This window comes from Heterocephalus glaber, unplaced genomic scaffold (assembly GCF_053883595.1).
Source record: "Heterocephalus glaber isolate CG9 unplaced genomic scaffold, H.glaber_assembly_v1.0 deba00001509, whole genome shotgun sequence".
Taxonomy (NCBI): Eukaryota; Metazoa; Chordata; class Mammalia; order Rodentia; family Bathyergidae; genus Heterocephalus; species Heterocephalus glaber.
In genome coordinates this window covers 28982162-29054250 of record NW_028258325.1, presented here as the reverse complement: position 1 = coordinate 29054250, position 72089 = coordinate 28982162, and the positions used below count along the sequence as shown (strand labels likewise).

Here is a 72089-nt window from a genome sequence, read left to right as displayed (position 1 = left end):
TATTTTGTAGACTGCTCGTCAACTGAAATTGGTTTAAAGTTGTTCTCATAATTAGACTGAGGCAGTAAGTTTTGGGAAGAAGTACCACAAAGACAAACTCCTTTTGTCATCACTTCATATCAAGAATACATACTGTTTAGCTGAGGATGTAACTCACTGCTAGAGTGCTTCCCTAGCATGGGTGAGGGCCTAGGTTTAATCCCCAGTACTGAAAACAGCAACAAAATCATACTAGCAACACAACTAATCACTGTTGATATTAAACTTGATCACCTGACTCAAGGTAGTATTTGGCAGATTTATCACTAGAAAGTTACATTTTCTCCTCCCTTCACAATAGTACTTGGAAAAAAAGTTCCTTTGCATAGCTCACATTTCAGAAGTGGAGAGTTAATACTTTCCATCCTTGACAGAGGAGTATCCATATATAAGTTATTTGTAATTCTTCTCTATGAGATATTTGTAACTTCACCCTTTCAGTTATTTATACATACATTTATTCTAATCAGTGTGACTATTTAGATGTTTACACTTCAGTCTTGACCTGCTAAATGAACTTTCAATAAGTTCCTTTCGATTTTGACAAATGCCTAGTGTACATTCGTCATTACATTGTCCTGTGGAGTAGTTCTGCTGCCCTCCCCCTTCCCTTGTGCTTCATCTATCCGAGCTCCTCAACCCTTTCTGCTTGAGCTTCTGTTAACCCTGACCAGTTTATTGTCTCTATAGATTGTCTCTTCCTCATTATCATAAAATTGGAACCATACACTTTGTGGCTTTTCTAGTCTAGTTTCTTTCACAAGGCACTATGTACGTGTGATTTATTTGTCTTGCCATGGCTTGATAGCTTTTTTGCTTTTTCTTTTTGTCACAGTATAATATTGCATTGCAACTACAGATTTAATTATTCACTTAAAAATCTTACTGAAGAACATTTTAGTTGTATCCAAGTTTTGGAATTATAATTAAACCATTATAAACATTTGTATTTAGGTTTTGTGTGGACATAAGTTTTCAAGACAGTTGAGTAAATGCCATGTTGTATGATTTCTGGATTGTGTGGTGAAAATATGTGTAGCTTTGTAAGAAACTGCCAAGCTGTCTTCTAATGTGCTTTTTACCTTTTTGCATTACCATTAGCAATAAATCAGAATTCTCTTTGCTTTGTACTTTTGCCAGCAGTTACCATGGTTAGTTTTAGTGATTTGAGCCATTCTAACAGTTGTGAAGTGATACTAGAATCTTGTTTTAATTTGTATTTCCCAATAAATCATATTGAACATTTTTCATATGCTTATTGTCCGTACACCTTCTCTGGTAGCTTATTGTCCAGATCTTTGGATTATTTTAAGTTTCATTAGTTTTCTTATTTTTGTTTTTATGAAGTATTTTTCTTTCCAGATATTTTGGACACAAGTCCTTTACAGATATGCAATCTTACAATATCTTTTTTGCAGTATGTAGTTTGTCACTTCATTCTTAATAGTGTTTTCTGAATAGCAGATGTTGTTAATGATAATAAAATGAAGTGTATCAAGTTTTACCTTCCCAGATCAGTTGTCTTATTTTACAACTTATCCTTATGTAAAGATTATTCATGTTGTATATCATCAGGGCATCCAAATTTAAACAATCATGAGATGATGTCACTGCACACTGATTAGAATGGCCAAGGTCCAGAACACTGACAACAGCGAATGCCAGAAATGATATGGAACAACTTTCATTCTTTCTGGTGAAAATGCAAAATGGCATTGGACAGTTAGAAGATAGTTTGACAGTTGGAAAATAGTTTGACAGTTCTTTTTAATAAAGCTAAATATACTTTTTACTTTATGATGTAGATGTTGTACTCCTATAAGAAGGGCTCTTTTGAAATTGGGGGAATTCCAGGAGGATTTCTTCTTCCTACCTTCTTGCAAGTAACCATCTCATTCTGGGAACAGAAACTGTCCTCCACTGAGCCCAGGCCCCAGCAGGACCTGGGGAGAACCACAGGGAAACAGACTGCAGCCTGATGGGAATCACTATGCATATGCATATCATGCCTCTTGGCTCCCTGTTTCTGTTGTTCTCCTATACAATCCTAAAGCTGTTGTCAGAAGAGGGAAGACAGTTTCCTACCCCAGCTGGGTTCCCAATATTGCCAAACCAAAACTAAACTCCTTTTCGAACTCACCATAATTTCTTTCTTTGTTAATTGGACTCTAGAGGCAGTGGGTGGCTGCACCAGTAGCCTTAGAATCAAGGCTCTGGCCTAGGATTCCAGTATCAGCCCTTACTATTTAAACAAAGGAGCTGAAAACTTATGTTGGCCCAAAATTTGCACAGAGACATTTATAACAGATTTATAATAACTTATGACAATTGTCAAAACTTGGGAGCAACAGGGATGCCCTTTAGAAAATGACTAGATAAACTGTGATACATTAAAATAATGGAATATTATTTAGCACCACAAAGAAATAAGCTATTAAACCTAGAAAGGACCCAGGAGAAACTCTAATATATATATATATATATATATATATATATATATATATATATATAAATAAATAAGTGAAGTAAGCCAACATGAAAAGGTCATATACTCAGTCCCTTGGAGCTTATGATTACATGGTGGTTATCACTCTGCCTTGAGAAAAGCCTGCATTTTTGGTAATTTCATATGCTGGAAAATGTAAAAGTATTAAAACAGTAAAAAGATCAGTAGTTGTTAGGAGTCTGGGGGCTGGCGAAGAGGCATGAATAAGTGAAGCAAAAAAGATTATTAGATCAGTGAAACTGTTCTGTGTGATACTGTGTGTACATGCCATTATATACTCATCTGAACCCATAGAAGGCACAAAATCAAGATCAAAACCCTATGTAAACTATGGACTTTGTGTGATAATGGTGTGTCAGTGTTGATTTCTCAGATGTAGCAAATGTATTACTCCAGTAGGGGTTGTTGATAATGAATTATTGCTTTAATATCTTTATTATATAGAAAGAATTGTTCAAATTATACACTTCTCATTAAGTGACTTTGATAGTTTTTCTCTTTTAAAAAATTGGACCATTCCATAAAAGATACCAATATATGGGCATTTTCTTTTATTATTCTGTTATGATCAGTGAGATATATAATTCATCTTTCATATTAATAATTTTAGTAAGTCTTGTTAATAAATAATTTCATGCATCTTTGAAAAACGTTATTTTGATTTCATTGATTTTTCCCTATTGCTTTGTGCTTCTATTTTTTTGATTTATGTATTACTTTTTATTATTTTTTTTACTTTAGTATTCAATTGCTCTTCTTTCACCAGCTTTTTAAACATACAAGCTTAGATTAGAGATGTAGATCTATTTCCTTCTAAACCATATTGTCCCTGAATTCTGTAAACTTTAATAAGTTCTACCTTCAATTTTATTTAGTTTAAATTAGTTTCTAATTGCTTTTGATACTTCTTTGATTTGTGTTCTTTGGTGTGCATTGGGAGATTTTCTAGCTATCTTTCTCTTACTGATTTCAGTTGTTGTCTGACAATATAGTTTCTCTGATTTTATTCTCTTAAGAATGCACAGTTGTGTTTTGTGGGTCAGGTGTGAAGGTTCCATGTGACTATGAGAAGAATGTGTACAATTTGTTTCACTTAAAAGTATGGTCTCAAGGTACATCTATTTACCTACAAATGTCTCAAGTTTATTCTTCTTTATGGCTGAATAGTACTCCATTATATAAAAAAACTGCACCTTTTATTATCTATTCTTTGGTTGATGGTCATTTGGGTTGTTTCAAAGATTTAGCTATTATAAACTGTGTTGCTATAAACATGGGTCAAATGCTAATCCTAGTTTTTTTAGGAATCTCCACAGTGATTTCCCCAGGGTCTGTACCAGTCTACACTCCCACCAACAGTGGAAAAGAGTTACTTATTCCCCATAGCCCTACTAGCATTTGTTTAGGGTTGATTTCTTGATAATAGCCTTTCTGGAGTGAGATGGAATCTCAGCTTTGTTTTAGTTTGCAGCTCTTGAGTGACCAGTGATGTTGAATATCTTTTCACATATATATTTGCTGTTTGTACTTCTTCATACTGAAAGTGTAAATAAGGAACAAAATCTATAATAGATGTTATGAAATAGAAAGAAATTGTTCAAAATAATGCCTTATCAGATACTTTGTTAATAATTAAAATGTTTTATGCAAAAATGAGTGTAGTTTTCTTAAGAAATGAGTTGAGAGAAAGATCAGCAATGGAAAATATATTCTTTTAAGATCATGATACAGTGTGTTTACCATTGTTACTCTCAATGATTTTGATTATAAAATTTTATTTTTTCATAGAAGTGTTTATTACATTAAAATAAAAATTAAAGCAAATGACAGATGTAAAAAAAGAATGTGTATTATTGTTAATGCAGTGTTCTACCAATGTCAGTTTGATCAAGTGGCTTCAGATCACAAGGTCAACTCTGTCTTCACTCATTGTGCATGTTTGATTTACAACAACTGCAAGGGGGATTTTGAAATGTGTACTTCTAATAATCAATACTTATTTCTCTTTGCATTTCTATCACCTTTTACCTCATTGGTTTTGATGCTGTTGTTTTGCATAGGACCTTCATCATTATGTAATATTCCTCTTTCTCTTTGAAAAGTTTCTTGCTTATGAATTCTTTTTCTGATATTAATATAACACTAATTTTCTTTATTTAATGGCTTGTCTGTCTCCATTTTACATCTGAGTCTTTATACTTAATATGGATTTAGCATGGAGAAGATACATTTGGCCCTTGATTTTTTTTAAGTCCATCAGGTTATACCTGTCATTAATTTGATGTACTTAGACCATTCTCATTTAAGATGACTACACTTTTATTTGGCTTAACATCTACCATATTTGTAATTATCTATTACCAATTATAATTTCTCATTATTTCTCCCCCCTCCTATGTTTTGCTGTTGAAGCTTGGAAAACAATACAACATGTGGCCCTTTGACATGCTGAGCGTTTTGAACAAAAGGCAACTAGAAGGCTTAGAAGCTGCCTTAGCATCAAAGCCCCCCTAATGTTCCCTTACCGTCCCCTCCTAGTGTAAAGAAGGTTCTTTCTGAATTCCCTCATCTGACTGCAGAGACTTCTTCCAAAAGAAATGCAATCATGTTAAATTCCTTCTCTAGGAATCTCATCAAATAATCAGGAAGTATTAACCTCTAAAGAGAAGTGATTAAAGCTTGTAACCATGCCCAGACAGAATTTTTATTTATTCTTCAGAAGATGGCTGAGAGAAATTACCTGTGAAACTTCATCTGCATGATAAGACACTCTTTGTTTGTAATGAAATTCTGTGCCTCATATTCCCTTAACTTGTGGCCATCCCTTCCATAACTGAGAAGAACTTTGTTGCACACCACTGTCTGCTTTTGAAGCTCATTCATTTACTCTAAAAATTGTTTATGAGCCCTCAGAATTGCCTACATTCCCCATTCCCCTTGCTTTCACCCTTATAAAATAGCTTAGATAAGTTTTTGAATCTCATTGAGTTATTGCGTGATTATTCTCCTTTGATGTACCGCTACATGTTAAAAATGTGTATTTTGTTTCTTTTCCTTATCTGTTGTATGATAATTTAATAGAAATTTCAGAAGGCATAAAGTAATTTCCCCTGTATTTTTACTGACATCTCTGATTTTTAATACATTTTAAACTACTATTTAAGTTCTATTTTAGCACTCTATACTTGAATACAAGCTGGGATTGTTTTCATAGAGCTTGCTGAACACATTCGCAGCTGTTTGAGTCCACCTTGAAGCGACATTATATCACTTCATATATATTGCATTATAGCAGTCTTCTGAAGCTTTCCCCTCCCACATGACATTGCTGGAGTTCTTTTCAATCATTTTTTAATCAAATCATTGTTTTTAAAATTAGCTTTTAGATTAGGTAAAAACAAGAAAAATAGTATTTATCACCTATTCCTTGCTGGTGCTCTTTCTATGTGTTCTTTAAGCTTTTAACTCTGCTTCGGTGAATATTACTGATTTTGAAAATTGCTTAGCCTCTTATTACCTCAAATATTCCTCTTTTCTTCTGTTTTCATCTCAATTTCTTCTCTTAGTAGAGTTACAAGTATACATTTTGAAATTGCCCTAAAGTCTTGGATGGTCTTTGTTTTTTGGGGGTGGGGTGGGGATTTCTTCTTTTTTTAAACTTTTTTTTTTCTCATAATGTCTGTTAGTAGGCAGTTTCTATTGACATTGCTTCAGGGTTATTGCTTTTCCCTTTATCTGTGTTGAGTAGCCTGAGACCATAAAGGTATTTGTAATTTTTTTCTGTTGTTTTAAATTTTGTCCACCATTCCAACAGAGAAACTGCAAACATTATAAAGACTTTGTTTGGAGTCTTAGGATTTCAAATGAGTAGACACAGATTTAGATAACTCTGTAGGAGTACTTGTGAGGAAGGGAGGAAAAGTAAAGATTTATATGGGGCCACTGAATGCTGAGAAGGCATAGGAGCTACTGACAGAAGATAAAAAGCATAGAAAGATGTTGTACATACATCGCTATTTCTTCCTCACCTCTCAGCATCTCAGTCCTGTTACTGATTTTATGCATTTCTCTTATACTCTTCACTTTAGTTTTAATATATTAAATGTTTAACAATTTCTTCAATATATTAAATATCATTCAGCAAATGAAAGCCAGAAAGAAATGGGTTCCTGAAAACAACCTAAATTTCCTCCAGGCTGTATGTTGAAATTGGACAGATGTGATATCAGTAGTTTTGTGTGCCTCTATGGCTATAATACTGAAAGTATATGTATATAGGAGGAGAAGCAATGAATATGGGAAGAATATTAAAAATACTTATATTTAACAGTAGTGACTTTTTTTTGCTAGTTTTCCCATTATGTTACCCTGTTTAATCTAGATTTAAAAAGTGGACAGGGGACTATGATAGGTTTCCCTTATTGTAACAAAATACTTGATATAAACAACTTAGGAGGAAAGTTTTATTTTGGCTCCTGGTTTCTGAGGTTTGAGCCCATGGTTGGCTAAGTTGTTTTTGTATCTGTGTCAGCATCATTGCAGAACTGCATAGTGGAGGAAAGTGTTCAATCAAGGTGTTGAGGGAGAGAGAGAGAGAGAGAGGGAGAGAGAGAGAGAGAGAGAGGGAGAATATGAATCTCCCTCTTGGGTCTCAAAATTTCCATCTCATCCCAATAGTGCTACAGGATGGGAATCAAGTCTTTATTTATTTATTTTGGTACTTGGAATCGAACTTGGGACCTTGCACTTGAGAAGCAGGTGGCAGAACCACTGAGCTAAATCCCCGGTCCCTCAAGTTTTGAACACATGGCCTTTGGGGAACATTCAAGATCCAAACTATAGCAGGGAATTCCCAGAATCTTTTATTTTTGTATTTCCATATACACAGACCCTCTAATGAGTGCAGCCCTACTATATGCTAAAAATCTAAAGTTCAACTGAGTTTGATACAAAGGTTTAAATGCTTAAACTTAAAATTTATCCACCTACCATCTCCTGTATGGAATTCTAAACTGAAATCGCTAGGATTGTTTTAAACAGGAAATAAATTCTTAAAGCTTTACCGCATGATATTTTAAATAGCCACAGATATTTAAAACACGCTACTTCAAGAATTTAGTAGACAATCCAAAGGAAATAAAAAAATTTGTAATTTAAGAAGCTTATAAATACTTAATTTATGGAACATAGAGAAATAAGCCACAAAATTTGGGTAAAAGGGCCATCAAAAATCACAAATTGCAGCACAATGGGAAGAAACTGCTGATGCTGAGACTGAACTCTGGCTTTCTGCTTCCAGAAGCAATTCTCTTTTCACAATAACTGTTTCAGATAACTCCCATGACAATTGTACCAGACGTATGTGTATTGTAAGGTTTGGAAAGAGCATATTTGTATGTATGTATGTGTGCAAACACACAATTCAATAGTAAATGTGTGTTTAGCCATGACAACATGCTCAGGGTATTTCTAGTGCATTGCGTGTATTTAATCATTGTATTTTTAATACAATTTCAGCAATATTATTACTATTCTCATTGTAGTTTTAGAATGGACACTGAAATAAGAAACTTGCTCAGGTTACATAGCAATAAATAATTCAGTTCTACTTAAATTCAGGACTTAGAGCCAGTCAGTCTGGCTCCAGGGTCCATGATCTTAAATTTCTATGTTGCTCATCATTCTGTATACATTGTATTATTTTATTAATATCCATGTGACTAAGAGCACAAAAAAAATCATATTTTGTTTGTTTTCTACTCATCACATATTTTCATTGTTAAATAGTGATTTTAAGATAGAATGACAGGGTTTTGCTTCCTTTCAAAAACATTTTTCTATATTGTGTTTCGCTTCCAATTTCTTAACGTTGCAAAATAGTAATATCAAACTAGGAATCAATATAATACTAAAATTAATAGTGTAGGAGATAAAATAATATGGTGTATTATTAGAATGCAAAATGAATATTACATATTTTTATTATCCAATAAGGGAAAATAGATGAGGATTAAATGGATTTGCTTTTACAACAGGGTGATTTAATTTGAGCAGAACATTCTCAGGGCTTCTTCCTCCTATTCAACCTCTAGGTGTCTTCCAGTAGTTTCTGCTAATTCATCATTCAAATTGCAATCAAAAAGCTGACTCTAAGCTAGTCAACAATTTTTCACAATGGATATAACATGAGAAGAAACCATATTTCTTAACTCCAGGATGTCAGGGTGTCTTCTGGGATAAATGGTACTTTGAATATGTTCACTCTTAACTTACCCTTTCAGAACACAGATCAGCTTCGTTATCAGTTATATTGATGGGTTGTCCTCAGATAGTAGAAGACTGCGGATGCAGGGATGATTGAAATCCGTGGGCAGAAGAGACAACTGCCATCCCTGGAGGTGTTAGAAGTCTGTAGTGTTTGGGAGGTCTGGTGCTGCCATTTATATTTCTCTTCCCTGGAACTCTTCCTTCATAACAGATTTTGAACTAAAAATAAAGAAAATTTCCTATACTCTGTTAGAAGTTTAATTTTTCAAAGAAATCTTGCCACCTCCTTTGGGAAAATTCTAATGAATTTTACACACTCTCCTTCTTTTATTATATCTACCAATCTGGCCACATTTTTACATTTAAAATAAGAATGTTAAGGTCAACATTGCCTTTTACTTTCACAGCTATCTTCTTGTTTTTTTTCTAACAATTTTAGAAACTTTGGATTCTTGAAGACAGTTCTCATTAGCTTTACACTAAGATTACTTTCATGATTTCTATTTGACATCTAGTAAACACTTGTATGCATAATCATTTAACATATTCTGTATGTGTGTATCTATGTGAAGCACAAGCACTTGAGCTGTTCTGTATGTAACTAATATAAGCGAATGAGCTTCAAATAGGAAACAGATGTATTTTACCACAGATGAGATTTTTTTGATGTCTGCATTTATTCATTGGAAGTACATATCAAAATGTCTGCAAAATGTTTTAAAGTGTGTTTTATTTTTGGTCTCTTGCATAACTTATACTGAAGAAGTTTTTCTAGAGAGTAGAATTGTAAAAGCTTTTTTATATGTAAGGTAGACCTACATTACAACTGTACCCAAGAATCTATCTGGTTGTGTGAGAAAATAATTAAATTTGACAATATCTATATTCTTTGAAATTTATTAGAATATGTGAATGACATAATGTTAACAATTCAAATCCATTATTTTAGGCACTTGTAATCATTCTACAGTTGAAATTTAGTACTAATAAACAGGATAATTAGATTAAATAATACGGTAAAAAATATGCTTTGCTTTGGCTTTTAAAGAGATAAATTCTGGATTAATTTGGGAATTTTGAACATTAATAGTAATTTTTTTAAATGCTAGCATAATATTTTTGGAAATAAGAGTATGAACTCTCCATAGCACTTTCTGAAGGGATTATATTTGGGCTTTGGACATATTTCTTGAGTAAAATATGTTTAGAGGCATATGATTACATTGCCATCAAGAGGAAATTATAAATCACAGACTCAGGTAGGAAAGGATCCTGGAAGTTGCCCAATCAATCTTCACTATGTTAGAAATCAGCTTTTTTATATGGCTGATGACCTGGTAGTCAACCACTTGTTTTTTGGACAAATTAAGGAGAGTGGTTCCAATTGTTTTTGAGCTCTCTATAATTCCATGAGATGAAAATTCTACTCCTGTAGTATGTTCTTCCTTTGAACTTAAACATAATAATTCTCATCTATTTGAAATAAACTGTCCACATGATTTTTTTCTTTTCTACCTTGAACTTAGCTGTTAATTTGATTGAAGAATATCCAAAAATACTGTTAGTCTTCATTCTTTGGAGTCCCGATGATTTCTTAACTTGTTTCCCCTCTTCTGCATCTCCTCTCTTTCTTCAATTACTACATTGTTATTCCTTTTACTACATGCTGTTCCATGAACTCCCTCCCTCTTTCCATCCCTTCCTCCCTTCCTTCTTTCCCTCCTTCTTCTTATTTTTATCCTTTTCTCTTTTGTTTTTAACTGCAGTCAGTTAGAATTGGATTTCATTGTTTGGAATCAGTGAACTCCATGGTAGAAGAGGTATTGTTATCATCATCAGCTTGTGTGGCTTGATACTTACACACCTTTTACATTAAACTCTTTAATGTATTGGCTTTATGCTTTAAAAATACTGGTTTGAGTTTCTTTCCATTGTAAATCTAGAGAAAGGGCATGCTTCTCCAAATGCTTTCAGTTCCTCATGGTATAGCACTGTTACTGTTGGGAGCAAGCATACCACCACTGATAAGAGCGCAGTTATGGTCTGTTTAGAAAGAGGCACAAGAAAGTTGGTATAAGTTTAAAATTCAATAGGTAGAGAAGCATATTTAATTTGATTCCCATTTTGGTTGAGATACATGATTTAACTGTTATTAAAAAGTGATATGTTGGACTTTAGTAGTTAAAACACAGTCCTGTTTTCATTTGTGTTTCTAACTAGAAAGAAGATCACTACTTAAGGTATCATCTCAAAAATCATTAAGAAATTAATTCTGGCTGTGTGCTTGGCAGCTAACTTAGATGAAGTACTTATTTTTTATTGCCAAATCAACTCAACTTCAGAAATACCCCATGCTGGCTTACACCTGAGGAAAGATGATCTTATTCCTATATATGAACAATTTTAATACGGTAACCTTTTCAGTATCCACTAAGTCATACGAGAAATAGTTAAGTCTGCCTGGCAGGCACATTCAACCTTGCAAGCCTCGCTGAGCTCAGCAGGGCACTGATGGAAGGATTCAAAGCCAGATGTGGAAAAACAGCACAAGAATGAAGATTTACTTAGAAACGACATGTTCATGGACATTTAGGCACTGCTAAGAATGGACAAGTCTTTTATCAGTTTTGCTTTTTTATTTTCCAAAGAAAAGACAACTGAGGCACCTGTCTGTCAGGGAGTATTTTATGCATCTGGAAGCAGCTGTAAACAGATTTGTCATGGTGGCTCTGGTTTTGTTTCTTTTTCCTTAATAAGTTCAGTGACTCTTACTTTAGGGGAGTGAGACTAATTGACAGTGCAAACAGTTACCATAGACTCTACTTGCTCACTTTAAAGTGGGATACAGATTTTATAGCAAACATATATTTACTAGGGTCATTCATAGATCTTTCATTTGCTCAGGAGCCAAATCACTTGCAATTCATTTTATGTTTTTGTTAAATGCTTTCAACAGGCCTAAGAAAGGGGAGTCAAATAAATTCTTTAAAGTTATATAATATCTGTTTATTTTTAGTAATACACATTATAATATGAACAAAGAGAGAATAACAAAAATGTGGCAAAATGTTAACGAATGTATCTGTGCAACAGTTACATAGATACTTATGTCATACCTAGATTTTTATTGTAACTGTTCTGAAAATTTAAAATTATTTAAAAGTTAAAAATAATCTTTCAGTTGGATGCCTAAAGCATGACAAAAAAGTGACATGACATCTGTTAAATCATGTTTAATTCAAGAGTTTTATAACAATTTAACTATTTTTTAATAAAACATTTTAATTATTAAAGTATGTCATACTCCATATAATTTTGAACAATTTCTTCTTATTTTACAGTATCTATTATTCTTTTTGGTCTTTATTTATACTTTCAGTTTCTCACACCAGAGACACAATGTAATATTTACACTGTGTGTTTGATTTATTTCACTTAAGAATATGTTCTCAAGGTGCGTTCATTTACCTAGAAATACCTGGTTTATCCTTCTTTATGGCTGAATAGTACTCCATCATATAAAGAAATGTACATCTTTTTTTAATCCATTCATCAATTGATGGGCATTTGGATTGTTTCCAAGATTTAGCTATTGCAAACTGTGCTGTTATAAACATGAGTGCACATATGTTGCTGTGGTATGATCCTTTTAATTCTTTTGGAAAGATACCAGAAAAGGAAGAGCTGGGTCAAATGGGACTTCTAATCTTAGTTTTTTGAGGAATCTCCACACTGATTTCCCCAGTGGTTGCACTGGTCTACATTCCCACCAACACTGGAGAAGAGTTCCTTTCTTCCCACAACCCCGCCAACATTTGTTATAGGTTAATTTCTTGACAGCAGCCATTCTTTCTGGAGTGAGATGGAATCTCAGTGATATTTCAATTTGCTGCTCTCAAAAGACCAGTGATGTTGAACATTTTTTCATGTATATATTTGCTGTTTCTACTTCTTCATCTGAGAAGTGTGTATTCATCTCAGATGCCTATTTTTGGATTAGGTCTTTAAATTTGGGTGGCTTATATTTTCAATTCTTTATATGTTCTAGATTAGTCCTTTGTCTAAGGAACCACTGGAAAAATTATTTTCCATTCTGTGGGTTGTCTTTTCATTCTGTTGGTGATTTCTTTTGCTGTGCAAAATTTTTTAGTAAGATGAGGTCCCAGTTGTTGATTCTTTGAGGTATTTCCCATGCAGTCTGAGTTTTGTTCATAAAGTCTTTGCCTACTTCTATGTCCTCAAGAGTTTTACCTATTCTCTCTTCTAGCACACTAAATCTGTGTTTCTGTTTTAATATTTAGATCTGTGATCCATTTTGATTTTAGTTTAGTGCACGGTGAGAGACAAGGGTCTAGTTTTAGACTTTGGCATGTAGAAAGTCAGATTTTCCAGCACCATTTATTAAAGAGGCTATCCTTCCAGTGAAAATATTTAGCCCATTTGTCAAAGATAAGGTGGCTGAGTGTGTTTGGAGTTCTTTCTGGATCTTCTCATCTATTTCACTGATCTTCAGGACTGTTTTTTTGCCAGTACCATGTTTGTTTGTTTGTTTTTTAAATTGCAGAAGCTCTGTAGTATAATTTGAAGCCAGAGATTGTAATGCCTCTTGCCTTTCCTTTGTTACCCAGAATTGTTTTCGTTATTCTAAATCTCTTCTGATTTCAAATGAAATTTAGGAATGATTTTTCTAGTTCTGTGAGGTATGCTAATGGTATATTGATTGGGATTGCATTAAATCTGCATAACAATTTGGGAGTACAGCCATTTTCACTATGTTGGTTCTTCCTACCCATCGGTTAGGGATTTCTTTCAATTTTCTCATATCCTCTTTGTCTCCTTTTTTTAGAGTACTGTAATTTTTAATGTAAAGACCTTTTACTTCCTTTTTAAGATTGATTCCTAAGTATTTCACTTTCTTTGATGCTATTGTGAAAGGTATTGTTTCACTAATTTCTCTCTCAGTGAGTTTTTTGTTTGCATACAGGAATGCTACTGATTTTTGAGTGTTCTCTTTGTATCAAGCTATGCTACTGAATTTGGTTATTAAATCTAGAAGATTTTTGGTGGAATTTTTGGGATTTTCTATGTAAAGTATCATGTCATTCACAAATAATGATAATTTAACTTCTTCCTTTCCTATCTTTATTCCTTTTATTTCTTTCTTTTGTCTAATTGCTTTGGTTAATGTTTCCAGAACTATATTGAATAGGAGTGGTGATAGTGGACACCCTGATTTTAGAGGGAAATCTTTCAGTTTTTGAATAACAATTTTTTATAAAACATTTTTTTTTTTTGATGCTGGGAATCAAACCCAGGCTTTGCAAGCACTTTACCATTGAGCCACATCCCAGGAGGAAAAAAAAAAAAGAATATATATGCAGTATGATTGAAAAATATGGTGAATGTTTAATTTTTTTAAATGATGACAGTAAAAGACACATTGCCATTAATCTCCCCAAAATACTCCCTCTCACTTCAGACCCACTTCTCTATACTCTCTCTCCCTCCTTTCTCTGTGTGTGTGTCTCTCTCTACTAACCGTAATTACTTCCTAAATGCTCCCACCTCTAAATGCCATAGTTGTGTTACAAATCAACCCTTTTAAAACCTCACAATTGAGATTGAACCCCCGTACTTAGTTTGAAGAAAACAAGCAATATTCAAACCTAAATGTAACATGTAGCTTTGGACTCCATTCTTTTGTCATAAAAAATATTACTGGGACAAACTCAGAAGACTCATACTCTAAAGGACCAATATTAATCATTTAGAACTAGGTAATTGAATAGTCATTACATGAGAAAATATCATGGTTCCTAGGAAACAAATGCTAAATTATTAATGGACGAGGGACCATGATACATGCAAACTTTGCTCACATACCAGGTATTTTGAAATACGTGGAGAATGTTAAATTCAAAAAGTTCATTACAGTAAAAGACACATTGCCATTAATTACCCTCAAAATACTCCCTCTCAATTCAGATGTACTATTCCCATCGTCCTTGCCACTTTCTGAAGCAGTTCTGGAAGTTCTCTTTCCTGAATGACTTTATTTGAACTGTCATAGCTATCTCAATGTCCTGAATTGATTAAAAATGTTCTCCTTGCATGGTTATTTTGACTTTGGGGAAAAGCCAGAAATTGCACTGTACCAGATCTGAATGAAGTGCGTGAGGACACACCATCATGTTCTCAGAAGCCTGCTTTTCAATTGATAGCACTCAGCAGCAACATTCGCTGTACTTTTGATCATACTTTATAAAGACATGAAAGAATACTGCTTCAAAAAGTGGCAAGAATGATGGGATGAGTGCACTTGATGAGCAGTGATCTACTGAAAAGAAAGATGTGGATATAGTTTTTATGTATTACCTGCACTGTGTTTGACAAGACACTGGTTATTTCTGACTTATCCTTTTTTCCAAGTCCCTGGCATCTGAAAGTAAACAGAAGAAGAAAAGATTTGACCTAAAATTTCCAACTACAATTCAACACTAATTCTAGCTCAGATTTGACTTAAAACTCTAACCAGAGTTCAGTACTAATTCAAGCTCTGTCACTAGCTCTAGTTTAAACTCTTAAGTAGAATTCACTCAATCTAACTTACATTTCTTCTTATTTTTGGTTCTCTCAATTTTGTGTTTAAAATATTGCATATGAATCGATAATTTGTGGTTTTTCTTTATTCATAAACTATTTAGCCTACAAGTTTTTTTATTTTGTCGTTTTTCCCCTAAATTTCATCAACAACTCTTTGCCTCCTTTGCTAGATTTTACCATTTCTAGAACCAAGTGAAACTGTACTTTTTCTGCCATGCATGGAAAATAACATTCATTAATTCTTTAATGAGATTATAACTGAGACTATGTTTTCTGAAAACTTACTGTTTATAATCTATAATTTAGGGTAAATAGTTCTATAGTGTGCCAGTTCTTTATATTATCTTCATAAGTCTATAGGTGAAGATATAATGCAGTTAGATAAATAAATGAAATCAGATATATTCACCAATCCTTACAATACATACAAAAGGGCAAACAACTTTTTGAATATTTTAACCTCTGTTGAGTTGTGATGCATATTACAAATATTGGTGATATGAAAACAACTCATTTCTGTAGTTCAATGTGCTTAAAATAAATTGGACTAAAATAACAATAATTAAACATATATAAATAGTTGTGTGACGCTATTTCTACACTCTAAGGTTGTCAAGTCATATCGGGATGGAGAGTCACACTTTATCATTGCTCTAACATTTAGCCTCTTCAATCTCACACTACCTCAGAGGTGTTTTAGAGTAAGAAACCAAAACAGAATAATAAAAAATGTAAAAGACTTTATCAGAAATGGAAGAGAGTAACTCAAAACCTATTTCTGAAGATACTTGGCAACATGTATCATAGTAATTTATTACTAAACTGTATTAGTCTATTTTCAGTGGCTATAAGAAAACTTCCAAGGCAGTCTATGTATAAAAGTCTATTTAGTTCATGGTTCTGGAGATTTAAGGGCAGAACACCAGCCTCAAATTGGCTCTGGTAAAGACCTCATGGTAGAAGGCAGGAATGCAAGAGGCAGAGGTCACACTGCTCAACAAGACAGCAGAGAGGTTGGGGTCTCATATTCTCTTCCAGGGGCACACCTCCAAGTCCTAAGGACCTCCTTCTGTGGTCCACCTCCTTAAAGGTTCTGTCACCTCTCATGTTGCCACACCTGGAGACCAAGCTTTCAACGCATGGAACTTTAAGGGTAAAACCACATTCAAACTGTAGCATGAACCAAATGTTACAATGCAGATTTTAGGGTGGGAAGATTCAGGTGGATGTGGATAATAGTAAATCTGTGCCCACATTATGATCTCTTGTGTAATGCCAGAACTTGGGAATTAGCATACATTTTTCTAAGACACAGTGAGAAAGTCTCATCACAGTTACTCTTGCTTTCAGTGTCTTCAACATTTCATGTCCACCATGTGAGTGGTGGACAGAAGTAGAGAGCAGTATCACCATTGCTGGCAGCACATTTTGCTGTGATGATCAGGAATTAGACTAGCATAAGAAAATTGGAATTCTTACTTTGTTGGTAACTTACTACTCAGATGGCCATAAGCATTTAAGAACAACAAAAAACTTCCCCAGAGTTTCCTCATATATAAAATAAAGAAGTTGGGCCAGGAACACAAGTTCTGTTATATTATGATTTAAGAAATCACTTTGCAAAAGTAATGATGCTTGTCCTCTTTTTCAGATTCTCTTTGTTGAGAAGCTGATTACAGTGGAGGCAAAGTGCAGAAGTAATTTTCCTAATGTAGAATTATCATTTGGGTCACCTGATTCCTTCAATTCTACTATTTTGTCAGAAATTCTACCATACACATCCCCTAGGGTATAAAATTGCAAATGTGGCAAACTACAAACTGAAAATGGAGCAATTACTCCTAAAAGACATTTTCTGTTTAATCCTACCATTCTCAGGCAATTTTCTTCTTTCTATCTATTATATTCTGCCAGGCTAGTATATTTTAAAATGTTCACTTTCTGAGAATAATAGGTAATATTTATATCAGTGCTGAGCACTTTCCTGCCATCTCACGGAGGTCATTAGCTATATCAAGTAAGGGGTGACAATGACAAGACTTATTGTCTTAGTGCCAAAGGCTTATTTTGGTTCTTTATGAAGCCACATTTTTCATGTTGGACTGTCAAATGGTAAAAAAAAAATCGTATACATAGCGTGGCCTCACTTTATCTTCTGCAGTTTGTTCTACTCAGGTGAGACCAGTGCCCTGGTGGAGAGGACACGGAAGACCTATAAAGAGCGAAGGTGGAAACAGTCTCAAGGAAGAAGTCTGGGCCACTAAGCCAGAACCATTAACATTAGAATTTCACTCTCTGTTTCTATTTCTTAGTATTGCTTTCCATGCTTATTACAGTTTCTCTATCTTCTTTTTTGGTTTATTTCCCTAAAATTAACAAAAGCAGCTTGGAATATAGATTTATTCATCAAAATAATAAATAATCCCAATGCTTAAATAATCCACATGTTTTGAATACTATTATATTATTTTTCTAGGGTAGCTGTAATAAAACATCACAAGCAAAGTGGTTTCAACATCAGGACTTTATTTTTTCATACAGTAGGGAGATGTAAGTCCAAGATCAAGGTGCTGGGAGGATATTGCTCTTAATATGTAGCTTCTGTGGTTTGTGGGGAAGCCTCAGCCTTTCTTAGCTTTGGCTGCATCACTCCCATCTCTGCTTTCATCTTCTTGTGGATTCTTCCATTTCTGCCTCTCTATGTCCAAATTTCCTCTCCTTATAAGGATATCTATGATATTCAATTATATGCATCTATGCCAGTATGACCCTGTTCGATTTAATTAACTATATGTGCCATGGTCCTATTTTTTAAATGAGGGCACATTCTGAAGTTTAGGAGTTCAACCTATTACTTTGGGAGAGACAATACTACTTAACAATTCTGTACTAGAAAATGATGAAAGTGGCTACCTGCTTTGTTATGGCTTGTGTCTAATATGAAGTCACACTTCATATTTTTTATCATGCTGGTCACACTTCCTGTGAGTTTTCCTACTTTGTGCTTTAGTTATTATCAATCTTGAATGACTAATACATGTGCTAGTACAAAATATCCCTTGAGATTAAATTGAAGCCGTTAATATTATTGAAATATGTTTCTTATTTCCTCTTTCTCCCTCTGTTTCAAAGATTCTGTTTTGTCTAAATTTCATCCATTCTTTGCCTCCCAGTCATCAGTCTCATTTGTAATCTGGTCAATAAAGTTTGTATTTTGCCAGAACTAGCATCTGTGTACTTGAAGTTTGTGAAATTTCTTAAAAGCATACAAGTGTTTCCCATTTTATAATTTCTATTTCCCTAAAAATTTATAAATCAAGACTAAATCCTCCTCATGTGAATAATTCCATGGCCACATTGATCATAGTAAGTATACTACTTTATTTTAAAGTATTTCAAGCCTGTTATGGATTTTTTTAACCTTGTGATTTAGATCAGGAATTCTTGTAGACTATTTGCTCTTAATAGATTCTTTTTGTCAATCGTCCATTTGGTGTGAAATAGCATAGAAATAATTGCAGCCCTTATCTGATTCTGAAGACCAGTCTTTTATATTACATCTGAATTTTAAATCAATGTACTATTGATGCTTTGTGATGTAATGGTTTCTAGAGATCCTAAACTGGAAAGTTAAAGGCAAAATACATTGATGATGACAATGTACCGAAGTCACTCTTTATTTATTAAGGCGGTCAAAGCAATACAAAGACAATCCAGTTTCTTTAAAAATCTTGATATAATGGCCACTAGTATGTTTTCTAATTATATAATTCTAAATAGTCAACATAATGTGGAAGATACTTTTGAATAAAATGAGGTGCTCTGTTTTCTCTTCCCCTTTAGGTACTGGGGACTGAACTCAGGGAAATCTACCACTGAGCTACCTCCTCATCCCTTTTATATTTTTTATTTTTGAGACAGAATCTTTCTTAATTCCCTAGGCAGAACTCTAACTTACTATCCTGCTGCCTCAGCCTCCCTTAGTACTGGGGTTACAGGCCTGTACCACCACACCCAGCTGAAGCTGTACTTTTCAATCTTTCAAATGACTGTGCCACCTTCTCATAGTCAAGTGGTGATTTCAAGTAAATTTATCTTGTCAGCAGACCCAATTTGCTATGAATACCTTAGAATTAGATACAGGACACTGGTGCATGCTTAGCCTGTCAGGTAACTCTTGAGACTAACACAAGCTAGTACTCTCATTTCTGCAGTACCTTTTACCCAGGAAACCTAGAAATGATAAGGAATTCAATGATGATAATAAAAAAGTGAGTGTTCCTCTGAATGTTTTTTCAGAAAGGAAATGAGAAATTCATTGATTGTCTCTCATTTTTGATATTTATTGTACATTTTACTTACATGCTATTTAGTGAGAATCTTCTGTGTTTAAAAGATAGATCCTATAACTCCTCATTAATACTTCAGGATGTGACAGATGTTTGATATTTATTAGTTCAGTGTATTTCAGAATCCCGGTTAAATATAAAAGTTGTATATTTCACAAATGGGACTCTAGAATGGCAAAGAATAGGGTGAGAACATATCATACCTAATAAAGACAACATCTTTTTGATATATGCTACCTCACTTAATTTCCCCAAGACACAGCAAGGTAGGTATTATTACATCTTTTTAGAAATGAATGACTTGCATTCTGAGGATGTGCTGTGGGAGAATCATTTCCAAAGCTAGCATATCTGATTGGAAAATTTCTGTTCTGATTAAAGACATAAAGATTCAAAAAACCAGGCAAAAGGCAGGCAAGATATCAGAAGTGAAGAACATGCTTCGCCTGTATTCCCAGTACCCAGACCACTGGGCTTCTCATTAACTCATTAGTTTTCATAGCAACCTATCCCTTAACTTCTCATTTCTGTAGACTTTTTTCTAATAGAACTTTGCTCTTTATACTTTTACTATGGATCAATTTGGTCATTATTCCAGTGATGCCAAGATTCTAGTATCTCCAAGAATTGTTTAAAATTATAACCTCAAGCAAACTTTACTTTCCCCTATCCCCCCACATACTCATACAAAGAAAGGAAAAGAAAGAAAAAAATGAAAAGGAAAAAGGAAAAAATTAAGTCAGTCAAATATACTTTAGGAACCAGGAAGATTTCAGTCCAAATGCTAAACCTAAAAGATAAATTTCGGAGTCTGATCATAGCATTCAATCTCTCTGAGCATTAGTTTCTTTATGTATAAGTTCAGCAATCATTTTCAAAAATTGGAGTGAGAATAGTAACTGTCTTGTATGCAAAGAGCACTTGGCAGTATGGTAGGTGTTTTCCTCTGGACTGTGGTCTGGGGTGCCGCTGTCCACGGTACTAAACAAGCACAGGAGGCCTTGCTGCGCAACTGTTCCTTAGACAGACACACTCTCCTTTTCCCTGTGTCCATTTGTTCTTGGGGTATATATGTGAACATCACAAAAACCTTTATTTTCAGTTCTGCTGACAAAATGCCACCTGATTGCAAATGCCACGTAGAGTGCAATTGTGTCAACCTTTACCCTTCCATGCCATCAGAACATGGTAGTTAGTACAGGTCAATTGCTTTTAGAGTGAATGAAAGAATGCTTTCAATTACTTCCCCATGGAACTTCTCAATGCCTGAAACTCAGAACATGCTTCCTTCCCTAATAATAACTAACATTTCCTGCATACTCCCCGATCCATTTGTTCTTCACCACGGTCATATCAGACAAGTGCTATCATCATTCCCTTTTCACAAATAAAGAAGTTAAGGGTGTTATGTAACTTGCCTTTTATCACATAGCTAAGACTTGTTCAAGCTTAGTTTTTATCCTAAGCAGCCTAGCTTTAGATACTGAGTTTTTAATTACTAAAATTCACTACATCATTTCTGGAAAGAAATTGTCTTCAGTGAGATCCTGTGAAAATGATTAGTTATATCACAGAGAGGTATATAATCACACTAGGACTCAGTACAATTATATTCCCATTACTTTATCTGGAGCTCACAATACAGAACAGAAGTAAGATAACAGGACAAGGGAGAAGCAGCTTGTAATGTAATGTGCTTTCCTATTAAAAGGGGAACTAAATTTTAACATAATCTATTACTTTATCCAGGTCTAAGCTGAAGTAAATTAGACTGATTGGAAATAATCACCATAATGGCAGCTCATCCTTTAGGGTTTCCAGTGAAATAAACTGATTATACCTCATCTAATTAACTAATAAAATAAATTTTAAATAGACAGTTATTTAAATGTTGAAAGGACATATGGGAAGAAACATTAGGCAGAAACTGGAAGAGAGAATGCAACTCACCAAGAAGCAATCAGAGAGAGTGATTTTCTATTGTGCCATTTAGATATTCTAATAGTTAAAGTTAATGAAAAAGCTTCTTTTTAGAGTAAATAAAAATGTTTTGAAAAGTAGCTCTTAATTCCAGCAGTAATTCTTTGCAGCATTTTGGGTGATTATCAAGCACTGTCCTTCCTTCCTTGATTTCTTATAACTATTCACTTGGATATGCAAGTTCCCCATTGAAAAGAGGAAGATACTAAAATTCAGTAAAGTAAACCAATGTGCTTAGTGAAATCCATATAGTTACCCATGGGATTAGAACTTTAATGTATGAGCTAAGCCTTAAAAATCTAGCAATATTTAGGCTTATCAAAATAAACACTACTTTATATAATTTTACCTTATAAATATTATTCAAATTCATGATCTTAATAACCAAATTATACTGCTTCATGCAAAGGGAATAAAAGTGGGGTTTCATAATCACCATAAAGGGTCCCACTTTTATTTCAGTGTCTCTGATTTTTAATTTTTTTCTCTTCTTTCACCAAAATGATATACAAACAAGATTATGGAAACTACTGGAAAATATGTTGGTTTTTCTATTCCCATTGTCTCTGTCATGATTTTCCATGATGTTATTTACTAAAGTGTATTTCCTATACTCAAATAGCTCAATTTATGCTGCAATTCTTTCTGTCTGTAATAGCTGCTGAAAGTTATTTTCCTACATTCCTACATTTGACCTTACCCAGAAGTCCAAGAAGCAACTTTCCTACATTTCTACCCTCCAAATGAAATAGTTTAATTTGTATAACTTTGAAAAGTAAAAAATACCCTGAGTATCTGTTTGAGATGTAGAATCATAGTAAATTACATAGGTATAATATCTTGTTAGTCACAGGAATATCAAGATCTTAAAAATTACTTTATGATTTTTACTTTAAATTATGCTCTTATGAGTTGTTTCTTCCCTCACAAAATTTCTGAGAGGCTTTATGCTTCTTAAATTTAACTTCACAACCAATCTCTCTTAAAGTTAATCTATTTTAAAAATTGTTCCTGTTGTACACTGTACACAATTTATTTGTAAGAGTAAACTTACTAGAAGGTACATAAAATTAATTATTTAAAACAAATTGATCAAAGTAGGTTTTCAAGCAGCTCAGTTTTGCTGACAAAAACAAATAAAAGTGAATAAAGCTGTATAAAATGTAATTTTTTTTCCTTTGGATAAATAATGATTCCACTAGGTGGCAATGTTGATTCATTTACACATGTAGTTTCGACAAATTTTTATCTTGAGAGAAGTAGAGTCCATGAGTTTTTTCTTTCTTTTTTAATCTAATGAAAATTCCTGCATAGGAAAGAGCTGATTTGAGCAATTCTAAACTTGAAAAATGGGTGCTTCTTGCCATTAGAAACCTTATAAATAAGCCTGCACCAAATAGGTTAGTTCTTTTGGCATACAAACAAGAAGGTTGATGACATATATAACTTCCATCTGGATTCAATAGGTTTAGAAGCAAGCTGTTTTTATGTCATCTATCTGTCACTGTTGGGAGAAGAAAAAAGAGATTGTTTTAAATAGGGCTTATGTCATTGAAATACCTTTTCTCCCTATTATCTTCTTTCTTTGCTAATCTGAGATTCTGACATCCCCAATGAATCTACATTTATAAAAGCATTAAGGTCTCTGGTGAGAGACAGTATACCACGAGTCCTGAGTGTCCCTGCACTTATTGCTGGGTATTCCAAAAATGCAGGGCTTTGACCACCTGGGCCACCTCACAGAGTTGTGTTTGCAGCCAGCAACCTTGAGGAATGAGGTAATGTCGCCCGCTAGAAAAGAGTAGATGTTCTTTCAAATACTGTGAAAGTGGTGATTCCGCAAAGCTGGGTGTCTGTTCCCTCAACCTCATTAATGCAAGTGTCTGTCCTTGACATTGTCCTTGCTTTTTGTCCAAACAAATATGAAGATCTGGATACTTTTTGCCATGAGTACTAAAGCTATTAGTCTCTGAACAAGGAATTTCATTTATTTTCTTTCCAGTGTCCATGAAATAGTAAATCTCAAACTTTACAGAGATGCCGATAATACGCCTTTTGTTGTCCATTCTCTTTATTTAAGAATAAATTTTCTTTAAGAATAGACCAAAGCAGTCATCTATTTGAGTTGAGTTTTCTAATGTGATACAGAAAGAGATTCTGGAGGTTCTCTTAGTAGAGCATCTCTCAAGTTTAACCATTACAATGACAGGGCACTTACTAAAATTAAGTAGACTATCACAATTTAGAATAATAGCTTTCCCTAAGAAATATTCTTCATGGTGAGCCCAATTCTATTACTGCATGCCTTTCTTCCAGGAGAACTAGGTCAGCCTTCCAAAGCTACCTGGACGTACTTCAGTCTTCTCTCTTTTTCAGGCAAAATGGTCTCTTTTTTATCAGTGTTTTTTTCTGTCTTGGGTCTGATCTTTTTCCTATTGTGATTTTTCTCTATTTACAGGTGCTGTGAACATATTTTCATGATTGTACATGTGACTCAATTAAGAAATACGTAGGAGATTATAAAACACATGTCTGTGCTTTTGTGTCTTTGGGGCGTTTCCAGAGATGAAAGACATATAGGTCAGCAAGCTGAGGGAGACAGATCCACCCTGATTGTGTGTGGGCCCATCCAATAGGCTTGCAGTCCTGATGGAATGAAAGGGGAAGGTGGAAGAAGTTGGCCTGGGTTTGAAAAACTCCATCCTGCTTCAGTGAGAGCATTTTTTGCTACGACCATTGCCTGTGGATATCAGACGTTGGTTTCTTCAGCCTTCCAGTGCAGATTAATACCAGTGACTCTCCAGGAAACTTCCAAGTTTGAGGCTTTGAGACTGGTGCTACATCCTTGAATCCTCTTGCTCTTTCGCTTCAAGCTCCTTGGACTGAACAGCTATTACATCTTCTTGGGCTTTGGTACACAGACAGCTATTGTGGACTGTCTCACCGCTGAACCTATAAGTCTAACACACACACACACACACACACACACATTTGGATTTCTTTCTATAGTGAACTCTAACCAATACATGTGGCAATGTGTTAATTATTATTTAAAATACGGGCCTCAAATATGGCAGAAATACACTGTAATTTAGAAGTCATTAGATTTTTCTTCACACCAACCGCCTCTTTACATCCCTTTCCTCATGACTAAATTAGCGAAGTCATTGGTATGTTCTACCTCATCATTGGGTCTAAGTACAATGTCTAGGACTTGAGTGTTCTCGTAAATATTACTTAAACTAATTGAATAAATAGCATGCAGAGATAAGGCTATTATCACTACTGCAGTTCTGGATATTATACGTACAGAAAATATGATGTTTGTATTTTATGAACTTTCATTACTCTTTCCAGTTACATCATGGAGTTGAGCAAGGAAATAAAACACTAATACTTAGATAAGTGACACAAGACAGGTAGGTTATCATTCACTCTGATCCAATCTCCTCATTTGTAAAATGGAGAATAACGAACAATTCACTCATAGAAATTTTGTGAAGTTTGTACGAACTAACAGAAACATGTAAAATTTATACTCCTGTGGATGACATATACTAGGTACTATTTTGGCTATATGGTTACAAGCTGCCATATGTTATGGTTTGGGCCTAGATGTCCCTTCAAAGCCTCAGTGGTCATAGGTGGATTTTTCAGAGGTGGCTGAATCTAGAGTGTGTGAGGCTGAGGTTAAGGGCCTGTGGTTACCAAACCAGTACCCTGACTGGTTTGACTCTGCCCTAATCCCAGTAGTCTGGATAATATAAAAGGGACAGAAAGACACAGTTGAGGTTCCCTTGTTGCTTTTGCTGCCATGTAGGCACCTTGAATTGTTCCTGGCCACACTCCTCTGCCATGTGCCACTCTGCCTTGGAGCCAGCTGATTATGATTATGGGCCTTTACAAATTGTGTGCTAAATGAACCCTTTCTCCTTGAACTTTGAGTGTTAACTTTGAGTCTCAGCGATGAAAGTAAAGAAACTAACACACTATGGGAGCAAATGTTATCTAATATGCATTTAATCATAGCAAAAGCAATGTAAAGAAACCATGTTTCCCTCACATGGAAAAACAAAGTTGGAGAAGGATTCAGAGAGCAGCTGCCATTTGGGGAGATGATAGTGTAGAGGAGAGGTCAAAAAATTCCATGCTAAAAGGCTTGAAGTAACACAAGTCTAGAGTTAGGCAGAAAATATTTTCTTTCTATTACTACTATTAATTACCATAATATACAATAGATATACTGTCAAAATAGGGTATAAAAGTGCACAGAATTATTATTATTATTTTTTTGGTACCAGGGATCGAACTCAGGAACTTGCGCTTGCAAGGCAGGCACTGGAACCACTGAGCTAAATCCTCGGCCCCCAACACAGAATTTTTAAAAGGTGGTAAAAATATGACCACTTACAAAACAATCATTTATACTTCCAAGTCATTACATAGTATGTTGCAGTTCATAGAACAGACTTGTATACGTCATGTCAAAAATACTAATCAGTACTGTTCTGTATGGTAAGCACTACTCCTTTTCTCCTTTATGAGAAATAACAAATTTCAATGTAATAGCTAGAGAACCAATAATATTCCTATTAGCTAGATAGATAGACAGATAAATAGTGTAGCAAAAACCAATCTCCATTATGATATAATAAAATCACTAGATAACATAGAGTATACTAGACTTTGGGACATTGAAGACCTGAAATGTTTGATGGAAAAATCTAGGAACACTTTAATAAACATGGAAATAATTTTAACTCCTGAATGGGAAGAACAGAAGTAACTACTGTACTGGAAATGATCTTTTTTTTCTAAGAAAATTTATAGATTTAATGCAATGTCAATGAAAACATGAATAATACCTTTATTTCTATGTTTTAGTTCTATGCTATTTAAATATGGTAAATTTGTTTTTGAATAGGTTAGTCAAAAGATGTATATAAAGAATGTGGTAATATGCTTAACACTGCACTAGTAGTTTTGAAGAAGGCAGGGCTTTTGTTCTTAGGGAACTTATTTTTAACATTGGAAGACAAGATAAATCAACTTAAATTGGATAATATCAATATTAATAAATGCTATGAAGAAGATAAAAGTCTAATGCAAAAGAGACTAATGAGAAAAAAATGCATTATCTTAGGTGATTGATGAACAACATTCTTAGGAAGTTATTTTTGTGTTGAGGCCTGAATAATCAAAAGGAGTAAGAAATACAGATATTAGAAGGAGTGTTTCAAGAAAGAGGCACAGAAAACAGCAATGCTAAAGAATAGAAAAAAGTTGGATTGTGGAAGGAAAACATAAATTTCTCATATAGATTAAGTGATTATAAGTAAGGATAGGTAAGAAGAAGATAAAATAAAGAATATAACCAAACCTTTAAGAATTTACACACCAAGTCAAGACTTTTTTTTAAAGATAAAGAAGTTTTAAAAATTAAGTGTAATACGATTTCCATCAATCTGACTTCTGAGTGAAAGATGTAATTTGTAGCGGTAGTGGTGATTATAAGGGCTATTAGAGCAGTTATGGGTGTATTACAGTAACAGAAGAAATGAGAAGGTGATTAGGGTGATACTATGGAGGAGGAGCTGACAGATCTTATACATGGGAGCGTGATTATCTAGAGGAGAATTTGTGTGCTTCATTTAGAGGGGAAAGTATAGAGTTTTTGCCATGTTACATTGAAGTGCTCAGTACATAGCCAGACAGAAATGGCATATGGAGCTGGGTATATAAGTTTAGAACTCCAAGGTAGCATCTGGACCAGAGACATGAATTTCAGATTCTTCAGGGTAATGATGGCATTGGAAATAACTTACTCAAAGATGAGCTTACTCAAGGAAAGAATGCACATGAAAAGAAAAGAAAAAAAATGCAGAATCAAGTTTTAGAGCCCTTGGTATACTAATTATTCCAGTGTAAGAATGAGTAAAGGAGGCTAAAAAGATAGAAGCTATAAGGCAAGGGGCAGCCAACATGTTTGAGGTATTCACAAACCCAGCTGAATGCTCAATCTGGTTAAATTGGTGCTCAGAGTTGATATACAATGAGAACAAGAACAGATCATAGACTCGAGTACATATTAAGACCAGGGTTACTCATGGCTGAAAGTCTTAACTTTGAATGAAGTGTGGTAACAAGTACATTAAGTTCCACAATAAGCAATTGTTTTGGATCTCAACTTCAGTATTAACTCCCAAGTACTTTGTAATCATCATTTCCATTAAAGCTTTGCCATTATTTATTTTCAGAGGAACAAGATTTTAATCATTCCTCATCATTAATTTGTTTGGATTTAAAATGTGTTGTATTTGGTCATAAAGAATAAATAACCCAAGTATATTTTCAATTTAAATTAAAGCATATCTTTGCCAAACTATTTGTGCTTTACTATATTTTATGTAGAAGTTTTTCTTTCTTGATCACTTTTTTCTCTTTTTCTTTTGGTTAATATATTATTTTTGGTAATATATTTTTTGTTTGAATATTTCCTTCTAGTTTCCACTTTCTGAAAGCAATGAGAAAATCAAATGAACACACACACATGTTTTGATCAAAGTGAAAATATTTTTAACTGTAACTGGAAGTTAATGAATGGAAATGACAGTTCTGAAAGACAAGTTTCATATAGGTAGGTACTTTAGAGAAAAATTCACTTTCCTTTTTATTCACTGACTAGACACACAATATCATTCTCTAGTGCAATGACCCTTCTTAAGTTACTTAATATTGTTGATACAATGTGGAATCTCCAAGAAAATAAAACTCTAAAAATATATGTGAATTTAGAAGCTAATGAGTAATATTGGATATTTTCTGATGAAGATTCACACATCTGACAGTTTGAGTTTTTATGCTGCTCCGGGGCTTTTGAAATTCTCTTCAACAAAGACCTCTTCTTTCTGGCTTCTCACTTATTTTTTCTACTGACTTTCCATGGATTTTAAAAATAATATATCCTTTTTTAGTTATATTCCTTTCTTCTTTCCTGTAAAAATCAGCAAGATCACACTTCTCCCACCCATGTGCTTTTCATCTTAATTCTCCACTAAATTTTTGGCAGTGTCAGGATAGAAAAGTGTCATGCTCTAGCAATGAACCACAGGGGAGTGATTTGTGAATTTTTCTAAGTCTCTAGTCTCGGGCTCCTTGCCTATAAAATAGAAATAACCACAACACCTCCTCATCCTTCCTCAAGATTTGAGTGAGAATCAAATAATATCACACATGTTATAGTGCTTCATACCTGAGAGAATAGTATGAATGTTAAATATACACCACATCCATAACATCCTAGCTTTGTGTAAAAAAGGATTGAAATAACTTCAAATTACATGATATCACACTTACTTCCGTTATTTGTTTCATGTAGTCAGAATATAGTTGAGTGAAAAAACAAGTGAATGTCACATTAAAGGCCCTTAATTCTTCAGGTTGGTGGTATAAAATGTTAATTTGAATGATAAATTTCTGAAGTCTTAATTAAAAGGAGGTTCTGGGGTCCAGTCTGTCAATATTTTTGTCCAGTAATTTTTGTCCAGTAATGTTTACATGGTTTTACTTTCTCGTTTTCTTCCCTCTTCTTTAATGTATGTGTGCCACTTCTTCTTACATGTGTGCCAGTTATGCCATCTAGGGAATATCTTAATCCAGTATTATCTCATCTTAATTTAACTAATCTGCAAAATCCTACTTCACAGAATGATTACATTTTGAGGTTCAAAGTAGGTATATGTATGGATGGGGCACTATTCATCTCAGCGTCGCTAAGCGGCACAGTATCATTGTGACAACTGAATCATCAAACTATTATTGCTTACTAATTATAATTAGTCAATGAATTAATCATTGATTAAATTGATAATGGGATTGATAATTAATCTGAAACATTATGACAATACTTGGAAATATCTACTTAATATCTGGTAGTAGTAGATTCTTAGTAAATAATAATTTTTCTCCTTTCCTGACAAGTATGCCTTAAACATAGAGTTTCAAATACAAGAATGCAGACTATGGACAACTGTTTAAGATTTTTCATGGGAGCTTTTGCAAAACGTAGACTTAGGAGTGGGGTAATAGTTCAGTAGTAGAGCATTTACCTAGCATGCACTAGGTTCTGTATATAATCACCTACACCACCACTAGATAAATGAGGATAATAAAGGAAAAGAAAAATACAGAGGGCCAGGGATTTAGCTCAGTGGTGCCTCCGCCTGCCTTCCAAGCACAAGGTCCTGAGTTCAATCCCCAGTACCAAAAAAAAAAGAAAAGAAAAAAGAAAAAGAAAAATACAGAGTCTAAGCTTCTCCCTATGGCTTAATGTTATTTAATAAATGTAGGATGAGGACTAAAAAATCGTGTTTAAAAAACAAGTTTCTGGATATTCTATTGTGCATCCAGGCTCAAGAACAAATTTCTTTGACTAAGATCTTACTGCTTCATTTGTAAAGCTGTAACTCAAGGATATCTCATTTTCATAAAATTCACAGAAAATGCAAAAAAATATTGCCCTCTGTATAACCCACAATTATTTTCCTAGTGATGGCGACAAAATTCAACCAAAATTTCAAAACTATGCAAACATCTCACACAGCTGTATTAGGAGTAAAAATTTAACTTTCTGATTCCTGTTTCAAATAGAGAGGAAACCTTTTCTTTTCTTGGTTATGGCTTTATATGGAAAGAAATATGAGTCAAGACAAATTGTTAATTTGGGCCAAATACCATGGATTGCAAATTGTTTTTTCTTCCACATATTCAGACCATTCTTCAGTTTAGCTAATGAAGCCTCAGATTCATTTCTTCCACATTCCTCCTGATGAATTCATTTTTGCTAACATTGAATTTCTTCTCAGTCTGAATAGATTACAGTTTGGCTACCCCTGGAAGCTCTCCATTAGCTTTTTGAATTTCATGAATACTCTTTCTTACTGAGTACTACTGAGCAAAACAATTCCCCTGCAGCCCAGTGAGCCCATAGACATCAGAAGTCTTTAGCAATATAGGTGGTAGAAATCATAGTGACTGTGAAATTACTGAGAATACAATTCATTTTCCTGATTATAGCACTCATCTACTCCTGGGGTACCCTGTTCTATTATCATCAATGGTTGTCACTTTTCATTTAAAAGAAATGTAAATGGCTATGCCAGAAGAAAAAAGTTAGTCTCATATATTTCATATTTGTTACTGAAAATTTAAGAATATTCAGCTTGAATTTTCATCACCTTTGTGTATTAGTTTTGGCAACTGAGTCTGATGCAGTAGCACACAATGTAGATATCTGCTCTTTCAGCAGGACAATGAGGATTTCATGTAAGACTTTAGTTTCTTTGTGCTTAACTCAAGAAGATAAGATAACTTTCCCTGAGTTGCCAGGGGCAACTTGATTACACATGAAATTAGGAGCTACTCCGAGAAAATAATGTCTAGACACATTCTTATATTTCATTTCAGGGAAATATTCACCTAATATCTGTTATCTCTGGCTGTCAAAACACTGCTGATGAATACAGGCTGTCCCTAGAATCCCATATCTGAGTCCTATAAAGAAGTGAGCATGATAGAAGCAATAATATTTCCACACAGCAGGAAAATTTATTTCAGCACTGGATTGTCAAATGGCACTAATACATTTGACTTGTTCTATATTTTTTAAAAAATATTTGAAATTGTTGTTGACATATGTTTAGGTAATGTCTCCCTTATTTCTTTAGAAATGCCACTTGGTGGGAGATTTGTCTTTTCTGCTTCCCCCTGATTTTTGTTACACATTCCAGCTCCTCAAGTTCTAGCTGAGACCTAAAAGAAGAACTGGTAATTTATATCATTCATTTATTCTCTATATTTAGCTTTTGTTCTGATAAGAATATCAATATTGGTGTGCTTAGGTGTGACTATGGCATCCACTATAAAAATATCAGAGAAATAAAATGTCAGAAGTGGAGACTGGTGAACCTCCCAGGCTAACTGTTTTTGTAAAAGTCTATCTTGGCAATCACAGTGTCTCAGCTTTTGTCATGAAGGTCAAGAGTCTCTTATACTCAGAGTGAATTAGAAACTAGCTATGATTCATTAAAACAAAACTCATGAAAGACTGGTAGATAAGCCACACAAGGATGGAGTCACTTTTTCATGACACATACCTGGGAAGAAGAGGATAGTATTAAAACAGCCCCTCAGGGCAAGATCCAAATTCACCTATTGAAAGTCTGTATACAAAATAAAGTTATACTCCAGAAGATGGTGGATAAATGTCAATCACAGCAAGAGAGAAGCTCAGAGGTACACTGTGCATCTGGTTCTACATGACATGTTCCTGCTGACTCTGCAAGCATTATAAGGAGGACACCTTTGCCCTGAGCACGGCTGAGATCACACTGACAATTGTCCTTCTTTGGTTCCTCTCAGAAATTTTTTTTGCTTTGGATTTCAGATAGACCATCCTTCTAATTTAATTACCTTGGTATTACAACATATCAGAGTTTAACTTTGTCATCATTAGATGCATATATGCCTTGACTAGATCTCTACATATGATTTTTGGGTATTGGGTATTGGGTATTTGAAACACTGGTTTTTTTAAGATAGTATTTGCAGACAGGGGATGTCCTATATTAGATCCTTACTGTGGACAGACTTTCAGAGATTGAGTTTATTTCCCAGATGACAGTGACACTTAACTGTGGCTCCCTTTGTATCTATTCAATCATATGTGCCTGCCACACACAGTGTTTCCTTTCTCTAAGTAATGAAAGTTTATAATTATCTTTACACTAAATCTCACGAGGCCATACCTTTTCACTTCTCACAGTGTCCAACCTAGAAGGGTTCAGAATGCCAGTAAGGTATCTATCAACGGTTTCTTCTAACCTCAACAGAAATATGACGTGATTGATGGGACAGTTGTGGTATATGGTATCTTCTTTATCAGTGTCTCAGACAAAGGGAAATGATACAGAGCTATAGAGAAATTTTGAAAATTATACGTTTATACAATTAATAACAAATAATATTCATAAAAGTTCCTTGATACAAAATAGATGATTGTTTGGATGATGAGGAACCTCAAGGAAAGAGGAAAATATTTGGGAAAATTGTCATGAGAAACATTACAGGAGGGAAGTTTCTGTGGTTTGAACATGGCTGGTCCCTTCTGAAACTCAGATGGGAGATTAACCTTTGAGGGACGTATTGACAGGGTAGAAACTTAATCAACCAGGACATTTAGAGGTGAAACCTCCAGAGATAATTGGATAAAGTTATCAGGATGGGAGCCCAATGGGGGCTTTTATGAAGAGAGAGAGAGATCAGAAGGCACATACAGATATGCTCTTTGTCTCTTACCCTGTGACACACTGTGACACCGAAGGAGTCTGCCAAACAAGAAAGCCATCTGCAGGTGCAGCCTCCCAGCTTTGGATCTAAACTATGAGCCAAAAAAGAACTCTTCTCTTTATAACTTGTCCAGTATGTGGTATTATGTTATCAGCAACAGAAAATGAACCAAGCAAGAATGTAAGGAATTCTACTTGCATTAAATCCAGATCCTTATAGGAGACCACTTGAAGGGTTTCTCAGTGGATCAGGACAACTGACCAAGGGAGAGAAGTACTGTTCCTAGGGATGCTATTTTTTTTTTTTTGGTTTATATAATTGTTTCATCTTAAATTGCAGGCTCGCCTTTTCATGCCTCTCAGCAAAACCTAGAGATCCTGGCCCTTCCAAACAGATTTAACTAAATATCACTTGATAATATGAAGAAATTAAATAGTGCAGCCACTATCAGTCTAAACAAGTATATTTGCAAGAGAGAGATTTGCCCTCCTTAGATGTATTGGTGCCTCTTTTTACACATGAAGCTCTAAGAAAAGTCTTTCTTCTAGTCACTGCTATTTTTAAACTTATGCATACCTGAACACCCTCTCTGAGTGTAGAAAGGGAGCCAAACCTCTCAATTGTTTCCCAAAGCTTCTTCTCCCCCTTTAAATTTCCAGTAAAAAATTCCAATAAAAAACACCTCTTCAAGTGACTGCCAATTGGAATAAACTCACCTTTCATGGCAATCTTTACAGATACATATCTACATAGATAATACTATTTAGACTATGCATCTATAGCCCACAGATTAATGTCACAGTTTGATATTCATGTGAAAAAAATTCCATCTAATTTTTTCTTAATAGGGTGTCATTAAGGAAGTATGTGAACTTTAATACTTTAGAATACAAAACTTGTCAAACTTACTTTTTAAGAATAAACAAACATGATTTGTTAGCTAAAATATAACTAAATCATTCAAAATTCCAAACTGAACTACTAAAAAACAAGCAAAATACAGAGGAAAAAAAAGGAAAAGGAAAGCTGAAAACCATAAATGGAGGCATAAACTGAAGTGTGGATGTCCTGTGTGTTTGGGGAGGTTGGCCGCAGGGATCTTGGGTTTGGGTGTCCAGTGGGGACAGCAAACGGAGCTCTAAGGTTGGAGATGATTTGGAAATACACTCTACTGATTTTGTCTGTTCTTCTCTTCTCCAGTATTATTCTTGTTAAATACCATTCAACACATTTAAAGTATGTATTGACAAACATAGATATTTGGCAGAATAAAAGAAATAAAAACCAGGAAAGAAAGCAGGAATAAATGCAGTTTTGCATATACACATATACAAAAAAAAGTTTTCAAAGTACTTTTGAGCTCTTACTAGTAAGCTATCCTTTCTGTTAGCTGTGAACTTAATCTTAGCTTTTATATAAGATCCCTAAATGATCATTTAGCTTTTCAATCTAAAAAATTATATTTGAAGATCATGGTTTATAACTTATTCTCTCTCTCTCTCTCTCTCTCTCTCTCTATATATATATATATATTTAATTGCCTCAGACATTTCAAAATATGAAACAACTTTTATAAGAAATCACTTAGGGCTCAAATTCTAGCTCAGAAAATATTTTAAAAATGAATGAAAGAAATAGTAAATCACTTTTGGTCATTCCAATAAAACATTCAGAATTAAAAACAAGAAATAAAAAGACTGAAAATCACTCAATATTTCTGGGTTGAATTCTGATTTTCTATCTGACCTTGCAAAGGGTTCCTCCATCTTTCCACTCTGCTCTTCAAGTGGATCTTTTTGTTTTGCTTTAGAATTGTTTCAAGAAGGAGATTTCTCATGTACTGCATCAAATAGTTTTTGGAATAAAGCAGACTATGAATTATTAAATAAATGACATCTAATGCTGATGGTGTAGAATAAATAGTTTTATGGATCTAAGAATAAAAAATATTTTTGTTCTGTATCTAATCCCTGAAATGAAATTTTCTCTTCTGGAGTTCTATTCCTTGCCTGACCCTATGAAACCCGAGGAGATTTCATCCCAGTGAAAAGTTTATGATTATCTGCTCAGAATAAGGCTGGATCAGAGTGAGTATGTGAGAAACACCGTGACAAAATATTAACAAATCTTTTCTATTTTTGTCTCTCCTTTATGGGCCCAGTTAAAATCTTGATTGAATTGTACTGAAACCATTGTTTCTACTTCTGGTAACTGAACGTTTTAGGCTATATCAATAGGTGCTGAGAATTAGATGGGCTTTTCTTCTCACTCTGGGAACCGTAGACATGCTGACACTTTTCACAATTAAAAAAATGTAAACACAATGACTGCATTGCTCATGATTTTATTTAACAGTTAACACTATAGGAATAAGCAGCATAAAATAGTAAATTACCCAGTAATTACCTCATTCATTTTAGAAAGTATGCTAGCCATGTATTTGTACTTTTTGTCTTCTGTTTTTTCTTTCTTTTTGCTGGGGATCAAACCTAGGGTCTTGCACACTCTGCCACTGACTCACACTCTCAGGCCCATGTAGTTTTCTTTATGAGAAAATGAAAAAAAGGAAACAAAGTCTTTGTAAATAGGGAGGGATGGAGGGGTTGAAGGGAGGGCAGGGGAAGGGGGAAAAGAATAAGAACCAAGAGAGATGATGTAAAGGTGCATATCTCCAATGATGAATGTCATTATATTGTACACCTAAAATGTACCAATAAAAGGATATACAAAAAAAAGAATAGATTGCATGTATTTATACCTGCAACTATATTTATATCTACATATATCTAAATCTTTTATTTTACTGTCTGAGATTCTAGTTGTATTAGAGTATCTGACTTTGTCCCCATAAATTAGAAAACATATTTAAAAAGACTGCTCATTCATTTTAACCACACCTTGCAGGATATGAACTTCTAGGATTTTAAGTAGATATTTCTTTCTTCATTTCTCTTTTTTCTGAGACACATCTTCAAGACTTTATGCTGATTATGATGGGAATTTCCAGCTTTATTCTCTGACTACTTTACAATGACCAGAAATCTCAGTAATTTTGGGCATCCTTGGCCTTTTCATTTTCAGAGTGGAGATGCTGAGTTTCTTTCAGATTTTTAGTTATTGCTTTTTTGTTATTATGACACATTGAAATATTTTTTCTGATGAATGTTATAGAAATTCATATTTTTACACAGAATTTGAAGGTGAAAAACCTTCTGTATTTTGTGACAGTTGTCCCTTGGGATCTTGCATACCTTCTCTTTTCTTCTGGGGGTTAGACTTCTCCAAAACATTTCATTTCAGTCATGTTGGCTGTTATATTGCAGATTGTTCCTAGGACTTTGAGCAAGGTTCAAAAAAGATACCCCATTCTTCTATTAGTCATCTCTTAATAGATATTTTTCTTCATGAAAATCATGAATTGTTTTTCTTTTGGTGAAATTCACATGCAATTTTAAACGAAGTTGTATTTGCCGCTTGCACTCGTATAACAGAGTACCTCAACTGGGTAGTTTACAGTGGACATAAATTTATTGGCTCATAGTTCTGGATGCTAAGGAGTTCAAGATCAAGGGGCTGGAGGATTTTGGGGTCTGGTGAAGACCCAGCCAATGCTCCCAGCATCTGCCATGAATTCTGTAGTCTGCAGAGGGGAGGAGTAATGTTCCTCACCTGGAAGAGGGCACAAGAGCCTAGAGAAAGCCCACTCTCAAAGTTCTTTTACCATGGACCTTTCATGGTGTCATCACCCCTTTTTTGTAAATTAAAAATTAATTGGTACATTAAAACAGAAAATATTATATATTAATCAGATTTCATGTAATGTTACAGTGCACATATATATTGATTAATGTTTAAATCATAAGCATACATCATTTCTTGATGGAGAAATCATTCCAAATCTTTTCTTGTACATCTTTAAATGTACAGTACCTCATTGTTATCTATAGTCAACTCCCCTATTCTTCAAAAACACACCAGAACTTCTAGCTGATATCTGTTACTTAGTATCCAGATCAGCCTCTTCCCATTTCTCCCTTGCCCAGTTTCCTCTGACAATCACCATTCTATGCTCAACTTCTATGTGATCAACTTTTTTATATTCCACATATGAACGGGATCTTGCGGTGCTCATCTTTCTGTGCCTGGATTATTTCACTTAACCAAATGCTCATGTGTTCCATCTATGCTGCCACAAATGACAGGATTCCATTCTTATGGCTGACTAGTATTCCTGATCACCTCTTAGAGGCTCTAATTGACAATTAAATTTGAACAAAAATTTTGGATGGGATAAACATTTAAACTGTAGCAATAGGGAACACAGTACTGCTATTCAGACTGAATTCCTGGAAAAATATTTTGGTCAATGTAAAGTAAAATTTATTCATTTTCATTGTATTATTTAAGTATAATCTGCTCACTTCATTTTCAGGTTTAGTGCTATGAGGCATCCTCTAAATTGTAATGTTGACTTTTAAAATCGGTGGATCAATAACTACCCCAAATTTCTTCTACTGAAGAAATCATTTATAAAAATCTTATTTTAAATATTATAAATCTACATACATAGTCATCACCCACCTGTAATTATTAACATTTTGGCAGGCTTATTTCATTGACCACACGCCTCTTACTTTCTTAAGCTAAGGTATTTTAAGGAAATCCAACATTATCATGTCATTTCTAGAAGTTTTTTAGTATGAATTTAACTGTTGACAATCTTTTTAAAAATAGTATATTGCATCGTTACCCAAACAAAATTAGAAGTAATTCTTCAAATCTATTAATAATCATCTACATTTATATTGACCTAGTTGCTTCAATGCTGTTCTATTAGAGGAAATTTACTGAAATCAGGACTCAAATGTGGTCTACACATTGCTTTCCTTGTTGCTTTTTTGTAGCATTGATTTGTTGGAAACACCAGGTCATTTATCCTTGTAGCATATCTTAAATTTGTCTTATTGCCTTCCAGTGATGTAATTTATCTTATTTCATTATCACTCACAAAGCCTGCATAATAGTAGTTAGATGTGGAGGTTTAATTAGATTTAACTTCAGTTTAGGAGGCAGCAAGGATGTTTCACATAAGATCATATTAGTAATTACATGATAACGATGTTTTTCTCACAGTTAGCAATGCTTCAGCTGACTAGTGGGTCAGACAATGCCAAATGATTTCTCTTTCATCAAATTCCTTCTAAAAATTTCATTCAGTGATTTTAGTGGACCATAATCATCAAGCTCCGTTATTTCATTAGGTAGTACAAGATGATAATTTTATAATTCTATCAGGCCTTGTGCATTTATTAGCTGGAATGGTCCTTTAAGGAACAATTTTCGCACATCAACTATTTTCTTATCTTGAAATAGAGCCTGTTCAGTAAAGGCAGTATAAATGATTGATTTATTCTTTTCATTGTTAAAGTTTCAAAATAACGAGTTCATACGTTAGGAACTTTCAGTAGAGACACATATGTTTATGTGGGGGGGCATTTTGAATTCATGGACTTCATATATTTGATTTGATTCAATTTCTTGAATTCAGTATTATTTTATTGTGTCTTATAAGGCAGATCTGTTAGGAATGAATTTCCTCAATTTTTGGGGGTCTCTAAACAATCTTTATCTTTTTTTTCACCTTTAAATATAATTTTACAGCAGTTAGAATTTTAGGTGACAGTGTTTCTGTGATTATGTGTATGTTTCCTTTAGCACTTTAAATATTTCACTCCACTTTCTTCTTGGTTGCATAATTTTCTGTATAGACAAGATATTCTACTGCCATCCCATACAGCTTCTTTCAAGATTTGTCTTTGTCTTTTTGCAAATAGAATATCTATCAAGTATAATTTTTTGTTGTTTTCCTGCTTGATATTCTCTGAGTTTCTCAGATCTTTAATCTTGTGTCGTCTTGTGTCTAATCTTGTGACCTCTGTAGCCGACCTGCTGGCCTCCTTCAATGACCAGAGCACCTTGGACTACCTGGTGGTGTACCTGTGGCTCTTCCTCTCAGGCTACTTGCAGCTTGAGAGCAAGTTCTTAGAGCACCTGGCCATTGTGGATTAAAACTTCTGAATGGTCAGCCATGTTAAACTCTCTTCCTTTATGTTGCTGGTTTTGGGTCTTTTCTATCAGGAAGGGCTGAGTGCTACAGAAAACTGGAACCAGAGAAATGGGGTTGTTTCTGTGATTATCCCTGAGCAAGTGATTCAGAATCCTCTGGAACTGGTTTGTGGGAAGAATTTGGTAAGATCTAGAGATGCAGGTTAGAGAAGCCCTAGCATACTTTGAGCAAAACCCAATGGATGAATCTGGTCAGAGTTTAGAAGACCAGAATGCTGATAGGAATGCAGATGGGAAAGGCCAAGTTTATGAGGTTTAAGATGGGGGTCTTCACTGGTAATTGGATGAGAGGCCATGACTGTTTAATTTGGCAAAGAACTTGTCTACATTTTCCACATGTCCTGAGATTTTTCAGAAAGCTGAATTTAAGGGCCATGGACTGACTGATTTGGTAGCAGAAATTTCAATCACTGCAGTATTCAGGCTATGGTGTGTATATTGCTGGTTGTTTTTAGCCAGCTTTGTATTAAGAACTATGAGCAAAAAGGAAGAGTAGAAAGATTTAGAAAACTTTCATTCTAGCCTGAAAGGAACCATGTGTAAAATTGGGACCAAAAAGAGAGTAGTACCATTAGAAAGAAACTGAGTACTTTTTTAGCCCAAGAACAAAGATGCCTTGAGGGCATCACAGAAATTGGCAAGACCCCACAAATTTCAGGTTGAAGGACACAAAGTATCTCCGGGGCCACTACTCAAGAAGGGCCACCTAGGGAATTGGTTTGCTGGGATTTATTCCACCATGCTCAGTTAAGCAGGCACTCAGAGACCACTGCAGCCATGGTCCAAAAGGTTCTGGTTACAGTTTAAGATGAAGGCAGACACTGGCATCATTTATTTGATGTTGGTTGTTCAGGTATACAGAATACAAGAGTTGTAGGTTATAGAGGTTTCCATCTAGATACTAAAGGAAGTTCCTAGAAGCCAAGCAATCTGCCTTTGAGAAGTGGGTGCATAACATACTGTGTTAATGAAGCCAGAAATGCATTGGAGACTACAGGAAATGGAATGTAGAATGTCTGCTAGGAAAGTCACAAGCAGAGAGTGGAGCCAGTACAGCAGAGAAGCCAGATGGGCTGGATGCCAGGCAGGAAGCTACCACTTAATGTTGGCACTGGTGGGTTTGGGTCCTATGTTGGTTTCATTCTTTTCTATTGTTCTAGTCTTCTCTTTCGGAATGGGAATGTTTATCCTGCACCATTGTATATTGCGGGTGTGTAACCAGCTTTTTAAATTTTACAGAGATTCACAGCTGAGAGTTTGTTTGAATCTCAGAGGAGACTTTTGAACATTTGAGCACTGCTAGAACTGTTGAGACTTTGAGGAAGGTATTGTTGCTTTTTGGTTGTATCAGTATAGTTGTGTAATGTTAGGATTATTACCTTGCGTGTATTTGGAGAGTTAAGTATAGTTTAAAGAGATGTGTTTGGATGTCAGATTGGCAAGAGGTGAAATATAAGAGTTAAATTGGATTATCAACTTGATTGGCTTGTCATCTACCTAGGGAATTAGTAGAACAGACCCCTGGGTGTGTCTGGGTGGATCACAGAAGTGGGATGTCGGGTTCTGTGTCTGGTCCTCTCTGGCACTTATTTGGTTCTGGGCCACCATATGTGTGCATCTCTATTTCACCAGGTCCTTCCACTTGTTTTTCCCCTGGAACAGGCCAACCATGGACTAAAATTTCTTAAACCATAAATGAAATTAAATCTCCCCTCTTTATGTTGTGGTTATTGGGTATTTTCCCTCTCAGCAGTGGAAAAGCTGACTAATACATATACATACCAGAACAAGGAGGGGGACTTTCTCTGGTCTTTACCTGAAAAGCCTAATAGCATTCTTGAAGGTAATGTCTATGAAAGTATGGAGACCTCCTAATTCTATGGCCCCAGGAACTTATAATCTTGCCAATAGTCCTCAGTTTTTAGCAATTTGTCAAAATTATCACTTCAGTCTTCCTAGCAGTTCATTGTTCTAGAGACTTTGAACAGTAAAAAGCTCTTGGCTGTGATTATCTGCATCTACGTCCTGATAGATTTCAAGTGGCAATTTCGCTCTTCAATCTCACTTCTTTGATAGGTACAAGAAAAATCATTAATTTCAGAGTTTTTTTTCAATCTTTTTTTTTTGTAAAAATAAGAGTGGTAACTTCTAAGTGCCTTAGATATCTGAACTAAAACCATAAGACACATTCAGTGTTGTTGTTAAATCTTCAAACTGTTCCATTCTAAGGTTATGGTAGACATTGCAAATTGGATAATATACCATTTAGGTATGATCCCATTCATATTTTGTTAGATTCCTTTCTTTCTGCCCTAAAATATTCTAGGATCATTTTGTACATTTTTTGTCAAACCTGGCATGAACTTTATGTTCATGAAGCCCTGAAAGGAATAATTAGAAAATAAAATAAAAATGAGCAATTAAAATATTCTTTTGATAATTCTCATTTTATTTGAAGTTATCATATGCCAAACCACATACATTGATTATGACAAAACTTAGCTAATATTTATTTAATAATTCAGTAGTATTTATTTATTACATACATCATGCCAGCACTATTCTAGGTGGCTAGAGATATATTAGTGAATGAAAGAAAATATTTTACACTTGTAAGGCTTGTCTTTATAGAAAGAACAGAGGCCGGGAATTTAGCTCAGTGGTTCTGGCACCTGCCTTGCAAGTGCAAGGTCCTGAGTTTGATCCCTGGTACCAAAAACAAAACAAAACAAAAGAAAGAACAGAAAAAACCCCACAATAAACACTAATTAATAAGAATTATGGAAGAAAAATATAGAGGGATCTGGAAAATATGCATATTCACAGTGAGTTACAATTTAAAAAGACTGCTCAGAATAAGTGGTATTGAATATCAGATGAGTCAGACTTAAAATAGCTGAAGGTTTTATCCACGCTGATATCTGGGAGATAGTGTTGCAGGTGCATTGCACTGTCACAAATCCAACGGGCTACAGTTTGTCCAGCTAAACAATAATGATGACATCTCTCCACCCTTGAATTCGGATATCAGGGAAGCACCATACTGGAGATACTCTGCAATTTCTAGGAGATGTGGGAACCACTTTGTATATAGCAAAGAATTTTTACTATATAGAATGTGATATTCTCTGTTAAAACAGAAAGAAATCCTAATCTAAGAAGGAAAACAATTCTAACATATGAGTAATATCCCTAGATTTTAAGCATATTTAAGAAAAGTTCCCAAGTAATTTTTATTGGATTGTGATTACAATGAATAACAAAGGATAAGACAATATAAAAGAATTTCATGAATCAAAAAAAAAATTTCTAAACTGGAAAAAACAAGACAAAATCATCAAGAATGCATCATAGTAAACATTTTAAATATATTTTTCACTTGAACATTTTAACATATCTTTTGAAGTTGCATATGTTAATTTATAATGTTTGAAATCAGAGTTTTAATGAGTCAAATCACAATCTTTCATACACGGAAGTCAGAGGACTTTAATATACATTATTAATTAGCCACAAATTCTGTTTTAGGTAAGCGAGAGCTTATTATCCAAACAAGAATCAGAGAGGTTAAAAGGCTGATTCTAAATTACAATAGAGTTAAAATTAGAAACTATATCCTACTTGTCCTGATCATCCTGATGTAAAATGAGCCTTCGACTAAAAGTAAGCCTGAATTACTGGCTGTTTCTAAACTAATGACTTTGGTTTGGAAATTTATGGGTTAATGATGAAAAGAGATGAAAGATTGATTGAAAAGCTGAAAAAAGATAACATAATGTAATATATTGTTCCTATTAAGTTATTACATTAATTATTACATTAAGTGCTCTTCTTATTGTTTTCTTAAAAGAAAAAAGCAACAAAGCTGCATTTTTCGGCTGGGTCTCCCGACGGGAAGGTGAATGCTTCCTGCACGTGTTGGTGTTTCACCTCTTGTCAGCCTGTAGAGTTTGGACCTCGTGCTGGAGATAATTCAGGAATGCATAGAGGATCGAATTCCCGAGTTGGAACAGCTGGAGGGCATTGGACTGTTCAGTCACGCGGAGATTAAGGCTATCATTAAGAAGGCTTCTGATCTAGAATACAAAATACAGCGAAGAGCACTTTTCAAGAAGACTTTATCAGTTATGTTCAATATGAAATTAATCTTTTGGAGCTGATCCAGAGAAGAAGACGCATTAAATATTCATTTAAGAGGGATGAGATTGAGCGTTCTATTTTACAGCGAGTACAAGGTGTCTTCCGACGTGCTTCAGCAAAGTGGAAAGATGATGTTCAGCTTTGGCTATCTTATGTAGTTTTTTGTAAGAAATGGGCTACCAAAGCTCAATTTAGCAAAGTATTCTCAGCCATGTTGGCCATTCATTCGAACAAGCCAGCTTTGTGGATTATGGTGGCCAAATGGGAAGTGGAAGATCGCTTGTCTTCAGAAAGTGCAAGGCAGTTATTTCTTCGGGCTCTTCGCTTTCACCCAGAGTGCTCAAGACTCTATCAAGAATACTTTAGGATGGAGCTGATGCATGCTGAGAAACTCAGGAAAGAAAAGCAAGAATTTGAAAAAGCTGACATGGACATGGGGGATTTTGATTATCCTGAAGAAATCCTTAAGGGCCAGTTGGCACGGATCATCTACAAAAATTCTATAAGCAAGATTAAAGGTGCAGAATTTCATGTGTCACTACTTTCAGTTGCACAGCTTTTTGACTTTGCCAAAGATCTACAAAAAGAAATTTATGATGACCTTCAGGCTCTGCACACAGATGACCCTCTCACTTGGGATTATGTGGCATGTCGAGAATTAGAGGTTGAGTCCCAACCAGAGGCACAGCCACCATCAAATCAAGCCAAAACAGTGGAGGTGTGCCGAAGGGAGGAGCGGAGCTGTGCTGTGTATAAAGAGGCAGTGAGGACTCTCTCTACAGAGGCCATGTGGAAGTGTTACGTCAGCTTTTGCTTGGAACGATTTTCTAAGAAGACGAGTAGTGAGTTCCTCAGAAGAAAGAGGCTAGAAAGAACCATGATTACATTCAGGAAGGCAAATGAACTCAGACTTCTCTCGGAATTCCACTATAAGCAATGGATCGAGTTGTTGCTGCAACATGACTTCTTTACAGAAGCTCTGGATGTGGCAGAAACTGGGACTGAATTGTTCAAAGACTCTGTAACGATATGGCAGAAAAAGCTGCAGGGGCTGATGAAGTCAAAGAGCCCAGATATAGACAAGCATTTTGAAAGAGGCTTTGTGCACCTGAAGTCCCAGGTTTGTCTGCCCTTGTGGATTTCTTGGGCAGAATGGAGCGAAGGTGCTGAAAGCCAAGAAGACACAGAAGCTATCTTTAGGAAAGCTATTTTAGCTGTCACGGGTGCCAGCTCAGTAACTCTGAAAGATAAATACCTTGACCGGGCTTATCGAAGTGGTGGCTACAAAAAGGCCAGAGCTGTGTTTAAGAGTTTACAGGAAATCCGTCCATTTTCAGATGAGTTTTTCAGGAAAATGATCCAGTTTGAAAAAAAGCAAGAATCCTGTAAGATGGCTAATTTAAGAGAATATTATGAGAGGGCTTTGAGAGAGTTTGGATCTGTAGATTCTGATCTCTGGATGGATTACATCAAAGAAGAGTTGAACCACCTCCTTGGTAGACCTGAGAACTGTGGACAGATCTACTGGTGAGCCATGAAAATGTTGCAGGGGAAGTCAGCAGAGTTGTTTGTAGCTAAACATGCTATGCATCAGGCTGGCCATTAGTGAAGAGACAAATAGAACCAACTTTGTGAAATTGTACTGCAAGTCCTCTGGGCAGACTGTATTATGAATCAGTGTATAAATTGTTCAGTTGGCAAAAAAAAAAAAAGCTGCATTTTTCTAAAGATTGTGATTTCTTTCTGATGAGATACTAAGAGATACTACAAAAAAAATCCTCACTAAGTGACAGTTAAATATATCTGCAAATTTTTTTGAGATTTTTTTTTTTTCCTGTTGAGGGTTTGGAATCTATGTCCTCTTCTTTTGAGTTTGCATGGACTCCATGAGTGTTTGACCATAAGAATATAGTGTACTTAATGCTCAGTTATTTATTTGGTCCAGTTCTTAAGAAAGTGAAAGCTATCCTGTATATTGTCCAGCACCCTGTTGGAAAAACCATGTGCAGAGGCCTTGAATAACATGAAAAGAAATAGAGGACCTCAAGGGGGTCCCAGCTTTTTAGCCCTCTTATCGCTATTGTACTCTTCAGACCAACCTAGGCAACCAGTGCCTCTAGTGGCTGCCAGCTGAAACAAGAATCACTCCACTGAACCCCATCCAATTCCTGATTTACCAATCAGTAAGATGCAATAAAATTGGTGTTATTTTAGTCACAACATTCTGGAATGGGTTGTTTTGCACAAATAGCTAAGTGGAACATCATCTTCCCTTGTCTGTATCTCTTTTTGATTTATAGGTCTTACTTAGATATTTTTAAATAAGGTGCTCATGAAATTTAAAAAGGGAGAATATTTTTTTCCCTAAGAGATGAGCCTAACATCCCTAAGTATCCTTAATACCTCAGTGGACTCTTTTTTCTCTTCACTTAGTCATGGACTCAGCTTTAAATCTTAGTTCGATAAACTGAGTTCCTCAGCCCTTTACCAGCATATGTATCCAGGACCTCCCTTTGTTTTTTTGCAGCCTGTTCTCAAAGTAAAAGACATATAATCAAAACTTTCACACCTCAATTTTATTGTTTATCTCTGAAGTTTCCTTTTACTGTCAAATTATGCCTGTAAATCCCCCCTACAGATGATCAGAACAAGAAGAGACCGTTGTGATATGTGCTGATGCTTACTGTTCCTAATTTTACTGTGCTAATCATTCTTCACTACTAGCTGTAAAAAACACCTGTCCAATCAGTGCAAACTCCTGTTTTCCTTAAGAAAGTGAACTCTTCATCAAAAGCATTGTCACCAAAAGGCCACTTTTTTTTTTAGTACCATGGATCAAACTCTGGTCCTTGTGCTTGTGCAGCAGGCGGCAAAACCACTGAGCTAAATCCCCAGCCAAACGGCCACTTTTGAAATGTCTGGAGGAAGAGAAGCAACTGAAGCTCTAGCTCAAGGGCTATAAATTGTCTTCTTTATGTGTATAAATTCCTGTACATATTCCAGTGGCCATATGCTGTGCTTTTTGGGGGTAGGAATTCTGACACTGGGCTGAGAAGGAATGAGTTCTGTGGTCAATGATTGATATCATCCATGGGAAAAAAGAATTTGCTATTGATGATAGAACCTTATACTATGGGTAAGAGAAACTACAAGGGCTATTGAGATATATAATTAAGATATATAATGAGATATATATAAAGAACAGCATGACTTAGACTTGCATGGACCAGAAGTCTAGTACTGTAGTGCCTGTGGTCATGAGCAAGACCATAGGTGTCTTATAATCAGTAAGAGGTATAATTCTGGCCCTGTATTTTGTTGAGGGATGTTTCTTCCCTGCAGCTTTCCTTGTAGTAGTCCTTAGTAGGGTGTTTAGATTTCCTATAATAGGAATAATTTTGAGTTTGTTTTTAACAGTACACTATTAATATTTCATATCCATTTCACCATAGTTCTGTGATCAGGCTGGATAAGACCTGATATTCTTTTCTGTCAAAAAGAAAATAAACACAGAGAACTTAAGTTTCTTATTTAATATGATATATCATGGGAAGAACAAAGATTTCTTGATATAGTATTATTGTGCATTTTTCCACACAATGGAACCCTCAATTCTGATAATTCATTTAGGCATTCAAAATATTGTATTACTTGATGCTTTGCTCTAAAATATTTATTATGTCTTCATAGTGAAATAGAAAACTTAAAATGAAATGCTCATTAAAATTTTTTAGTATGTTTGATGTGACAAGTTAAGGAGTGGAGAAACTTTAAAAGGATAAAATCAGTTAGGTCTTCAAAGATTTCGACAAAAATTGCTATAAGCAACTAAAAATGCAAAACAGAAAGTATAATGTCTAAAAAATGTAGGAATATACATAGGAAACTTGACTTCTCTTCCACAGGATCAGTAGTTGAAAAACATTCCCTGAAAAATTAATGTTACAACTGTCAGGATGAAATACAATTCACCTTTATCAAGAAAATCTAAATGTCAGCTTCCAAATGACATAAGTTTAAAGATAAAAGTAGATACTTCCCCCAGAAATAATATCCCAAAGGCAAAGTTTCGTATTGGAATTATAAGTAATTCCCCCACCCCTCGCCTCTTTTCTGGTATCTCTTTAAGATTCATGGTTCTCTATAGCAAAGCCTTGAGAAACTGTAGACCTCAGCAAATGAAGAATAAAGAAATAATGCTGATTATCCTCAAGACTAAGAATTCAGTACTGGTATTTCTCTTTATGTTTTATCTCTTGCTTCCTCTCTGCGGCCTCTTCTAAGTCTTCTTTATGTTTTTCAGTTCTTACCTTGTGCTGTCCATTCCTCTCTCTCTGGGTTCAGGACCTTACTTCTGAGTTCAAATGTAGAGATGAGTGCAGTCCTCATTTATTGTCACATTGCTGAGGTAGGAACAATGTGATGGCTTGGCACAAGTTCCATCTCTTCTTGATAACTCTACAACATATTTTGCCAACTTGATTGAGAAGCTGTGGTTCGCTAGAAGAAACCACATGCCAACAACTTTTTTATGAAAACAGTTCAGGCTGGGCTTGAACTCACTATGTAGCCCAGGCTGGGCTGGAACTCCAGTGATTCTCCTGCTTCCATTCACTGAGTGCTGGGATTACAGGCGTGTGCCATCATGCCTGGCAAGCCAACAACTTTGCATATTGTGCTCTATGTGTTCACATAAGTCTCACTTACTAGCTTTTCCACCTGCTCCTCCCTTCCAGTTCCTTTCACAGGTTCAAATGTATTCTGTGCCTAGATTCTTCTTTTTTTGTGCTTTGTGTAATTCCTTAAGAATCAAGCATGCAGTCCTATTTATGATGCAATGACAAACATTAAGAGCTGTTAATTGATCTTGCTTTATATACAGTAGACTCATAAACTTCACAGTGAAAAACTGTCTCATTGGTCATTGAGTAGATTTACTTTGTGTCACAATTTAACAATAAAATATTAATGTCTATAATTAGAATAAGGTAAATATGTATTATCATTTCAAATGAAAAACTTTTTATCTGCTTACTTTTATTTATGTTTAGGACTCCTATTTCTTGCATAGACAATTCAAGGCAAATTAAGAAATGACAGGTTAACAACTGAGAAGATTTTAATTTTTATCTTAGAAGATAGGCAGTTTTATTAAAGTGTTTCAATGTTAGTAAGACAGTAAATGATTTCAAAATTAAAATTTTCTTTGCAAATTATATGTGTAAAAGTACAAAGTTGTTTTTGCCAAAAAGTATCTATGTAGATCAGTTAGATATTTTGCCTATTTCCTATGGCAAATAATAGATAATTTTTTGAGGAAATTTAATTAAAAACAAAAACTCTCAACCCAGGCAATTTCAGCTGAAAGGTAGTAGAGAAAGAAAACACTTATTTTTGTATAAGTATTACACCAGAATGTGATGAATATCACAAGCAATTGTCTAACACACTTCAAAGACGGACAAGAGCGTCATCCTTTTGTACTGTCAGGTACCCATTATTGCAAGTGTTTTCAAGATAAATAATAACTAGTCCTCACAGAATTTGACAACACCATTTGTTGCACATAATTCACTCTCACTCTTCTAGGTAATTGGGTGACCATCTCTGTTTGCTAATTGTCTTCACCCAGAGGGACAAAAAACACCTCATTTCTGTATGCACTTGGAGATGCCCCTCCCCACCCTCTCCCTAGAATCCAGGCTCCTATCCTGCCACAGGAACTCTGAGGCATGCCTGCTATTTCCTTAACGCTGACATTTCAAAGACATAGTACCTATGTCCTTGACAAAGACATCTCTAGATCATAAAGGCAACATAAGTCCCATCTAGCTTTTAAATAGCTTTGGATACATTTGAAAGAGAGGAGAAATTACTTAAAATTTCATATTTGCTAGAGTAGATGCTCTAGAGAAATGAGAGTTGGGAAATCTCTTTTCTTATATTCAAAAGGAAGAATTTAGCCTGTTTTTACTTTGTATTTATTTTTTTAATCTCTGTATTCTTTCACACACATTGCTAGCTTTTCCACAGTGCTTTCATCACAAAGAAATACAGCACTTTTAACCCATTGGACTCTGCTTTCATTGTAAAGAAGGGTGTTGATGACATGGAGTAGTTATTTTTTTCAGGCAGGAGATCATCATTATAATTCACTGATTTTAGTTATTAAAAAAATTAGCAACCAGATTGTTAAATGATGAAAACAAAAGAAGTAATAAAAAATACAAACCTTTGCAATTATTTTACACAAATAGAATTGGAACCTGGACTAACCCAAGATTCCAGATAATTATCACCTATTTTTAAAATTTGATCTTTTGCAAAACAGAAGGGATCAAGAGATGAAGAGAGGCAGGAAAGGAGGGCAAGGGAAAGGAATGAAAAAAAGAATTAAAATGTGTTCTGTGCATGTACCAACTCCCCGGGATGAATGTAATTATTATGTACTGCAAACATTTATTGATAAAAATAAATGGAACAAAATTTGATTTCAGACCTCAAAATCAAATTGATATTTTTAAAGCTTCATCTGTAGAGCCAACAAATCAGATCATTTGACACTTTGTGGCTTGATTTATAATATTAAAATACATAAAAATGATTTCTCCCATTTCTACTTGTTTATTTTTATTTATTTATTTTTTGGTACCGGAGATTGAACTCGGGTCCTTGTGCTTGCGCAGCAGGCGGCGAAACCACTGAGCTAAATCCCTGGTCCTCTACTTGTTTATTTTTGTGGAGTGTTTGCTTTAGATCTGCTTTTTAACTAAATTACATTTTCCTCTTCTTTTCTCTTTCCCTCTTCCTCACCTTTGTCCTCTTATTTTTCTCTGGATGTGCTTTTTACCTTTGAACTGGATAAGATGTCATAACATTTTCTACCTTAATTCTACCCATCATTTAGGCATCCAAATCTTCCCCCAAATAAATCCCTGAACTAATCAACTCAAAGGTTAACTATAATTTATTTGCAATTTAATGACATTTTCAAGTAACAATTGTATTTTTTCGTTGTTGCAATGATACACATAAATTTATCTTGTTTCTAAGCCTAACAAATGTGTTTTCTAGAGATAAGAAGTCTATTTTCACTATGTTTGTTCTCTGAATAGCTCAACTTTTTGAAAAAGTTTTATAAATATTATATACATTTGTTAATCATTTTCCTTTTTTAATTATGTATTTAGACTCAATTTTGCATGCTGAAATTGCTGTCTCTGCTTTGTTATTTTGGTAATTTAGCATGATCAGATTTGACGTAATGTAAAATTACTCTTACTTTTCACAAACACATATGTGTATTAACCCACACACTGATAATTTAAAATAAGCCAAATGCTAGAGTCTCACTGTTGATGTGAAATGATGTTAAGCAAAATTTTAACTTCATTTCATAACTTTTTGGAATTTTTCTCCAAGGATATCATATTTTTGGACTTATGTTCTTGTTATCTACTAGTATACCTAGAAAGAAATTTGATGAAAAATTTTCTTTAATTTTAATAGAGGATGGTAGTGGAGAGTATGTATACATTTAAGTGAAATATCCTATGAGATGTTAAAACCTACTAACAAAGATCATCCCACATTTGAAAAATTTTCTATCCATCATCTGTTTTTTTTTTTTTTTGCCTTCTATGTGTTTCTATTTTATTATCACACATTCTGATGTTAAAATAACTCATGGAAAATAAAAACAGAGTAACTGACCTATCCTTTTTAATGTTTATCTTGTATTTAACAGATTAATGTGTCCTTGAAGTACTTTCATGTACAATTATTTATGTTATTTCAGAGAACACCATGAAAAGCAAGGCCTGTTAACACTTAGTATAATAAAGAAAAGAGCTGTTATTTATTGAGTTCTTTCTATATAGTAGGTATTTTGACAAGAGATTATGTGAGGTATCTTGCAAATCTTCATAATAACCCTGGGAAAGGCAAGAATTTATTATTTCTTCTTTTACAGAGGAGGAAATCAAGTCTCAGAGGGATTAGATGGCTTGTGACCATTTACAGAAACCAGAAACTGCTAGGGTTTGAGCACTAATTCAGTTTGCTGTCTATAAACACCACAATTCCTCATCAGTATACTAAGGTTCATTTAGAAATTGCCTGGCATAGCAAAGTAAAATTAATTGGGCTAATGGAATCCTACTGAGAGCAAACTAATACTGTATTTTCCTTTCCAGTCTTCTCTCTTATTCTTCATCAATCAACTTGTATATTTTCTTTATGTATGTACGGCAGGAAAAATTCCTGCCCCTGGTTATTGATTCATTTCCATCTTGTACTCTGTACTTCCATGTGTCATTTTATTTCATCCTCATGACCATTCAATATGTAATACTTCTTAGTACACAGAAGGGTATAGAGAATCAAACCTGCTAAATGAGTTGACCAAGATCACATTCTATGTCACAGAAACAAAGTGTGAACCTAAGTCTTTGAACTGCAGACAGATTTTTCCTTTATGATACTATTGTGGTTAATTTTGTTAACTTGGAGGATGATTTGGATGAGAAACATTTAAATTAGTGAACTTTAAGCAAAACCAACTGCTTTGCATATTGAGAAGAAATAAACAGAGCAAAAAGACCAACCTCTTTGAGGAAATGAAAATCTTTTTGGACTTATCTGTACCATCAGCTTCCCTGGATCTCCAGCCTGGAAGCCTACGCTACAGATGTGGGACTCAACAGACTCTATGATCACATGAGACAAGTCCTTAAAAGAACTCTTCTTCACACACACACACACACACACACGGACACATGCATGCATGCATGCACACACACACAGAGCCATGGTATTGGTGTGTTTCTGGAGAAGCTGGAAAAATACAGACACAGTTTGTGGCATATATAATTAATGTTAGGAAACTTGGCAACAAGCACAAATTATGCACAAACCTCCTTCTATTGACTCCATCTGAGACTTTCATTTAGAGTCTACTCATTCTTTGTAATGTGACCTTGTGATTAATAAAGAAATTTAATAATTAGTAATTAGAAGAGAATAATACTTGCAGTACATTAATATTCAATTACAAATGCAAATAAATTAACATAGGTAAACAGAATCTTTCATGTAAATTATGAGTCTTTGTTTAGAAGACCTAGGGATTATAGAATTATGGCTTTAAAAAGGCTTGGAAAGGGTTCTGATTAACTGTGCATAAAAATTCTGCAATGATGAGATGTTTAGCTTAGTCCATTCAATTTTGCTGTTATATTTCTATTCTTATGATGGAAAGCTCAAAGTTTCTTGGGATTATTACTAAGTATTGTTTGCTATTTATTGGAAAATTTACCAAAATACTCAATGTAGAACAATGGGGGACAGCAAGGGAGCGAGGGAGAGAGAGAGAAAGAAGAGAGAAAAGAAAGAAAAAAGAGAAAAAAAAAATTTAAAGAGTAGAAAAAGAAGAAAAAAAATTAAAAATAAGAGCAAAAAAATTAGTGGTAATTTAAAAAACAACAAATAAAAGATAAAAATGGAAGGTTTCCTTCAGGGTGTCTCTGCTGTCACAATAGACAACGTGGGCAGCAGTGTGCAGTTATAAGTCAATGAGTCTCAGTAAGCCAGTCACAGACCTGTGAGATTCAGGCAGATTTCTGGCTGCAAGTCTCAAGTTGAGCTTCCCGTCCTCCTGCAGGGTTAAACTGTGCAAGGTTCTATTGCAGGTTCCAGCTGCCCTTCCCCTGAAGACAGTCCAGGTTCCAATGGGAGGTGATGATCCCTCCAACTTACCAAGTACTGTGGTCTGGTGTGCCTTTATTGCGGAGATTCTCTTCACTTTTCCAGCGGGCTTCAGTTTTCATCAGGGAGCCTGAGAGAGGCCCTCTATCTGTTGTCCACTTCTCCAGCTCAGGACAATGGCTTTTATGTCCCTCTGTGCCTCTGTAGTGTGGAATCAGGTAGCTCCACAGCCAAGAGGCCAGAGCTGGTAAAATATTCTTGTTCTGGGCCTTGGTCCTCCCTTCGCAGCACCCTTTTCCCGGGCAATGTCGCTTTTCCGGGCGGGGACCTATGGTAGCAGTAGGCTGGAGCTCGGGCAGCGGGCACCCAGGTAGTTGTAGGAGAGTGGGCCAGCGCAGGGGTGGCTCAGGCCCAGGGTTGAGGCTGTGGAGTTTGTGACCAGGGCTCTCGGGATTAGGGGCTTGACGCGGTGGCCCCCAGCTTTGGCTGCGCTGGGCCCCTCAGCTCCGGGCTGCTGTCCTCCTTCCGAGGTCCAAAATACTCAATGTAAACATAAAAAGGGTAATTTATGTGTTTTCTTAATATCTAAAGATGGAAAGTTAATTTTCAGATTTTTTTCTCTTACATTTGTCCTAGGCAACATTTAGGGCTTATGATCATCTACTTTTTTTAAGGGCAAATTTGTAAGCTACAAAAGAGCCAGCACATCTATGAAATTCATTATTCGAAAACAAACAGTTTAGAAATTAAAGTTGAATACAATACACATACATGATATGATCTTAGGAAGATTAGAAAGCAAAAAATCAGATGCAGATCTATTGCAACAGAACACATAGAGAGTAGATTCACTGAAAAGAATGGGAGAAGCAAAAAATAAATTCTTTATTCACTAAAACATCTAGAAGAGTGAAATTGCAAAAGAGGAAGTCTAAGATCAGAAAAGAAAGTGTTTATGTGAAAGCCATTTTGACAAAAATTTTAAATGGGAACCAAAGGAAAATTTTGATCTATTCTACACCAAATACAATATGTGGGTTTTCTACACCAAGCTCTTTTCTAATTTTCTTCAAACATCAAGTGGGTATCCTACAATCTAATTCAATTCTCACTGTAACAACTCACAGTCAGAGCAGACTCCACAAGTTAAGGACTCGGTTTAGCAAGACTCACCCATGCTCACTTCAAACACCAATCAAAACTAATAGGTCTAACATTAACCACACTTCTATCTGACTTGGTTACAAATTTGTGGTTCCCAGAATCTCCTTTCCAGGTTTGATGTTTCTTTATAACAGATCATAAAACTGAGGGAAACACGGCTTATCTTACCAGTTTATTGCAAGGCATGTTATAAAAGGTACATGGGAAAACTCAGATGAAAAGGCATACTTAGGCAAAACCAGAGAGTGCCCTTCTGGAGAAGTGGAGTTGGCATGTGTCATCCTCCTGCTTTGAAGATGTGTTCACCACCGTGCAACCTCTTCAACGCCTATCATATAAAGTTTTGTGAAAGGCTCATTATATAGGCTTGGTGAACTGAATCATTGGCCATGATGATTAACTCAATTTCCAACCCCTTTTCCATCCTTGGAAGTTGGAACTTGGTGGATGGGGTTGAAAGTTTGAACCTTCTGTTTATGTGCTGGTCTTTTTGGTGACTAGTGCCTATCCTGAAGCTACTAAGGATGCCAGCTACTAATCATATCTGTTAGCATGTAAAAGAACACTTTTTATCACTCCAGAGATTCCAAGGGGCTTAGGCACTCTTGTGTCAAGAACAAAGGAGTAAGATCAAATATAACAAATGATGTTCTTTTTTTTTTCTTAAATTCTTTTATTGATATATTTTAGGTATACAACACATTTACATTTCTCATTGGGAACTGTACCTTCACATAATGCATCTTGGTTCTTATTTTTTCCCCATTCCTAGCCCTCCCTTCACCCCCTCCACCCTTCCCTATTTACAAAGACTTTATTTCCATTGTTTCCATTTCTCATCATTTTTCCTTTCCCCTGCCCCTGCCACTACCCCTACCCCTTTGGAACTTTTCTTCCTATTTTGCATTATTGATTATTCATTCTAATCATTGGTACATTTTAGGTATACAATATAATGACATTCATCATTGCAAATTTGCACCTTTACATAATCTCTCTTGGTTCTTATTTTTCACCCTTGCCCAGCCCTCCATTCAACACCTCTATCCCTCCCTATTTACAAAGATTTTGTTCCTATTTTTCCATTTTCTCATATTAATTCCATTCCCTTCTTTCCTTTCCCTTACCCCTCCCACTTCCCCTTCCCCTTTGCCCCTTTTCTTCCTATTTCACATTATCTTTTATACATTTTAGTCCTTATTTACACTTTCAGTTTCTCACACCAGAGAAACTATTTGGTATTTATACATGTGTGTCCTATTTATTTCACTTAAGAGTATCGCCTCAATGTGCATTCACTTAGCTATAAATGTCTCTAATTTCTCGTTTTTTATGGCTGAGTAGTACTCCATTTTATTTAAAAAAACCACATTTTCTTTATCCAGTCTCCAGTTGATGGGCATTTGGGCTGTTTCCAAGTTTTAGCTACTACAAACTGTGCTGCTATGAACATGGGTGCACATATATCCCTGTGGTATGATTCTTTGAATTCTTTGGGGAAGATCCCCAGCAGTGGAATAGCAGGGTCAAATGGGACTTCCAGTCCTAGTTCTTTGAGGTATCTCCATACTGATTTCCACAGTGGTTCCACCAGTGTACACTCCCACAAGCAGTGGAGCAGTGTTCCTCTTTCTGCACCCCCCCGCAGATTATTGATTGATTTCATGATAGCAGCCATTCTTTCTGGAGTGAAGTGGAATCTCAGTGTTGTTTTTATCTGCATCTCTTGAATAACCAGTGATGTTGAACATTTTTTCATGTATTTATTTGCTATTTCTACTTCTTTGTGTGAGAAATGTCTGTTCATTTCAGATGCCCATTTTTGGATTGGGTCTTGAAATTTGGGAGGTCTGATCTTTGTAAATTCTTTATAGATTCGAGATAGTAGACCTTTGTCTGAGGAAAAGCAGGTGAAGATTTTTTTCCCACATTTTGGGTTGTCTCTTCACACTGGTGGTGGTTTCTCTTGCTGTGCAGAAGCTTTTTAATAAGAAGAGATCCCATTTGTTGATTGTGCTAGTTCACAGGCAGCTGAGGTTTTGTTCGTAAAATCTTTTCCTACACCGATGTCTTCAAAAGTTCTACCTAACCTCTGTTCCAACTGGTTCAGTGTTTCTATTTCAATATTTAGATCTTTAATCCATTTTGATTTTAGTTTAGTGCATGGAGAGAGATATAGGTCTAGTTTTAATCTTTGGCAAGTTGAAACCCAATTTTACCAGCACCATTTATTAAAGAGGCTATCTTTCCTCTAGTGAGGGTGTTTGGCTCCTTTATCAAAGATGAGATGGCTGAGTGCGTCTGGCATTGTTTCTGCATCTTCTAATCTGTTCCACTGGTCCTCAGGTCTGTTTCTTTGCCAGTACCATGTTTTTTTTTTTTTAATCACAGTAGCTTTGTAGTATAGTTGCAGGTTGGGGATTGTGATACCCCTTGCCATGTCTCTGTTACCTAGAATTGCTTTTGCTATTCTGGGTCTCTTCTTGTTCCAAATGAATTTTTGGACTGTTTTCTCAAGGTCCATGAAGTATGCTGCTGGGATTTCAATTGGGATTGCACTGAATCCATATAGCAGTTTTGGAAGTATGGCCATTTTCACTCTATTAATCCTTCCTACCCAGGAGCAGGGGATGTCTGTCCATTTTCTGATATCATCTTCAATCTCTCTTTTCAGAGTGCCATAGTTTTCAGAGAAGAGGTCTTTGATTTCTTTCATTAGGTTGATTCCTAGGTATTTCAGCTTTTTGGATGCTATTGTGAAAGGAATTATTTGCCCTATTTCTCTCTCAGTGAGCCTGTTATTCGTGTAGAGGAAAGCTATTGATTTTTGTGTGTTGACCTTGTAGCCAGCTACTTGACTGAATTTGGTTATTAAGTCTAGAAGACTTTTGGTGGAGTTCTTGGGATCTTCTATATACAGTATCATGTCATCTGCAAATAATGACAATTTGACTTCTTTATGTCCTATCTTTATTCCTTTTATTTCTTTCTCTTGTCTAATTGCTGTGGCTAATGCTTCCAAAACTATATTGAACAAGAGTGGTGATAGTGGACATCCTTGTCTTGTTCCTGATTTTAGTGTGAAGGATTTCAGTTTTTGACCATTTAGTATGATACTGGCTGTTGGTTTTTCATAGATGGCTTTTATCAGTTTGAGGTAGAGACCATCTATTCCAATTTTTTGTAGGGTTTTTCTCATAAATGCATGTTGGATTTTGTCAAATGCTTTTCCTGCATCTATGGAGATAATCATATGGTTTTTGTCCTTGGCTCTATTGATATAGTGTATTACATTGATTGACTTGCGTATGTTGAACCATCCCTGCATCCCTGGGATGAATCCCATTTGATCAGGGTGTATGATCTTCTTGATGATCTTCTGCATCTATTTGCCAGTATCTTATTAAGGATTTTTGCATCTAAACAAATGATCTTCTTAAAACTTCTATCACTTGGAAATTTATAAATGTTCTAGAAGTTTTGTGTCAGGGACTGGAGGCAGAGACCAAATATATAATTCTTACTATGTCATAGGAGAAAATAATCATTCATTTAGGTTTTTCAGGGAAAAAGTATCTACTTGGAGACTAAGATTTGGGGGATATTGGCTAATGATTTAGATGAAAATTGATATTTGGAATTAGCATGACAAAAACCAGGAAATAGTGTTGGAGTGGTAACCATCAAATAAACACATAAGTTTTCTAACCTGAGAAAATATTTGAGGTAAGATCAAAAGAGATCAGGGATTATTAAGAAATTTTGGTGAAAATAGATACCCTACATATCCTGCAAAAACACAAGTGGTTATCAAAAGCAAAAGTTGGTGTTGTTTTTCTCCTGATCACTAAAGGTCAGAAATCAATACATTAGCAGCTTTGAAAGAAAAAATAGGATTAAGGCCTGAAAATTATATATCCAGGGACTCCACCAATTATTTGCAAAGGCAGGAAAAAGATATTCTCTGAAATTCACAAATGTGAAAATAATACCACCTAAGTGTTTATAGTGAAAGAATTACATTGGAGACAGATCATATATTATATAAGCAGATCATGTATTATACATGGGAACATCCATCAATATTTATTCCTCAAGAAGATAAGTTCATTATACAAAAACATTTTGATGAGTAAGGAGACCAGAAAAAGTTACATAGAAACAATTACTGTTAATAGAATAAAGCTGCATTAAAATTTAGTTTTGCAAATAGATTTCTGAAAGGAAATATTTGAAGGAAAGCTATTATTAATTTGTAGTAAGATTAACCTATTTCAACAAAAATAACAGCGAGAACGCAAGGAAAGGGTAGCAAATTTTCAGTTAATATTAGAAGTTAGTAATTCTTTATTAATTACTTGATACTGAACTTTTAAGACAACAAAGAATTTGTTTCTAAGAATAAATTCACATTAGAATCATCCGGGGAAGTCATTAAATACATGTATCTCTAAGACTTGTTTTAGATCATTGAAAATAGAATTTTGTTGCGGCCTTCAGAATCAAAATTGGTAGAAAAGCATGGCATGTGACTTTTGTGTGTGTGCGCAGCTAGCATGTAAACATTTATGTTCAGCTTTGTCCAGTTCCCAATTGTTCTGGTTGACAGCAAACCTCTCTTAGGAGAACTGAAGATCCTTTTATTAATTGATTATTTTTTTCCCCTTACCTTTGCCTTGGATAATCCACAGGGATATGAGAAAACCACGACTTTGTTCTCAGGCCTAAAAATTTCCAGGTGATTACATATTATAATAAAGAAAGAACAGTTAACGTCTTCAAAAAACTATGAAAATTTTCTCATTGCATTATGCTCCTCTTTAAAGTTTTACTGTGAGAAGCAGACTGTCCTTTAAGATTTCAAATGAAGTCAACAAGCCAACAACAACAAATAGAGTGAAGCATTTTTAAAGAGTTCAAACTCTTGCAGAATGTTTCTTACACACATAACAGTCTGAAGAGGATGCCATTTGTTACTGGATAGCCCTCTTTCCCTAGGTGATTCAAACACAAAAAAACCTTTGTATCTTCTGGTCCTTCCTTGGCAAACAGTTGAGAGAAAGAGAATAAGATTGTGTCCATTAGGAGAAATAACAATGAGAAAACAATAAGAAGTGAGAAAGGCTCTGAAATGTAATTCCTGGCTGGAGAGTGTCCCATAGTAGCTGTCACTGCCAAAAGATGTAAAAAAACTTGGATTTCTCTTTTTCAACATCTTGGTACTTCCATTTCATTACCCTGCAAATATTTCAAATTGGTCTTGGCTCTATGAAAGGTGTCATCCCAATAAGCATAAAGTGAAAGCTTACAAAATTAATTAGAAAAATAAAATAATAAATACTTTACTTGAAATATACATGAAGGATACAAATCCACAAAAGAAATAAACATGGAAAATAAAAGTAAGAAAAATATATTCAATTTCATTGAATCCACAATGCAGTGGATTCCTTCCCCTAAACTGACAAAATGTTAAGTTTAGTACTATTTAATGTTAATGATATCGCACTACCCCTTCTTATTCATTACTGTTGAACATTTTCAAGAAAGTGAATTATTTTTGTTTTTTGCTTTCTGAAAACCGACTCAAAAATATGTATGTTTAGTGTTTAGCCTTTAAAAATGTGTCTCTTTGACTCAATAAATTCACTTCCAGGCACATATCTTCAGGAAATTGCAGAGATGTGGATCGTAATTTATGAATAAGTACATTCATTGTTACAGTATTATAATAATGAAAATTGGCTCACAACATTTAAGTATAGTAGAATAACTAAATAAATTTGGTACAGGCATATGGTACAGTTTATGCTCAGCTGTTCAATAATGGATCTTAAAAATTATATACACAGAAATGTGTTCATAATATAGCATCAACCTAAAAAGTCAGACAATTATATGTATGATAAGATATATCATAGAATACTAACTTGGTAAAAAATAAGAATTAACAACTCAAATTAAAATAATGCATCCAGAAGAAACAAGTCTTAAGATTTATGCTAAGATAGTAAATACAGCTTTTCTTTTCTGGGTTTTAATATAGTTAATAATAAATATTTTCTCACTTTTAGGCTTCTATATTTACCATAATTTCCATAGCTAATATATACCACTTTATTATTTTAAATATCCTGTTCAATATTTTCTAGACCCAGAAACTTACATTTATTTGCACTAGAATTTAGATGTTACCTATTATAAACTTTTATCCAATGCAATAATCTCCTTCATACTAAGTGAAATATTACTGACCAATACCAATTATCAAAACTGATTTAACTTTGAAAAATCATTTTTGAGGGATGGGTGGAGGAGGGGTTGAAGGGAGGGCAGGGGAATGGGGAAAAAATAGAAATCAAGATATACCCTGTAAAGGTATAAATTTCCAATGATGAGTATCATCATATTGCATACCTAAAATGTACCAGTAAAAGGCCAAACTCAAAGTGAAAAAAAATTTTTTTTTAAATTAAATGAACAGTTAGGAAATCCTTAGACCAAATCAGTAGACAAAACCAGGGTACTAGCAATTTCATTTTTAAAATTGATTTTAAATTTATTTATTTTCTTCCAATAGATTGTTTTCCTCGCTAACCAGGGATCTGAATAAAAATTGAATACAATAAATAATTTACAATGAATGTTTCCACTAGCAGTTTGGATGCTTCTAAACAGAAAACATCTCTGTGTCTCTTTGCTAAATGCAAACTGCAGCGCCTATACAACAGGAGCACCTCTTTCTTACTTTCAGAGATGTTGACTTTTAAAAAAACCACATTTTCTATATAGAATTTCAGAAGAATGCTTTTAGGTAAGTCTATTCTATTTGTTTTGAAAAAAAAATTACCTCCAAAGTAATCTATTATAACGTATGAGGTTTTCCAAAAGCCATAGCTAGTTGCCTAGCAACACACTTGGTTATGTCATATAATGAAAGCAATATGATAAAATGTTATTTTTCAGGTATTAATTTTTAAACACATTTCTAACTAAAAGATTGCATTTTACACATGGAAAATTTGAAAGATGGGTCTTGTAAAAACAAAACAAAGAGGATAAATGGTACACTAATTGAAAGTCATTTTCCTAATGACACGATATTAACAGTTAAGAGTAACTGTAAGAATTTCAGTGCTCTTTGCCTCGTCCCCAGGCTCTGCCCTGTGCTCTCTGAAGCACTCCCCACTTTAAGAGCTGCCAGTAAGAGGATAAAATTGCATGTCTGTGAAGGGGACTTAATGGCATTATGACATTCACTGAACACACAGGGTGCCTTAAATACAACAGGAAATGTCTTAGTTTGTGCAAGTTCTTTATTTTGTTAAATGTCAAAACTATTAAAGCAAGGAAATTTGAAAGGCTAAATTTAAATTCAAGCATGAATAGCAGAACATCACCTCTTGGAGTTTTTGCTACTCGCTGTTTTCCTTTTCATCTGAGTTTGTTGAAAAATCCAACACCATATACTTTTTGTCCTGAACATTTTCCTGGTATTTACTAATATTACGAGACCAGTCACATCTGTTATTTTTCCCTGTTTCTTTTTCAAAATTTCTTCTAACATTTCTATTTCCCATATCTTTCATCTTATTTCTTCCATTGTTTTTGTGAGAGTGTGTGTGTGTGTGTGTGTGCACGCGTGCATGTGCATGCCTGTGTGTTTGTTGTGTTGGGGGTGGTAGGACACAATGGGAGAGTTCATCAAAGATGGTAGAACACCTCAAATGAAAATACACTTAACCAGCTATTGAAAACATGACCTTTCCTGACAAGTTAGTTTGAGGGCCTACAAATTAAAACCTAAGCTACTATTCAGAATCTTTAATTTTTATCTGATTTCTATTCCTTTGACATTTAATAGTTATCAACATACTGCTGTTCATTATACTTTCATATTCTAAGATGTTGTTATTATCAGCAAGGGGTGAAAATGACAGGCAAGGCAAATGACTAGTCATCAGTCATTTTAATGTTTCATTCATCGGAAAACTAGCCTTTAGTGTTATGTTACAGCTGCTAGTATCAGAGCCTAATTTTATTAAAGGCTTTGCCCTCATTTTATGTCTTACATAGAGTTCATCATAAAGTCCTGGGGCAGAGACACTGCTATTTATTCATCAAAGATTTTCTTCAAAAGGTGGCTATGTTTTTCTCCCATAATCTAGGTTGTCAACTACATGATCTCTTCCACTGACCTGAGGGTAGAAGGGAAGTCTGGCATTTGCAGATCTGACAGAGGAAAAGATCTTTGCTCATGTGACAACATTTGTAGTAATGGCACTGAGGAAGGTGGCATCTGTGATGCCTGGTGTCCCTGAAGCTCACGGACCACTTGTAAAACCAGCAACATCTACATCTTATTTTGAGTAGAAAGTAGTTTTTTTGGTGCCAAGTCATTAAAATTTGGAGAATTTTTTTATCGATGGACATTGATGTTACTCATGCTAACTAATATTGATGGAAATTGATGTTACTCATGCTAAATGCTTTCAATTTGTGGTCACATAACAAGAAGCAGGCTGATGTTTAGCTATGCATGCTGTTTTCAACACAAGGCCTGCTTGTGCCAAAATATCTCCCCAATAGGCCTACCCTTTATACAATATTAACAGTTTTGAATATTACCATATTACTATAACACTTAATTCTTTCCATATGATACTCAACATATAAATCATTATCTCCCTGGCAGATAATTAAATAATGTATATAATACTCACTTAAGTTTCATACTAATGCCATTTATGGCATTACTTTAAGAATTCAGCCTTGGGCAGGAGATGTAGCTCAGTGGCCTCATACCTGCCTGGCAAGCGTAAGATCCTAGGTTCAATTCCTGATACCAAAAAAAAAAAAAAGAATTCAGCCTTAAGGGGCAGAAAGTCCCAACCAGAAGTGAGATTATGGCAAAGAAAGTACTGGTATTTATAAAAGAAAGTAATACTTAGGGAGATTTGAGGGATCTAAAAATTTAGTTATCACTGGTATATATTTTATACTCATTGTAACACAATGATGATTTTAGAAGTTTCATTAGTCTTTTGCTGCTGTTAGTTTTCTTGCACTTCTTACTACCTTCCCCAATCCATCCTCCCTGACCACTTTAGGATAATGATTATTGCCTTAAAGAAGTAATGTATAGGTTTCAAATAAAGTCTAAGAATAGTGTAAAAAGTGAGAAGAAACAGAAAACACTCTAGTCAGAGACAATTAGGTTTTAGGGAAAAAGATGTTTAAATGGTGACTTCAGAAAAAATTGTTTCTGTCTTAGATATATGAGTCTTTCTGGCATTGGATTCAGGAAACAAAGTTGAAATAAAAAGTTTACAAATCCCCTAGGACTTTTGATGCAAAGTGAGAGGAGAGTAGGGTCCTCAAGGGGACATGACTTTAGGATGTACTTATTGGTAGAGTTTTATCCAGATGCAAAGAATTCTGTAAAAAGGACAGATGTAGTGAAAAAGGATTGTGTTTATACACATAACAAAATGCTATTGAGGCATAAAGAATTCAGTCATTTCGTTTGCATGAAAATGGATGGAATCTGAGATCATGATATTAAGTAAAATAAATCAGAGACAGAACGTTAAATATTGCATGATTTCTTTTGTATGAGAAGCCTACAATGTAAACAATTTAAAAAGTAAAGGAAAGAAGTAGGAAACAAATGGGCAGACTTATTGGAGATAGGAGAGGAGATTGGGGAAGGTGGAAGTGTAGGGAGAGGGAAGTGTAGGGAGAGAGGGTATGAGAATGTTCAGGATATGTTAAGTGCACGCACCAGTTCCCCAAAATGAATTTAACTTTTATGTATTATGCACACACACACACCGAAGAGCAATGAAGCAGTTTGAAGGGTCTCTTCAATGTGGTTGCAATTTAATTACCCCCTTGAAAATATTGAAAGGTGGGATCTGAAAGGGAAAATTAAAACTTGGGAGTGGAGGCATTATTGATAGTGGTTAGTGATCATGAGTGAAGCTTTGTTACAAAAGTGAACTCTCTTGTGAGCCTGTTCTTTCTCCTGCCTTCTCACACACCTGTGTACTCACCTATGTTTCCGCCATTCTATGACAGAGCTTCAAGGCCCTCGTCAGATGTGGCCTCTCAATCTTGGACTTCCCAGCCTCAAAAATGGAATACATTTCTATTGTTTATAATTTACCCAGAATGTACCTTGTGCTATAGTGACAAAAAATGGACTACGGCAGGTGGCATGAATGTTCTTAATGCAGAGTGCCTGTGGCAAACAAACTCCATTTATTTAAGAACAGCTGGGAAGCAGGAGCAGGAAAGGATCATATATAACACATTAGAATTTCTACAAAAGAAGTAAAATATTACCTGCTTATCAAACTGACTAAAGAGTTGGAAGATTGAAAATGTTGCCTTTGAGAGAAAAGCAAGAGGTGGTCACACAGGAATATTTAACTCTTAGCATCCGTCCAATTACGGTGAATACATGTAATGAATTCAACTGACGATTTAAGTTCAACTCCATCCCATACTTTCTGTTGTGGTTTGGGTATGATTTGAACTCTAAAAGTTCGTGTTTTGGAGTCTTGTTCTCCCACGTGGTGATATGAGAACAGAACGAAACCGTAACAGGCGGGGCCTAGGGAGAGACTCTTCGATCCATGTTGTAGCTGCTTTCAGAAGAGCTTGCTGGAGAGTCAGTGGTTGTAAATGTAACCCTGACCCCTGAATCATTATTGAACTTCTGGATTTGAGACGTGATCTTTCTCAGACCTTGTTCTTACAATTGGGACCCCATTCATTGTGAGGTTCTCACCAGAGATGAACTGGTGTGGGTGCTGTCTTTGAACTCCCAGAAATGTGAGCTAAATAAACCTCTTTTCCCCATAACATTCATTTTTTTCAGGTACTTCACAATAGTAACTCAAAACAGTCTAATACATTATTTAAGGCTCTGGATTTTAGAATCAGCTTCAAAGAAGAACATGTGAAGCAGGAAAAAGATTATTATTGTTAAATAGTGAAGTAAGGTTTCATATTAGAAGTTAATTGAGAAATGAAAATCAGTTTATGTATATTTTCTACCTACTTTCTTACATAAAATTATCACTTCCATACTAAACATGTTTACATGGATGCACTTTTTCAAGCCTTGTTTCTTAGTTTCCACTGGGGACTCTGTAGATGCATCAGATTTACTCTGATCTCTCTTTTTTCAGCCATTTGCTATGGGGTAGTTTGTCAGTCCTTTGAAATCTACTGATCATTTACCTACATCCTCCCAGATGGGTTATAAGGCATTAAGTGTTCACTTGGAAGTTTCACACTAACTACAGTCTCATGGCTGGCTCATCCTGTCTTACTAAGTATTATCAAAAATAGGTCTTTGCTGACTATAAAGCACCATGAAGGCAATTATGCCATTTGGAGCTAGTAGGAGCTCAAGACTTTCAAAAGTCTGGGGGAGAGATGTTTATGTCAGAATTGTCAAGAAAGCAATTTGAGAATTGTCTCCCACTCAAAGTTTTTGATATGATTTTTAAAAGTAGTTTAGGGAAATGTAGTTTAGCAGTTTGAATAAATTTTAACAAAACCAGCCTGATAAAGTCAATGTTCTTTAATTCTGGTTAATAATACTATTCAGAATATGTTCATAATGTTTAAGAAAGGATAGTTAATTTATTCAGTATTGTTTATTTTGCATCTGTTCTGCGTAAGACATGGTTCTAAAGGTTGAGAATATAAGACAAAGAGAGTACATGAAGTTCTTACTATTATGAGGCTTACAAAGTATCATAGAGAACAAAGTTTTTATAAAGAAATCTTGTCATGAGGCTTCCAAAGTATCATTATTATTATTTATTTTTTTCTTAAAGTCTTTTATTGGTATATTTTAGGTATACATTTACATTTATCTTTGGGTGCTAGTACCTTTACATGATGTATCTTGGTTCTTATTTTTTCCCATTACCTGTGTGCCCTTCACCCCTAAACCCTTCCCTATTTACGTACTTTGTTTCCATTTGTTTTCTTTTCTCATAATTTTTCCTTTCCATTCTTTCCTTTACCCTTCCCCTCCCACCACCCCTACACCTTTGGACCTTTTCCAATTTCAAAGTATCATTTATTAGTTATTAATCCTTTTAGTCCTTATTTACACTCTCCGTTTCTCACACTAGAGAAACTATTCAGAATTTACACGTGTGTCTTATTTATTTCGCTTAAGAGTATGGCCTCAATATGCATCCATTTAGCTATAAATGACTCTAGTTTGTCATTCTTTATGGCTGAGTAGCACTCCATTTTATAAAAACACCACATCTTCTTTATCCAGTTTCCAGTTGATGGGGACTTGGGCTGTTTCCAAGCTTTAGCTATTACAAATTGTGCCATAATAAACATGGGTACACATATATCTCTGTGGTATGATTCTTTTAATTCTTTTGGGAAAATATTCAGCAGGGAAAGAGCTGGGTCAAATGGGACCTCCAGCCCTAGTTCTTTGAGGTATCTCCACACTGATTTCCATAGTGGTTGCACCAGTCTGCACTCCCACCAGCAATGGAGAAGGGTTCCTTTCTCTCACCCCTGCCAGCATTTGTTATTGGTTGTTTTGTTGACAGTAGCCATTCCTTCTGTGGTGAGGTGGAATCTCAGTGTTGTTTTCATCTGTATCTCTCGAATGACCAGCGATGTTGAACATTTTTTCATATGTTTATTTGCTGCTTTTACTTCTTTGTCTGAGAAATGTCTGTTCATTTCAGATCCTCAGTTTTGAATTGGGTCTTTGAATTTGAGGGGTGTGATTTTTTTTCAGTTCTTTATATATTCTAGATAGTAGCCCTTTGTCTGAGTTACAGCTGCTAAAAACTTTTTCCCACTTTGTAGGTTGTCTCTTAGCTCTGTTGGTGGTTTCTCTTGCAGTGCAGAAGCTTTTCAATAAGATGAAATCCCAGTTGTTGATTCTTTCTGCTAGTTCCTGTGCTACTGAGGTTTTGTTCATAAAGTCTTTTCTTATGCCAATAACTTCAAGAGTTCTACCTAACTTATCTTCCAGCAAGTTTAGTGTTTCTGTCTTAATATTTAGATCTTTAATCCACTTAGATCTCAGTTTAGTGCATGGTGATAGATATGGTCTAGTTTTAATCTCTGACAGGTTGAAATCCAGTTTTTCCAACACCATTTATTAAATAGGCTATCTTTCCTCCAATGAGGGTGGTTGGCTGCTTTGTCAAAGTTGAGGTGGCTAAGTATGTCTGAAGTTGTTTTTGCATCTTCTAATCTATTCCACTGATCCTCAGGTCTATTCCTTTGCCAGTACCATGCTGTTTTTATCACAGTAGCTTTGCAGTATAGCTTGAAGTTGGGTATTGTGATACCCCCAGCCATGTCTCTGTTGCCCAGAATTGCTTTTGCTATTCTAGGTCTCTTCTGTTTCCAAATGAATTTTTGGATTGTTTTCTCTAGCTCTGTGAAGTATATTGTTGGAATTTCAATCAGCATTGCATTAAATCTATATAGCAGTTTTGGAAGTATGGCCATTTTCACTATATTGAGTCTTCCTACCCAGGAACAAGGGATGTCTTTCCATTTTCTTATATCCTCCTTGATCTCCTTTTTCAGGGTGCTGTAGTTTTTAGCATGGAGGTCTTTTGCTTCCTTTGTTAGATTGATTCCTAGATATTTCATTTTTTGGGATGCTATTGTAAAATGAATTGTTTCCCTAATTTCTCTCTCAATGAATCAGCTATTTGTGTATAAGAAGGTTATTGTGTTTTGAGTGTTGACCTTGTATCCATCTACTCTACTGAATCTTTCAATTAAGTCCAGAAGTCTTTTGGTAGAGATTTTTGGGTCTTCTATGTAAAGTATCATATCATCAGCAAATAATGAGAGTTTAACTTCTTCCTTTCCTATCTTTATTCCTTTTATTTCTTTCTCTTTTCTAATTGCTGTGGCTAATGTTTCCAGAACTATATTGAGCAGGAGTGGTGATAGTGGGCATCCTTGTCTTGTTCCTGATTTTAGCATGAAAGTTTTCAGTTTTTGACCATTTAGTATGATGTTGGCTGTTGGTTTTTCATAGATAGCCTTAATCAGGTTGAGATAAAGACCTTCTATTCCAATTTTCTGTAGCGTTTTTGTCATGAATGGGTGTTGGATTTTGTCAAATGCCTTTTCTGCATCTATTGAGATGATCATATGTTTTTTTTTCCTTGACTCTGCTAATATAGTGTATTACATTTATTGATTTATGGATGTTGAACCATCCTTGCATCCCTGGGATAAATCTGACTTGGTCAGGGTGTATGATCTTCTTGATAATTCTTTGTATTCTGTTTGCCAGTATCTTGTTGAGGAGTTTTGGATCTATGTTCATTAGGGAGATTGGCCTGTGGTTCTCTTTTTGGGTGGGCTCTCTCCCTGGTTTTGGAATCAAAGTCACACTTGCTTCCAGGAATGAATTTTGAAGGCTTGCTTCCCTTTCAATTTCACTGAAAAGTTGAAAGAGTAATGGCATTAGTTCTTCTTTAAAAGTCTTGTAGAATTCAGCAGTGAAGCCATCAGGACTTGGGCTTTTCTTTGTTGGTAAATCTTTTATTACATTTTCAATTTCACTCATTGTAATTGGGGTGTTTAGAATTTCTATATCTTCTTCATTTGACTTTGGACATTCATATTTATCTAGGAATCTGTCCATTTCTTCTGTGTTTTCCATTTTATTAGAGTACAGGTTCTCAAAGTAGGTATTGATGATCCTCTGGATTTCTCCTGGTTCTGTTGTGACTTTCCCTTTTTCATTCTTAATTGCATGGATTTGAGTCTTTTCTTTCCTTTTTTTTGATAAGGTTGGCTACAGCTTTATTGATTTTATTTATTCTTTCAATAAACTAACTCTTTGATTCATTAATTTTGTGTATCATTTTCTTAGTCTCCATTGCATTGATTTCTGCTCTGATCTTTATAATTTCCTCTCTTATGTGGGCTTTGGGTTTGTTATTCTCTTCTTTTTCTAGGACATTGAGGTTCTGCATTAGATTATTTATCTGAGTTCTCTCTGTTTTCCTAATATGGGCATTCACTGCTATGAATTTCCCAGGTAGAACTGCTTTCATTGTGTCCCATAGATTCCTGTATGTTGTACTGGGATTATCATTTACTTGTAGAAACTGTCTAATTTCTTCTTTAATTTCCTCTGTGACCCATTGGTTTTAGGAATGTTTTATTCAATTTCCAGGTGTTTGTGGGAGTTTTGTAGTTTCTCATGTTATTGATCTACAATTTTATTGCACTGTGGTCTGATAATATACAGGGGGTAATTTCAGTTCTTTTACATTGATTTAGACATGTCCTGTGAGCTAGCATGTGGTCTATTTTGGAGAATGACCCATGTGCAGCTGAAAAGAATGTGCATTCTGATTTTGTGGAGTGGAACACTCTGTAAATATCTATTAAGTCCATTTGTTCATTAGCTTGGTTCAGTTCTAGAATTTCATTGTTAATTTTTTTTCTAGATGATCTGTATATTTGTGATAGTGGGGTATTGAAATCCCCCACTACAACTGTATTAGTGCTTATTTGGTTTTTCATGTCCATTAATATTTGTTTTGTATAGTTGGGGGCATTCGTATTTGGTGCATATATATTTAGGATTGTCATCTCTTCCTCTTGGATTGTTCCCTTCACAAGGATGTAATGACCATCTTTGTCTCTCTTAATTACTTCTGGTTTGAAATCTACTTTGTCTGCAAATAAGATTGCTACTCCTGGTTTTTTCTGGGTTCCTGTCACGTGGAAAGCCATTTTCCATCCTTTCACTTTCAGTCTATGAATTTATTTTTGAGTTAGGTATGTTTCTTGTATCCAGCATATTGCTGGATTTTGCTTCTTAATCCATTCTGTCAGTCTACTTCTTTTGATTGGTGAATTGAGGCCATTAACATTGATAGTTATAATTGAGAGATACTGACTCATCCTTGTCATGATATTTTACTGTTGTTAGCTCTTATTTCTTTTTCCCCCTTTCCCTTTAGTTTCTTACCTTGTCTGGTGGCTTCCCTCTGTTGAGCCTCATGGAGTTGTGACCTTCGTTGCCTTTTTCTAGGATATTGCTTAGAATTGTTTGGAGTGCTGTTTTGGTGCTCATGAAATTTCTCAGGTGTTCTTTGTCATGGAAGTATCTAATTTCCCCATCAATTTTGAAAGATAATTTTGCTGGATACAACAGTCTAGGTTGGAAGTTATTTTCTTTTAGGGCTTGAAATACTTCACTCCTGGCTCTCCTTGATTTGAGGGTTTGTGTTCCCATGATTCTGATGGGCTTTCCTTTATACGTGATTTGTTTCTTTTCCCTAACTGCCTGTAGGATTTTGTTCTTCTGTTGGCTTTCTGGGATCTTGACTATTATATGTCTAGGTGTAGATTTTTTTTGATCATGGCTGTATGGAGTTCTATATGCCTCACTTATCTGTGTGTCTAATTCTCCACCTCTGTCTGGGAAGTTTTCTACTATTACTTCCGTGAACAGTTTTTTAATGTCAATTGTACTTTCTCCTGTTTTTTCATGGACTCCTATCAGTCTTATGTTATTCTTCTTTGCATCATCTAGCAGCTGTTGGATTGATTTCTCATGGTCCCTTACTATTTTTAAGAAATCTCTGTTTTCATGGTCCTTCACCACAATCCTGTCTTCTATATCTGATATTCTATCTTCAGAATCTCTTAATCTGCTCTGCATGCTTTCAGTGGAGTTTTTAATCTCCTGAATATCTGTTTGAATCTGTTTCATGGTTTCCATTTCTTTCTTATGCTGGGCATTCCTGGCTTCCAGCATGTCTCTGAGCTCATCTATTTTTTTTTTATCAGTTTCTGTTCTAGAGCCTCTAATTATGTCTTTCACTCTGCTCACCATCTCTGTAGTTATCTGGGAGATTATTTCTGCTTTGAATTTTTCTAGAGCTTCATTCATCTGTTTTGTTACTTCCTGTGCTATCAGTTCAGGGTGTCCAGGTGGTTGATTATCAGACTTTTCCACCTCATTTCCCCCAGAAATTGCCTTTTGTTGAGTGGAAGTCTGGGTTTGTGACTTGCTTAAATGCCTTCTCATTTTTGTTTTTGGTACTGTCCCTGGTTTAGTTTCTGGGTTGATAGTATGAAGTTGTTTATTGTAAGTATCTTTGTTGATCTATTTAAAACCCTTATGGAATGATTGCTTCTCAGAGGTGTCTACCAGATATAGCTGGCCTTTAGGTTTTGAGTCTCTAATGACTCTGAGGCTATTTCATTTTCATTATACCAGGAGGGAAAACTGTTTACACCAATCACGACACCTTAGCCCAAGTCATACAATCAGCAACACCATAGCATCAAATACCTCTTAAAGAATGACAATTTGTGGTAGTTATTAATCTATCACCTTTAAAAAATAAAGGGCCTCCTTCAGGTGTGTCTCTGCTGTCACAATAGACAGCATGGGCGGAAGTGTGCAGTTATAAGTCAATGAGTCTCAGTAAGATTGTCCCAGATCCATGAGATTCAGGCAGATTTCTTGTTGCAAGTCCCAAGTTGAGCTCCCTGTCCTCCTGCAAGGTTGCACTCTGCAAGTTTCTGCTGCAAGTTTCAGCTGCTTTTCCCCTGAAGAAAGTCCAGTTTCTGATGGGAGCTGATGATCCCTTCAACTTATCAGTCACTGTGGTCTGGTGGGCCTTTATTGCAGAGATTCCCTTCACTTTTCCAGTGGGCTTGTTTTCATCAGGGACCTGGGACAGGCACTCTCTCTGTGGTTCACTTCTGGAGTTCAGGACAATGGCTTTTGTCCCCCTGTGCCTCTGCAGTGTGTAACCAAGTAGCTGCATAGTCAAAAGACCAGAGGCCCGGTCGGGGGG

General features: G+C 35.1%; 1 pseudogene; it reads left to right on the top strand.

The window, feature by feature from the left end:
- The first annotated feature begins 39352 nt into the window (after positions 1 to 39352).
- On the top strand, positions 39353 to 45092 carry LOC101724771 (U3 small nucleolar RNA-associated protein 6 homolog pseudogene; annotated as a pseudogene).
- The last annotated feature ends 26997 nt before the right edge of the window (positions 45093 to 72089 follow it).